The 72089-nt window shown below is 33.8% G+C and overlaps 1 protein-coding gene across 1 annotated transcript; it reads left to right on the top strand.

Moving 5' to 3' along the window:
• The first annotated feature begins 37610 nt into the window (after positions 1-37610).
• On the top strand, positions 37611-42460 carry LOC117930955 (U-box domain-containing protein 4). Its single transcript, XM_034851771.1, has 2 exons — positions 37611-38059; positions 41306-42460. Exons 1-2 carry the CDS (start codon positions 37776-37778, stop codon positions 42156-42158), a joined length of 1137 nt encoding a protein of 378 aa, XP_034707662.1. The 5' UTR covers positions 37611-37775; the 3' UTR covers positions 42159-42460.
• Positions 42461-72089: the final 29629 nt, after the last annotated feature.

Genomic DNA, 72089 nt, shown 5'->3' with positions numbered 1-72089 from the left:
GCCCAAAAAAAGACTTACTATTTTGGTCAAAATCTCTTCCTATATTTTTTCCTAATTATAAAGGAAGTTTATATATAGAAAACTAAGTGTATAATTGTCAAAGATGCATTTTCCTAAAAAGATCTCACAATAGAATATTTCCTACAATAATAGGAAACCCACTTTCAAAAATATCTTCTATTAGGATATTATCAATAACTTTCTAAATTGACTTAAAATACAATTTGAGACACTTTCCAATAGTTAACAACAACTAAAATGTAATTATTATCCAAAATAATTAAGGAGTAATCCCATGAAGTCAATATGTCATACCCTAAATTCTAAAACTAAGGTTTAATTATAATACAAAGTGGCTAACTCATAATTTTAAATTTTGAAATTTGAATTAATGGTTAATGATGTAATGTTCGTACTATAGTGTGTTAATCATTTATATTTCATGTTCAAAAATTCTAGTTCTATTATACTCTTGCAACCCAAAGATTTTTTTTCCCAATATTTATTTACTAATTATTGAATATAATTAATTTTATTATTATTTTATGATTTATAATTTTAAATTTCTTTTTATTTAAAAGTATATATTACATTGTCCAATAATGAATTTTCAAATGTGCCTTGTATGATGTCTTGACCATGCAAAAATTTTACTACGGAAAATAGGTCATTTTTAAAAGTTTCAAAATTTGAGACAAAAGTTATAGATTTTGTTGTTTCTATGTTGGTAATACTTAAATAATTGTTCTAATTTTTTATCTTTGATAATTTTATTTAAGTGAACTTTTTTTGAATGAATTCAATAAAACCTATCAATTTATAACTCAAATTGAAAAATCAAGTTTTAATTACTTGAAATATTTAGATTTTGAAGGCATTTTTATTGTATCCAAATGGAAGTTATTTCATTATTTACTTTGTAAATTAAAATAAATGGGGGTATTCGGGTATTTTTACATTCGATTCAAATGATAAAATAATATATAAGGGCATTTACTTAAATGTTTAAAATGTAAGTATAATTGTAAACATAGTTCTGGAGAATTAAACTATGTTAAGGTGTTGAGACTGAAACAATGCTATAGTGTTGAGAAATTATGCACCACACCCATCTTGTACACCACTCAAATTGCACAACTCCCTTAGTTAAAATCTTACACATAAATATAGTTATAAGAATAAAACTATGATGAGATGTTGAGAGTGAATAATGTTAAGGTGCTAAAAAGTGGCACATCACACTCATCCTACACACCACTTAAATTGTGCATCTTCCTTAGTTTAAAATCTTGTACATGTCTTTTAAACATCTTGTACTTCTTACCTTTAAAATGGATTTTATGTACTACCACACTCATCCTGTGCATTAACCCTCTTGCACAGTTACTTTAGTTGCATAACTCTTAGATAAAATCTTGCACAATTTTCTGTAAACATTTCATGCACCGCTTTTACTCCAACCATCTATACACTTTTTTTATTCAAACATCCTACACACCACTTGTGTAATCTTTTGTTCAACTTCTTGTGCATCTCATTTTTCCTTTAAATTATTTTTGTACACTTGACAACAAGAATCCTATGCACTTTTTTCCCTTACAATTTAACTTATCACCTTCTTTTTATGCATCCAAAACTTTGTTTAAGATTTGTAATTTATCTTCCACATTTGAGATCTTTTGAATTTTTTTTTTTTTAAAAAAAATTATGCTATAACTAATCTATGAAATTTTCACACATTTAATTGATATACAAACTTTAACGATATCAAACCAGACTTAACTTAAAATGGTAAAAATTTACATCTCATTTATTCCACCCAAACTCTAAAAATAATGGTGTCCTTTTCTTTTTAGTTTAGAAGACTATACAATACCAAAACATCCAATTACATTCAAAATACATAAAACACAAGCTCTCTTAATTGCATAAGAAAGTTTTGCTTGGTTTGAAAAATACTTTTATAAGAAAAGAAGAGCTACAACTCAATAGAAAAAGGTTTAGTAATGAAATAAAATTTTATAAATAATTTTTTAAAACACTTTGCATATCATAGAACAAATCTTTCATTGAAACATAAGTTTCCATCCAACATATACAAATATGTTCATATTATTCAATAGTTAACACATCATACACCTTCCTGAAGCTTTTGATATATGTACCTATAGTATATGTACTTGTAAATTTTGGGGTTCTCACGTAGGGACATGTGCCCATGCCCCTTCGTACATCCATGCATGGATTTTTTTAGGGATATTTTTAGTATTTCACCTCAGGGTACTTTACCATAGTTTTGCTTGAGACTTTCCCAAGGACCGTTCTCCCTTATTATTATTTTTTTTCAAACCACCCATCATGGTGCCTTAAAATTGGTTTTTTTTTTCTTTTCTTAAGTGCCTTCAGCTCTCTCCATACTGCACATCATACATATTCAAGTTAGTTTCAACAAAATAAAGCATATTTTATTGTAGTAAAGTATATCGTAATCATAAGAAACAAGTTTCAATCATTTCATTCAAATGTCATGTATAATCAAGATTCTTATGTACAAACATAATTTCATACATCAAATCATTTCAAAACATGATGTACATTAAATACTCTTATACATGTTTTTTTTAGCACCCATCATGGTTCCTTAAAATTGGTTTTTTCTTTTGTTTTTTTAAGTGCCTTCAGCACTCTCCATACTACACATCATACATATTCAAGTTAGTTTCAACAAAATAGAGTATATTTTATTGTAGTAAAGTATATTATAATCATAAGAAACAAGTTTCAATCATTTCATTCAACATTTATTTTATTCAAATGTCATGTATAATCAAGATTCTCATGTACAAACATAATTCCATATATCAAATCATTTCAAAAACATGATGTACATTAAATACTCTTATACATGTTTTTCTTAAGAAACTAAAAACAAGGTTTTTAAATAAAAACTTCTCTACCTATTTAGAAATTGAGTAATTCTTTCATTTCTAGTCTTTGCCATTACTTCTTTATCATTGTAACTTCTTATTTTTTTTAAAAATGCTTATCCGATTTCCTCTCTTTCAAGCTAAGAAATTTATATTAGAGAAAAATTTTAAACTAATAATTGGTTGACTTCATGAAACTAGTGTCAAATGTTTAATCCTAAAACAATCTACGTCCACCATTTATTGATTTTCAACACATGTTCCAATTTTAAATGAATCTTGAAGAAGTAAGGCTTCTACTATAGTTAAGTAAAATAGGGAAGTTAGTTGGATTTTCAACTAAACAAAATTAAGCAAATAATTTACTAAGATGCCAATTTACATAACATTGGTGTTGCAGAAAATTTCATTGTTATTAACCATCTTTAAGCTACTTTTCTACTATTTTAACATGCTAGTTATCTAACTAATCTGTTTTTTAATTAATTAACTAATCAACTCATTAATTGAGTTATTAATCCTCATTAAAAGACTAAACAACTTATATTAGCTTTTAATAATCTTAGGTCATTACATAATACCACAATAATACTAAATCTCAACCATTAAAAATATATTAAAAGGATACACCATCTTTTTGCTAATTGAGCCCAAATTCTAACATTTTTTAAACTCTTAATTTACTCTCATGCATAGTGCTAATAAAACCTATATTACAACATCTTTGCAATTATTTTCTTTGAAGAAAAATATCTATCACAAGCCTCATCATGACATCTTTTTAAAAAAGCCTAAGTCTTATCCTCTAGAATGCATCTCGTAAAGATTTGATCATGGTAATAATCATACAAATATGGATCATCCTAAATATAATGTTTAAATTTTGATAGAAAGAGTCTCTAATCTTCCATACTACAATCTATAAGAATCTATCTAGTGACTAGGTAAGTTAACAATGTCTGCATACTAAAAAAGCTTTCTCAAATCATCAATGCATTTTAAGGAAATTCTTCATTAATCAACTCTTCTTCCTAGACTTCAATAATGATTCTTGACAAATGGTCAACTATAACATTTTTAATTCTTTTCTTATCTCTAATCTCAATATTAAACTCTTGAAACAAAAAAATTTAAAGCATAAGCCTTGTTTTGGTATCTTTTTTTCTCTAATCGATGTTTAAAAGTCAAGTGATCAGTGAAGACCACTATGGAAGTGCTCATCAAGTTAAATATGAATTTATCGAGGGCACATACCATTGCTAAGAGTTCCTTCTCTACTGTTGTGTAGTTATTTTATGCAAAATTCATCATCTTAATCACATAGTACATTATAAAAGAATTTCTTTCTTTCTTTTATACAAGAAAAACTCAAATAGCTAGATAGTGATCACACATGAATTCAAATAATAGACTCTAATTAAATGATCCCACCATTACTGCAAATGTCAATTTCTTTTTCAACACTTCAAATTCTTTTGTACATTCAGTACTCCACTTGATTCATCTTTCTTCAACAATAGAGCACACAAAGGATGTGCTATTTTTGAAAAATACCTTATAAATTTCATATTAAATCTCATAGGACCAAGGAATTGCTTTACTCCTTGACTATAGATAGATTCCAAAGCTTTGAAATAAGTTAAATCTTTATTTTATCTATCTCAATCCCCTTCTTAAATATAACATGTCCCAAAACAATTTTCTTATTAACCATGAAGTAACATTTTTTCCAATTCAACACTAAACCTTTGTAACACTTGATATAAGTTTTTTAAGCATTTACTCAAATGTAATCCCAAAGATGGTGATATCATCCAAAAATACCTCCATTGTCTTTTCTAAAAATTAGAGAAATTATTGGTCATGCACCTCTAAGAGGTTGTCAATGAATTACATAACCCAAACGATTTTCTTTTATAAGCATAAGCTCTAAAAAGACATGTTAATATCATCTTGTCTTGATCCTCTAGTGTAGTATCAATTTGGAAATAACTTGAATATCATTCTAGAAAATAGTATTATACTCAACTACTTTCTCCAAAGTCTAATCCAAAATTGAAAAGGAAAATGTTATTTCTTTATCATAGCATTGAACTTCCACTAGTTTATACAAACTCTCAAACCAATAGTTAATCTTGTTGATATAACCTTTCCCTTTTCTCATATGACCACAATAATCTCATTCTTTTTTGGAATTACTGAGTTAGACTAACACAACTACAAATAAAATTTAGATAAATTATTCTAATATATAATAACTTGATGATTTCAACTCTAACCACCTCTTATATATGAGGATTGAGTCTTTCCTGTGATTGATTAACTAGTTTATGTTAAGATAAAGCCCTTAAAAGCATGACATGATGTAACAATAGATAGAATTCATTAATATTTATATTATAATTGTGGTTCTCCTTTCTCTCTCTAATTTATGCATTATATATGTTGAGAATTCAAGTCTATCATCTTATGCATTCTACATGACTTTGTGCATTAGAAGTTGCATGGAAGATCAAAGTCATGGGTTCTTTGCAAGTAGATGATTTATTCATAGTTGGTTTATAAGCTTATGCAATCTATTTGAGACTATAGTACACTAGCTATAGACCCTCCATTTTGTCTTCTTGGCACATGTTTTCCAATGTTTACCCTCTTGTATCTTATGCTTCCTCATTTGCACTTAGGATTCTTTTCCAAGCTTTTTTATCGAGTCTCCATTGGTGGTCTACCTAATGTGATTTCTCAATGACCTCTGATTTTAGTTTAGGATTTTTTTTTTTTTTTTTGTTGATTTTTAGTGCATTTATGTTTGGTTTTGTTTTTCTATTGCATCATTTTTTATTATTAAGTATTGGATTGATTTTTTATTTTTGATCGTATGAGATTGATATTTTGATATTTGATTGTATGTGATTGACATTTTGATTCTTGATACACATGATTGATATATATATTTTAGATATGCATGTGATTGACATTTTATTTTCTAATTTCATGAAATTGAATTTTTATTTTTGTGGTCATGGGATTGATTTTTCGTTTTTTTTAATTGCATGATTTTGGTTTTTTTGGATTGTTTAGTTGTATTAGATTGATTTTTAGTTTTGAGTTGCATGTGAATTAACCTTGATTTTATTTTAGCATGTAATTAGCTTCTTTTTTTTTTTTCTAGTGTATGATTTGCATTTTTGTCATTAGTGAATGAACGTTTTATTTTTTAATGTGAGCTTATGTGAGCATGAGCATGTGAGAGTTTGAGATTCACTTTAAATAAAATCCTATAAAAGGAATGGTTTCTTGCATGTGGGATTTTCCCAAAAAGGGTATTTTTTTAGAAAATGGAGAGGTCTTCATGTTTTTTATGAGGAGAAGAATTCTCTAGAGGGATTTTAATTTTTTTTAGTGAAAATTGATAAGGAAAAAATAGAAGATTCTAGAAAAGAGTATAAAAAGGAGAATTAAAATTTTTTTAGAGGGAACTTTGGGAGCTTTAGAGATTTTTAGAATTTTTTTAAAAACATGAGAGACTAGTGAGTCAAAACTTGTTTGGCCAATGAGAAAATTCTTCCATGAGAAAATTCTTGGAAGAGATTTTAGCTACTTTTTCCACTTAATGAAGAACATTCCTTGAAGAAGGTTGATGTAAAATTAAATTTCCTTGAAGAAGATAACAAGTTTTTTTTTTTTTTTAATTTTAAAATTTTCTTTTGAGATCTCTCCATCCACATCTTCCTCTATTTAATTATTTTTATTATTTTTTTATTCACATGATCATAGAAATTTTAGGATATATTTGGGTGTGGATATATAGGCCACACATGAGTGTTGTTAGATTTGTTATTTAGGTGCATGTGTGATTGAATCTTGATAATTGATGAATTAGAAATGAGATTAGATTAATTATCTTTAAATTCTTCTTTACCTAAATAAGTCATTGGATAATCTCATGATGAATAGCTTTAGTTGAATGAATTGATTTTTATCCAAGTCTCTTTGATTTTTTACTTTTAGTTAATGGATGTTTGTAGTTAACAATAATTCACATTCACACACTTACATTTTTTCTTGATTGTTTGTTCTTAAAACTTCATATATTTTAATGCTTTTAAAATTGTTTTCAATCTTTTATCAAATGAATTCAATCTTCAAATTTCACTTTAAAATTAATCTTAGGTCATTAGGGTTAAAAATCTATTTTCAAAAGACATGCTATCGATTTTAATCGGTACATACTTTTCATTGAGATTTTCAAATGAATTTCAATTTTGAAACACATGAAAATAAATTTATGACTCCACATTAATGTCTACATCATGGACATTGTCTCTTTAATTGGTTGATTTGTTGAACCATTAGAATGAAATGTTTGATTTGGATTATTTAGGAGCTCTCAAAAATTATTATTATGATTACATGATATTATATACTTCCTAGATATGTCAATAGAACTTTGTTTGAGAGAAAAATCATTTTTTAAATAGAAGATTTCAATCAATCTTTCAATAAGACTATATCCACCTTGTTTTGGATACTTGGAATTTTAATGTAATATTAAATTAGTAAATTATCTCCTTAATTCATTTTAATATTTTTATCTTAATATATACTTCTTGAATTTAATTTTAGATACCTGAAACACTCAAAACCGATCTCCTAAATAGGAGAAATAATTTTTATTTTTCATACCTATAGCAAAAGTTCTTTTCTAGAGCTAAGAAATGTTTATTTAATTTTAAATATGTTATGTGTATAATCATGCCTTGGATTTATTTTTCATGTACACTAAACATATTGAATAAGTCATAAATTTTGGTAGGATTTTAGTACATCTCTAAGTTAACTAAAAAATTAGTATTTTTTATACAATTTAAAAATGCTCTATTTTGGACCTATTGAGACTTTGTGAAAACTAGTACTAAATGGGACATCATTAAATAATTTGGCCTATTAGATTATAATATAGACACATAGAAGATGTTTTTTAATTTTTTTCATAATGAAATTAAATTTATAGATAGTTTTTTAGCATTTATTTTGCAAACTCTTCTGTTCTAATCATATGTTGATTATTTTGTATTATGTCCCTATTGTGATTTAATTTTGTATTAATTGGCATCTAATTAATTAATTTGGGCTTTTGGATTGTGATCTAGACATATTGAAAGTATACTATATTTTTTATTTTGATGAAATAATGCTTCTAGGTATGTATTTAAGAATTATTTTGTGAATGGGTATTCAGCCCAATTGATGATACTTTGTATATTTTTTATAATTTGATCACCTTTGTGTATGCTTATGAGCTCTTTTGAATGTTGATTCACATTGTGGATGTATTTACACATTAGTTAAACTTTCCATTAGATTCAAATTCTTCATTTAATATTTTATTTGGGCTAATTCTTGGAGATAAACATATGTTAGCAAATTTTGAATTAGTGAACATGATTATTATATCTTTTATTTCTTGATTGGAGATGTGCTACATATATTGTGGAGTTTAGCCTATGATTTTAAATTCATAATTATTATTATTTGTGACTTAAGCCAATTTTTATGAAAGTGCTTTATACGCAATCAATGTACATTTCATCTTTTCCTTATCTCCTTGTTTCTATTAATGTGTAAATTCTATTCTCATGATTGATCTATCTTGCTTTGTTTGATTCCTATGTTATCATATCTTTGTCTCTTGATTTGGATGAAATGCATATTGCATATATTATGAGATTATTGCTTGTAGACTAACTCTCTTATTTTATGGAAGTGTTTAGTATGTTATTAAGGTACACTCCTTCCTTTCCTTGTTTACGAAATTCTTTGAGTGTGCATGACTTACTTGATTGATCTTTAATTATGCTTTCACCATTACTTTGATATTGATTCTTGGTATCCATTGATTTACAAATCAATTACCATAGTTACCTCAATCTAATTAGTAGAGACCTATTTTAAGGCTTAGAGGGGTGCTTCCTTATGGTACCTTCCCAAAGAGTAACCTAACTCTTAGACTTGAAATTGGTTTTCAAAGACATGTTTTTCCAAAAAATGAGTCATTTTTAAGGTTTTTTTTTCTCTTCAAAAATTAAACAAAAACAAGTGGTGACTCCAATTGTTACAAAAATAAGTCTTTTTTTTTTACTAAAAACACTAGTCTCGTCATCAAGTGGGGACGCATGTGAAAAATGTGAGTCCATACTACCTTCTAATTGGAATGATGATTGGTCTTGGTCATTAGAATGAGTTTCTTATTAGGATAGAGCCCTTAAGAGTATGACCTAATGTAACATATTTGGAATTCATTATTTATTTAATGATTTTCAAGTTTCACTTTTATCTATCCTTATTCCATGCATTGTACTTTATGAGCATTCTCACCTAACATATCTTGCATTATACATGACTTAGTGATTTGTTCCCAATTGGTGTCTCAGTTGATTCATGTCCTCTCAATGGTCCCTGACAGTGGTGCCATTTGATTTGTGTCCAGCTGGTGCCCCTTGATTGTGGTCCTCAGGGAGTAATCAACAAAATTTATAACATATTACACCATGTACTAGGATAGCCTTAGCTAGCATAGCACAGTGGCTCTAGGGTCGTTCACTAGGATGGGTTTTCACTCCACAATTGATATTAATCCAAAGATGAATTGGTGTCTTTTCATTTCAAGGTTAGCTTTAAAAGAAAACATAAAGATGTTTGAATGAAAAAGGTTTGGTTTTAAACTAACCAAAAATAGTAACTGATTTTACTTACAAAGAAAAGTGTTTCTTGGAGTTTAGATCACTAGGTTCAGGTTCCTCATACAAAAAGGAGAGTTCCGGTCACTTGTTTCTTTTCCTCGCGTTAGAGAATTAACATATAGTTAATTCTCTAACCGGTGTGGTACATATGCTTCCCCTTAATGGGTTCAAACACTAAATCCCTCTCACTGATGCACCTTGCAATGGCTCGTGCCTCTCACCTAGCATTTGCCATTCAAGGTGATCTTTAACCTTGGATTACCCGTCAAAAGCTCGCAAGAGATAACTAATGGATGTCTCCTTAGAGTCCAAAAGCTTACCAAGTGTTGGCTATTTTAGAAAATCCTACCTTCAAACCACCTCCCAAAGGCTCTCAAGAGATAAACTATTGCATCTCAATGAACGGAGATCACTTGCCTTACCAAGTGTTGGCCCAGGTGATTTAGAGGCGTTTTAAGTTAACTAAAAAGATAAAAACCATTAACGGGTCACACTTTCTCTTCATTAAAAACTAAAACAACAAAACTTCCAATTTATGCATGAAGAAACTTACCCGGCTTTCTTCACTCCAAGAGACAAAGAGCCTAGCCGCTCATCCTCTGAGGAAAAATCCTTAGAGTTTGATTGGCTAGAAAGAAAACTAACGAGAAAACAAAAATATGAAGGAAAAACAGAGCAAGTGCTCTGTAAAATATATTTCTTCCTTATAAAAAAAGGTTGTCTCCAAGAACAAGCTCCCGAGATCTATATTGTAAAGAAAATTACAACTATATATAAGAGGTTATTCACCCCTTTGTTCTTACTTAAAGACTAAGGAATCCTATGATAGGTAGGTTACAAGGAGACTTTGGGGATTTAGACAACAAATATCTAAAGCAAAATATCTCAAGATGTCGGTCGGAAATATCAGGAAGCTTCAGGAGAACTCCGCGGCACTGTATACTGAGAGAAAAACTCTCCGGGTAAGCGCTATCAGAAGATCCGGACATGTCTAACCGGGGAAGTTGAAACGTCTTCCTCTCCCATCCGGCTGTGAGATATCTGGAGAAGGTGGAATGTCGGTCGAACATAATTCTTCCCCGGGTGGAATGAGTTATACTGCGCAAGGGGGACCGTCTACGTGTGCAAGGTGTAGGGACCCCTCCCCCTAACGACACGGAGCGTGCAAGGCTATCCGGATTAACTCCATCCGGATTCCCCAAGAGGACATGTGGCGCGCTCCCCTATCAGGACTCCCTCAGGGAGAAGCACACGACACTCGTGAACATCACACCCTGGATGATAGCATATCCTATCCGGATATGTTATCCGAATCATTGACTAAAGTGAGCAAGCCTTGCTACGTCATTCCGACAGCCTGCCACAGCCCATGTTCCGCCGTCATTCGATGGTGTTTCTGGACGCCCTGTCCGGACATCTTTTGCTCCTTGCATTCCGGATTTGCTTATGGAAAAGGACTTCAAAGCTTCGGTTCTTCATTTTTCTGAGCTTTCCATTGCTTTGCCATGGATTCCAAAGAACTCTCCTCAATCTCTGATTGCTTTGGTGATCAAAAAGCTATCAAAACACCAAAACATAACACAATTTGATTAGAATTGATTGCAAGGGTCCTTAATATGTTAATTGGGTTAAAAGGTGATTGATTCATGCCCAGTTGAGTATTTTAATCAAAAATATTTATAAATCCTATGACCTTATACTGGCATGGCAAAGCTACTATAGTATAGCAGCTCTAGGGTCGAACTCAAGGATGGGTTTTCACTCTACCAGTGATAGACTATAGATTAGAAATTGAGTCTGATGATTTCTTTTGTCATAAACTTAAAGTTTAAAAGAAAATAAAATTTGTTTTGAAAGTGATGTTTGGAACTAAACTAATATAGAACTAGGTAGAAATGAAAGAAAGAAAGTCTCCTGGAGCTAGAGGTTGCTAGGATCAAGTTCAGAATGCAAAGTGGGAAATTCCGGATTTTTCTTCTCGCATTGGGGACAACAACATAAAGGATGGTTGTTTCCCGAATCGGTATAGGTTTAACAATGAAGATTTAATCCATAAAAAGTTAATAGAAGTGGTAGTCAAGTTCCATTAATGGCTTTAGACTCTATGGGTCTTCACCTTGAGCCACTTTCCAATGGCTCGTACATGATAACTAATGGTCTGATATGGATCTAGCAGTAAGTATCCACAGAGACCTAAAGCTTACCATGTATTGGCCATTCAAAGTGATTCAAAGGGATTTAAAGCAAAACTTTAGATTTAAAAGCCATTTATGAACTCCAACTACCTGTATTTAATGCACGAGAGTTTTCCACCTTTGCATCTGGACTTTTCACCTAGCTTCCCTTACTCCAAGAAACTAAAGGTTTAACCTCTCATCCTCTGGGAAAACATCCTCAGAGGTTGTTTGGCTTCCAATAAAACGAAAATGGTAAAGAGAAAAAGAAAGCAAAAGAGATCTCTGTATTTCACTAAGTGTAAAATATACATAAGTTGGTCTCTTGGAGAAAGCTCCCCGAGAGTCACTTTTTAGTGTTTACAAGAGAGTTTATATAGGAAGGTAAAATGGAAATTTAGACACAAAAATATCAGAAGAAAAAGAGTTGGCACAAATATCCCAGTTTCGCACGTTGAAGTTCCAATTTCGCAAGGTGCGAAATTGTCCCTCAGCTTGATGCAGTTGTCTTCCGAAGGCCATATCTTCCTCATTTCAGCTCCAAATCATACACGGTTTGAAGAGTTGAATTCTTGACTTCCTGAGATTTGAAATGATATATAGCATGTATAAAATGGATTTGGGGAAGTGCTCCAAAAGTGTGAAGGAAGACTGCAGCTGCTGTCCTCTGTTTTCTTCACTCTGTTTTCCTCTCTCCATTGATTTTTCCTTGCATACTTTGAACGACTAAGGCAAAGGACTATGAGGCTCCAAAGCTTGGTTTCTTCATGAATTTGAGCTTCCAAAAGCTTTGCCATGAACTATATACAGCTCTCCCTCATTCTTAAATTGCTTTGGTGAGCAAAAAGCTATCAAAAATACCAAAACTTAACACAATTTGATTAGAAACGATTGCAAGGGTCCTTAACATGCCAATTGAATTAAAAGGTAATAATTACCACTCAAAGGTGTTTAAAAGAGCTAATTACAAGCCACAAAATAACATGTTTTGAGTAGTAATCACTCCCCCCAACCGACATATTGCTAGTCCCTTAGCAATGAAGGAGAGAAAAAAATAAAAATAAAAGTAATAAATTTACAAAATCATGCTGATCACTCCAAAAAATGTTTAAGTGGCATGACGATCAAACTCTCACATGGAACATGAAAGAAAAAAAACTCAAACTTCAAATAGGAGCTATCAAAAACTTTGCTAAACACTATTGATCAAGAGAATGCATTATGCAAATTGAAGTTTTAAAATCATTTTCACTTCCAAAGAACCAAACTTTATTCTTCCACAAAAATCTGTGTAAGATGATAGCTTCCGAATATAGTATGCTAAACTAATCTCTCCCCCCAACCTATCTCTTTTTAACACTTAGCAAACTGACCAAATTCACTAGGCAGAGGACACACTTTTTTTTTTTTCAAGCAAAAGGTACAAGGCTTAAGGGGTATTCTTTTCTGAATTGTCCATGTAACGGGGGTCCATCGATGACTCCCAACCAATTAAGGTTTAGGGCATCAAGCTTTAAGGATTTTTCAACCACTAACTCCTAAGATTTTACCCCGGACTTTTGAGAATGAATTTTTAATACCCAAGCACCTACCATATGCTAACTCCACCTATCCACCCTTGTAACGAGCATTGAGGTCGGTGACTCCCAACCAATTAAGGCTTAGGGCACCAGGTTTTAAAGATTTTCACCATATACCCCTCAGACCTTGCTCGGGTTTCAAGGCAAGCAAACATTTTGCTTTCTTTTTTTTTTTCAAAGGCTCATTGGCCTTTCATAAGGTGTCTCAACATTATTAAATGAGGTCAAAGGTACCAAGCCCCAAAATTTTCCTAAGTTAAGAGGGAAATAGTTTTTCATCTTATAATCAGAATCTATTGTGCACAGTGTGTGGATAGCTTAAAGTGGAAGAGCTAAACTTGATTTCAATAGAAGCTTCAACAATTGAACCACTTTAGTAAGCATAATCCAAACTCTAAGTCAAGTGAAAAGCAAAAGTTCAGTTTCTCCTATTTTGATTTGAAAATTTTTCCTCATAATCCATGGAGATTAGAGTAAAAATTAAAAAACTACAACTAATTTACTAACATAACTGAATTACCAAAATAACTTAGCATACTTCCTTCCTCATTTCCCCCTTCCCCCCCCCCCCCCCCCCCCCCCAACCGAGTTGAGCATTGTCCCCAATGTGATATGGGTGATTGAAATTATAGGGAGGAAGTGGTACCTCTTGAGTGATATCAATTTTGAATACTGATTGGAGAAACCACATGTTTCAAAAAGAATAAAAGATGTGAGTAAAGGAAATAAGAATAAATTAATTCTAAGAGTTAACAAAAAATGCTAGACTTGTATTACTTTAATTCATGTGAGTACAATCGGAAAGAAAGCAATACAAGTAATCCCCATATATGATATCAAAATGGTGGGATTTCATAAAAGACTAACAAAAATGAAATACATAAAAGAAATATATAGTAGATATATAAATGATCAGATGTGTGGATGATGTTGGAGCTGATGGCTTAGGCAGATGGCTCTGCCTCTTTAGAAGCTGATTCAGGAGGGGCCTGAGGCTCTGTGGCCTGTGAGTGTGGCACTACAGCGGTGGGGGTGAGATGCTCAGCAGCTGATGGAAGACCGAGATGATGTTGGAGCTGCCTCAAGATGGCAGTGTGCTGAGCCTAGTTGGTCAACATCTGCTCTTGGCGAGCTCGAATAGCTACCATCTCCTGAGCAAGGCTGCCCTGAGACGCGATCAGGGACTGCAGTGTGTGACATAAATCTCTATACTCTGAAATGGGAATGGCCATCCTTGGCTCAGCTGAAGCAGAGGGCTCTGATGAGGCTGGAGTAACTGGAGGGGCTCTAGATATGGTAAGAGAAGCAATGGGTATTCCCTTAGGTATATGATTTGGAGATGCTCTCCTGGCAGTTGGTATCTCAGCTGGCTGTGGGAGCTCTGGCTGCTCAGCTCTATATGCTGTCATATTGGTCCACTTGTCGAGAGTAAATACCTCTCGACATATACGCTTGCGCTCCAACTGAGGATCTGATGGATAACCCAAATGCTCTAGAATCTGACACAACAGCAGTGGAAAAAGAAGTGGAATGGCATCAGCTCGCTGCAGCTTCTTCTTATGCACCTTCTCTTCAAAGTAGAGAAGGGCAGCCATAATTAGGTGGTGAGGGCCAAAGAAATATCCCTCTGAAATCCTGAACAGGGCCTCTAAAAGAACTCCCCTCCTCTGAGTCCAGTGCTGTAGTGGATAAATGTTGTGACGCAAGAGTGCATCAATGAGAAACATGCTCGGAGGAAGTTCCCTCCTCAATAGATGTGGCTTTGTGGAAGCTCTTCTGGACAAGATATGAACCATTTCCAGCTGAGAGGGACTAGTCCATACTCGGTAATCCTCAAAATGGCTTGGCTCGTTTGGTATATGCAGGGCCTCTGCTATATGGCAAGCTCCTAAAATGTCATGTCGACCGTCAATAGTAAAATGGATTAGAGTAGGATCTCTGACCTGATTAGTAGTCATGGACTGATAAAAATCCATGGCTACTCAGGGATAGAAGAAATCTCTTGGGGATGGAAATTCAGCAAATGCTCCATGCGATATCTGCGTAGTAGGTGGAATGAATCTGCAAGCTCCAGCTACAATTTGAAGGTGGTTGTGTCAAAGCACAGCTCAGAGTGAAATGGTCGAGCTCGGCGGTCCAAATTCCCTTCAATTGGCGGTTGAGTCAGCATCGGATGCCTGATTAGCACTTCAGGAGCTATCCCAGATGGAATTTGGGATTCTGAAAGTGGCGGCTGATGCTCCTGAGGCTTCGCCGAAGGCTCTGACGACGGCGCCGAAGATGGTGCCGGAGAGGGCTCTGGTGAGGGGACCGGGGACTGCTCTGTTAATTCTATGGGCTCTGAGCTTTCGACCCTGGCTCTCTTTTGCAGGGGATGGCCCCCTGACCTAGTGAGATAACACCTCGCCGGAGGATTCTGTGGTGCGGGCTTCACCGGAGGTGAAGCAGCTTCTGGCCGCGGAGGTTCAAAGGTGGGGCCTTGAACAGGCGCCTCTCGCGGGACTCGTTTGCAGCTGGAAGGAGAGGATGATTTGGCTCCTCTGGTTCGCGCCATATCAGACTAACGAAATTTGGCCGGAAGTGATGACCGGAAGAGATGATCGGAGGTTCACGCGTCGTCGGGCTCGGGCAAGGGAATGAACAGACGGTTGCTATGGCGTTTTCTCTTCCTGAAACCCTTTCACAACTCAAATGACCGGTTTTTATATATAAAAAAAATAATGGAATATTAAAGGTCATTTTGATTTTCGCAGAAGAAGACCGATTTCGCAGCAAAATGGGGGTTTCGCAAAAAAAAAACTATTTTTGCAGCTGCGAAATGGGGGTCACTGTGCTGCGAAGTGGCACTCGTGTGCCAAAATTGGTTTCGCAGTTGCGAAACACCCTGCGGAATGGAGCTTTGACTGCGAAATTGGGAATTTTCATGCTTTGGAGCTTCGCAGTCGTTTCGTAGCTGCGAAATGGGGGTTCCTGTGCTACGAAGTGGCACTCGTGTGCCAAACTTGGTTTCGCAGCTGCGAAAATTTTCGCAGATGAGTCAATTGAGTTGCGAAATGATTTCGCAAAGGACGACCATTTTCGCAGAGACACGTTGATTCCGCAGTGGCTTCTTTTAGGTTGCGAAACGGTTTCGCAGCGAAGTGCTAATTTCGCAGAGGATTCTCTTAGGCTGCGAAATCTCGCAGACCCCTGTTTTTGCCTTTTTCTCACTCCGAAAGACTTCCTTTCAATTTCTTTGCATTTTCTCCTACCTGAGATCATTCAAAAAGACTAAATTACATATAAATACACAATTTAAGATCAAAAATTAAAATCAAAAGTATGGATAAAACTTTGAAATTTACAAAATTTACAAAAATTTTGGACTTTGGTGAAACCAAGTCCATCAAACCCTTATTTGCTTAGGCTTTTTGTGGCTTAAGGAGGTTGATTTCCTCCTTTTCTGGTTTGAATGGCTCCATGAATGGCTTGAGACGATGGCCATTGACTTTGAAGGTTTGATTGCCTTTGGGATTGAATACTTCCACCACTCCATTGGGATGCACTTCACGAATTATGAAAGGACCCGTCCACTTGGATTTCAATTTTCCTAGAAAAAGATGAAGTTTAGAGTCATAAAGCAAGACTCTTTGTCCCTTGGTAAAATTCTTCCGATTTACCAACTGATCATGCCATTTCTTCAACCTCGCTTTTGCAATTTTTGAATTGAGATAAGCATCATTCCTCATTTCCTCCAATTCATTCAAATCCAAACATCTCTTTAACCCGGCTCTTGTCAAATCCATGTTGAGCTTCTTAATTGCCCACCATGCTTTATATTCAATCTCCACTGGGAGATGGCATGCTTTTCCATAAACAAGGCGATACGGAGACATTCCAAGAATGGTCTTATAAGCAGTCCTATCAGCCCATAATGAATCCAGGAGCTTAATAGACCAATCCTTCCTATTCACATTCACCACATTCATCAGTATATTCTTGATTTCCCGATTGGCTAACTCAACTTGGCCACTTGTTTGAGGGTGATAAGGTGTAGCTATCTTGTGCTTGACCCCATATTTGGCTAGAAGAGTCTCAAAAGGCTTGTTGCAAAAGTGGGTTCCTTCATCACTGATAATGGCCTTAGGCACTCCAAATCTTGAAAAGATGTTCTCCTTGAGAAATTTGAGAACCACCTTATGATCATTGCTCCTATATGGGATTGCTTCTACCCACTTAGAGACGTAATCCACTCCCACCAAAATGTAGGAATGTCCAAATGACATTGGAAATGGTCCCATGAAGTCTATCCCCCAAACATCAAAGACATCCACTATCAAGATGGGATTCAAGGGCATCATATTCCGGCGTGTTAGCTTCCCTAGCCTTTGACACCGATCACATCCCTTGCACATAGAGTGGGCATCCTTGAAAAGAGAGGGCCACCAAAACCTGATTGGATCACTCTCATGGCTGTTTTCTGGGAAGCAAAATGACCCCCACATGCACTATCATGACAATGGGATAGAATCCCTAATTGCTCTTGTTCAGGAACACATTTCCTTATGATTTGATCAGCACAATATTTGAAGAGAAAAGGTACCTCCCAATAATAGGCATGGATCTTAGCAAAGAAATGCTTCTTGTCTTGGGCACTCCACTCACTTGGAACTTCTCCAGTAACCAAGTAATTTGCTATATGAGAATACCATGGAGCTACCTCTATTGACATGAGAGACTCCTCAGGGAAGTCATCATTGATAGGTAGACCATGTGAGTCATGTGCTATCACAAGTCTTGACAAGTGGTCAGCTACCACATTTTCAACTCCCTTTTTATCCCGGATTTGGAGATTGAATTCTTGAAGCAAAAGGATCCATCTTATTAATCTTGCCTTGGCATCTTGCTTGGTTAGCAAGTACTTCAAAGCAGAATGGTCAATGAACACCACTATAACGGACCCTACCAAATAGGCACGAAACTTATCCAAGGCAAAAACTACTACCAACAACTCCTTCTCAGTAGTTGTGTAGTTCCTTTGAGCCTCATTCAAAGTTTTGCTTGGATAATAAATCACATAGGGCTTTCCATCTTCTCTTTGCCCCAAAACAGCCCCCATAGCAAGATCACTTGCATCAGACATTACCTCAAAAGGTAATTTCCAATTTGGGGCTCTCACTATTGGTGCAGTTGTGAGGAATTGCTTCAGTTCCTCAAAACTCTTCTGACATTTCTCATCCCACACAAACTTGGCATCCTTTACCAAGAGTTCACAAAGAGGTTTTGAAATTTTTGAGAAATCCTTAATGAACCTCCTATAGAACCCGGCATGTCCTAGGAATTGCCTAATTCCTTTAACATTTGTGGGAGGTGGCAACTTAACAATTAGCTCCACCTTTGCCTTATCTACCTCAATGTCATTCTTGGAGATTATATGTCCTAAGACAATTCCTTCTTGTACCATAAAATGGCACTTCTCCCAATTTAGCACTAGGTCTTTCTCAATACATCTTTGGAGAACAGCTTCTAAATGCAACAAATACTGCTCATAAGAATCTCCATATACAGTGATGTCATCTATGAAGACTTCCATGATGCGCTCCACCATATCACTGAAGATGCTTAGCATACATCTTTGGAAAGTTGCAGGTGCATTACATAGACCAAAGGGCATCCTCCTATAGGAAAAAGTACCAAAGGGGCAAGTGAAGGTTGTCTTTTCTTGATCATCCAAATCAATCTCAATTTGGAAGTACCCTGAGTAACCATCCAAAAAACAATAGAAAGGATGCCCTGAGACTCTCTCAAGGACTTGGTCCATGAAAGGCAATGGGAAATGGTCCTTCCTAATCACTGAATTCAACCTCCTGTAGTCTATACACACCCTCCATCCTGAGGTAAGATGTGTAGAGACTTCCTCCCCTTTCTCATTCTAGATCATAGTAATTCCAGATTTCTTTGGGACTACTTGGGTTGGGCTTACCCACAAGCTATCTGAAATGGGATACATGATCCCTACTTGAAGTAGCTTCAGAACTTCACCCCTTACCACCTCTTACATGTGAGGATTCAACCTCCTCTAGGGCTACCTCACTGGTTTTGCATCTTTCTCCATGTAGATATGGTGGGTGCATACCAAAGGGCTAATCCCTTTCAAATCAGAAATTGTCCATCCAATGGTTTTTTTGCATTTTCTGAGGACTCCCAAAAGACTATCCTCTTGATCACTCGTGAGAGTTGAAGAAACCACCACTGGACATTTCTCATCTTCCTCTAAATATGCATACTTCAAATCAACAGGAAGTGGCTTCAAAACAAGCTTTGGAGGGTCCTCCGTAGCAGCTCCTTATGAGCCTTCCTTATTGAACAGTGGTAAGATCTCTTCCCGTCTCCTCCAAGGAGACATGATGGCTAGCACATCAGAGGGTTCAGGTAACCCTTCTTCTGGCACTCCAAGGCTTTCATTCAAGCTCTCTTCTAAATTCTTGTCACAATGCTCTACAACCAAAGTATCGATCAAGCACACCTCCTCAAATTCTTCTTCCTCTTCTGGGTAGAGATGCCTCTTGCATAAGTGGAATATGTTTAATTCCAAGGTCATGTTTCCAAATGTGAGCTGCATCACCCCATTCCTACAGTTAATGATGGCATTGGAGGTAGCTAGGAAAGGTCTCCCAAGGATGATTGGCACATAATTTGCTTCCTTAACAGTGGGATCATTATCAAGTACAACAAAATCCACGGGATAGTAGAATTTATCCACTTGAACTAGAACATCCTCTATCACCCCCCTTGGGATTTTGACTGACCTATCAGCTAAGGAGAGAGTGATGGTTGTGGGCTGATTCATGCCTAATTGGTGTCTCAGCTGGTTCGTGTCCAGCTGGTGCTCCTTGATGGCGAGAGTAATCAACAATATTTATAACCTATAACACCATGAACTAGGGTAGCAAATACAAAGCTACTATAGCATAGTGGCTCTAGGGTCGTTCCACTGGGAAGGGTACTCAAGTTGAAAATGATACCAATTCAAAGTGAATTGGTGTTGTTTCATTTCAAGGTTAGCTTAAGAAATAAAACACAAACTTTGGTTGAAAAAGGTTTGGACTTAGATTAACAACACAACAAGTGATGAAAATAACTTAAGAAGAAAAGCATTCCTTGGAAATTCAGGTATACAGGGGAGGTTCCTCATGCAAAAGCATAGCTCCGGTCACTTGGTTCAATTCCTCACATTAGAGAATTAACATAAAGTCAATTCTCTAACAGGTGCTGCATAAATGCATCCCTCAATTGGATTTCAGCTTTAATTCTCTCACTGATGCAACTTGCAATGGTTTGAGCCTCTCACTAGCCTTTACCATTCAAGGCGATCTTTAACCTTGGATTACCCGTCAAAAGCTCGCAAGAGGTAACTAATGGATGTCTCCTAGGAGTCCAAAAGCTTACCAAGTGTTGGCTATTCTAGAAAATCCTACCTTCAAGTCACCTACCAGAGGCTCGCAAGGGGTAAACTAGTGCATCTCCATGGTTAGAGATCACTTGCCTTACCAAGTGTTGGCCCAGGTGACTCCAAGGCGTTTTAAGTTAACTAAAAACATTAGAAACCATTCACGGGACACACTTACTCTTCATTCTTAGCTGAAACCACAAAGCTTCTGATTCTTGCACTTGGAACCTTTCCCGGCAACCTTAACTCCAAGGAACTAAAAGGTTTAGCTACTCATTCTCTGGGGAAAGCTCCTCAGAGAGTGCATAACTTGGTAAAAATATTAAAATACAAAGTGAGAAGGTAAGGTAGAAAAGAGCTAAAGCTCTCTGTATTTCTTTCTTTTGAAACTTACAAAAGGTTCAACAACAGAACACCTTAACAGGCTCCTCGAGCTTCATTTTAAACCAAAATTACAATGACAGCTATTCCATGATATTTTGCCAAATTCCTAACTTAAAAGCTAAGGAAATCTATCATTGGTGACTTACAAGGAGAATTTGGCCATTTGGGCAACAAAAATCTAATGAAAAATATCTCCAAGTGTCGGTTACAAATATCGGGGAGCACTCAGGATCACTTCGCAGGCGACAAGTGAGGTCTGCGGAATTTCGCAGGTGCACAAGAGGAGCTGCGAAATTTCTTCATAGCAGCCAGCTGCTTCAACACTTCAACAAAAAGGACTTCCATCTTGAGGTGTTTAGCTTTCATCGCGGCATGAAGCTTCAGGGGGAGTCCATAGCACTGTGCTAAAGTGTTGCGAAATATCTTGCAACATAAGGCTGATTCCGCAGCACTACTCTGAAGCCTCCTTCAGCTTGGAGCAGTTGTCTTCCAAAGGCTGTAACTTCCTCATTTCAGCTCCAAATTGCACACGGTTTGAAGCATTGGATTGTTGACTTCCTAAGCTTTCAAATGACATATTGTATGTATAATTTGGACTTCAGGAAGTGCTCCAAAATTGGCTGCAGTGACTGTCATCAAGAATGCTCCATGACTGATTCCTCTTTTGCTTTTCCTTGCATTCCCACTTTGCTTATGGCAAAAGTGCTTCAAAGCTTTGATTCTTCATTCCTCTAAGCTTCCCATTGCTTACCAAGGATTCCATATATCTCTCCTCAACCTCCTAATGCTTTGGTGATCAAAATACTAACAAAAACACCAAAACTTATACAATTTGATTAGAATTGATTGAACGGGGCCTTAACATGCTAATTGGGTTAAAAGGCACTAACTACTATTCAAAAGTGCTTAAAAGGATTAATTAAAAGCTATCAAATAGCACTTTTTGAGTAGTAATCATGGGCTTCAATCCTCCAAGTCCCAGTTGCTTGTACACAGAGTATGGGAGCAAATTCACGCTTGCTCCCAAGTCTAGTAAAGCCTTCTCCACATGTGTCCCTCCAATGTTGATTGAAATGGTGGGACATCCCGGATCTTTGTACTTAACTGGAGACTTACACTGAATGATGGCACTTACTTGCTCAGTGAGGAATGCCTTCTTTGTCACATTTAACCCTCTCTTGACCGTGCACAAGTCCTTTAAAAATTTTGCATATGTGGGGACTTGCTTGATCATATCAAGTAAGGGTATATTCACCTTCACTTGTCTCAGAACTTCAAGAATTTCTGATGAATTCTTGATTTCCTTCTTTCCATGTAAAGCTTGAGGAAAAGGTGGAGGCATATGTTTCTTCATCATATCATCTTTAATCACTATCCTTGGCTCATCTTCAATGCTTGATTTAGATGCATTTTTCTTCCCACTCTTCTCCTCTTGGTTATTGCCCTCTTTAACCAAGGTTCTCTTTGACATGAGTTCTTCCTCTTGCCTCACCTTAGGCAAGGGTTGATCAACCTCCTTCCCACTCCTCAAAGTGATCACAGCTTTGACCTCTCTCAAATTTGAAGACTCCCCATCTTGGGTTTCAACTTCATGAACACCCTTTGGATTTTGGCTTGGTTGAGAAGGAAACTTTCCTTTCTCATTCACTGTGTTGAGGTTGGTAAGCCTAGAGATGGAGTATTGAATATTGTCTATCTTCTGAGATAGATCATTTTGCATCCCATCCATTCTCTTAATTTGAGAACTCTCAACATTCTCAATATTTTGGTGCAATTGGGAGTTGATTGCCTTTTGTTCCCCCACAAAGTCACCCATGACTTTACTTAGGTTCACAATGGCTTGCTCCACTGAAGAGGTTTGTTGAGGTGTTTGGGTTTGGGCTTGTGGTTGGTATGGAGGTGGCCTTGGTTTCCAAGAAAAATTTGGATGGTTTCTCCAACTTGAATTATAGGTGTTTCCATAAGGTGCATTGTTGTTGGGCCTAAATTGCCCCACAACATTGGCTTGATCACCTAACATCTCCCTCATAGCTGGGATGGTTGGGCACTCATCTACCACATGATCACATGATTGGCAAATGGTGCATGGCATAACATGGGCTTGTGTCTCGGAGATGGCTTGGACTTCATGCATTTTTTTCAACTCAAGTTCTTCCAACCTCCTTGCCATTGTTGCAACCTTAGCTTTCATGTCCATGTCTTCACTTAACATGTACATTCCAGCCTTTGGATTTACAGGAGCTTTCATCTTTCCCATTTCTCTTGAGTTGGGCTCATCCCATCCTCTTGATACCTCAGATACATAACTTAAAAAGTCCATGGCTTCTTCCGGATTCTTACTTATAAAATCTCTCCCACACAAGGTTTCAAGAATTTGCTTCATGGAGGAAGACATCTCATCATAAAAATAGCTCACCAAAAGCCATGTATCAAAGCCATGATGAGGACAAGCATTGATGGCCTCCATATACCTTTCCTAACATTCATGGAACTTCTCGTTTTCCTTGGCAGAAAAGTTTGAGATTTGTCTCTTCAAACCATTGGTCCTATGGGTGGGGAAAAATTTCTTCAAAAATTCGGCCTGTAGATCAACCCAATTTCTTATGCTCCTTGGCCTTAAAGAGTTAAGCCATATTTTTGCCTTGTCCTTCAAAGTAAAAGAGAATAGCTTGAGTCTCATCAAGTCTATTGAAGCTCCTCCCTCTCTAAAAGTATTGCACACCTCCTCAAACTCCTTGATATGGGCATATGGGTTCTCACTCTCCATTCCATGGAAATTTGGTAGGAGGGGCACAATATGAGGCCTTATAATCAGCTGCTCAAGAGGAGGCACGATGCATGAGGGTGCACTCATCCTTGGTGGGTGCATTCTATCCCTCATGGATAGATATGCATTTGGATTACCCCCTTGACCGTGTTGAGAATTCTGATCCTCAGTTGGAGGGTCCATGATGTTTACACAGATATCCAACTCTGTGTCTTGAGGATTCTCTATCCTTACTAGCCTTCCCTCTTGGTCCCGAATCCAATAGGGCATGCACAAGTTGCAACTTCCCTGAAAACAAAACAAAGACAACAAAAACAAAAGAAAGCTAGAAGAAAGTTAAGGTTAGAAAAATGAAAGTAAACTTAACAAAGGAAATTCTATAATTAAAAGAGAGGAAATGAAGTTAGTGAAAAAGGAATTCACCAAACTTGTGATGGAAATCACAAGTGTTCTCATAAGATCATATCACTGCAAAGTGGCACCATCCCCGGCAACGGCGCCATTTGATTCATGCCTAGTTGAGTATTTTAATAAAAAATATTTATAAATCCTATGACCTTATACTGGCATAGCAAAGCTACTATAGTATAGCAGCTCTAGGGTCGAACTCAGGGATGGGTTTTCACTCTACCAGTGATAGACTATAGATTAGAAATTGAGTCTGATGATTTCCTTTGTCATAAACTTAAAGTTTAAAAGAAAATAAAATTTGTTTTGAAAGTGATGTTTGGAACTAAACTAATATAGAACTAGGTAGAAATGAAAGAAAGAAAGTCTCCTGGAGCTAGAGGTTGCTAGGATCAAGTTCAGAATGCAAAGTGGGAAATTCCAGATTTTTCTTCTCGCATTAGGGACAACAACATAAAGGATGGTTGTTTCCCGAATCGGTATAGGTTTAACAATGAAGATTTAATCCATAAAAAGTTAATAGAAGTGGTAGTCAAGTTCCATTAATGGCTTTAGACTCTATGGGTCTTCACCTTGAGCCACTTTCCAATGGCTCGTACATGATAACTAATGGTCTGATATGGATCTAGCAGTAAGTATCCACAGAGACCTAAAGCTTACCATATATTGGCCATTCAAAGTGATTCAAAGGAATCTAAAGCAAAACTTTAGATTTAAAAGCCATTTATGAACTCCAACTACCTGTATTTAATGCACGAGAGTTTTCCACCTTTGCATCTGGACTTTTCACCTAGCTTCCCTTACTCCAAGAAACTAAAGGTTTAGCCTCTCATCCTCTGGGAAAACATCCTCAGAGGTTGTTTGGCTTCCAAGAAAATGAAAATAGTAGATAGAAAAAGAAAGCAAAAGAGATCTTTGTATTTCACTAAGTGTAAAATATACATAAGTTGGTCTCCTGGAGAAAGCTCCCCGAGAGTCACTTTTTAGTGTTTACAAGAGAGTTTATATAGGAAGGTAATTTACCCTTCCTTGGATACTTCCTAGCTAAGGAATTACATGAGTGGCTGAATACAAGGAGAAAATGGAAATTTAGACACAAAAATATCAGAAGAAAAAGAGTCGGCACAAATATCCCAATTTCGCACGTTGAAGTTCCAATTTCGCAAGGTGCGAAATTGTCCCTCAGCTTGATGCAATTGTCTTCCGAAGACCATATCTTCCTCATTTCAGCTCCAAATCATACACGGTTTGAAGCGTTGAATTATTGACTTACTGAGCTTTGAAATGGTATATAGCATGTAGAAAATGGACTTCGGAAAGTGCTCCAAAAGTGCGAAGGAAGACTGCAGCTGCTGTCCTCTGTTTTCTTCACTCTATTTTCCTCTCTCCATTGATTTTTCCTTGCATACTTTGAACGACTAAGGCAAAGGACTATGAGGCTCCAAAGCTTGGTTTCTTCATGAATTTGAGCTTCCAAAAGCTTTGCCATGAACTATATACAGCTCTCCCTCATTCTTAAATTGCTTTGGTGAGCAAAAAGCTATCAAAAACACCAAAACTTAACATAATTTGATTAGAAACGATTGCAAGGGTCCTTAACATGCCAATTGAGTTAAAAGGTAATAATTACTACTCAAAGGTGTTTAAAAGAGCTAATTACAAGCCACAAAATAACATGTTTTGAGTAGTAATCAGTGAGAACTACTACTCAAAAGTGTTTAAAAGAGTTAATTACAAGCTATGAAATAACACTTTTTGAGTAGTAATCACTTAGATACATTAGGAGTTGCACAGAAGATCCAAGGCATGGATTCCTTGCAAGTAGATGACTTGTGCATAATCGATTCATGGACTTAGGCAATCCATTAAAGGTTGTAATGCATTACATCCCAATTGGAAGGATGGTTGGTCTTGGGCATCGAGAAGGGTTTCCCATGGTAAGTGCAGTAGTGTGTATGGTTACATATTAGCCAAAACCTATGATGAGTCATGACATAAGACTATCAAGTAGTTATGACTTTACCAAACTATTTCATTATGTTGTCTCTCAATCTTGAGAGAATACTGGGTTTGTGCCCAAGTTGGCAGTGGTCTTGACTTATGGGTGAGATTTTAAAGTGATTATATATTTTCTATGGATTAAGTCACTGTTGATTGAAGTCAATAGTGATAGGTATTCTCAATAGAGGTGTCATGATATCTCATAGGATTGAGACAAAGTGTCATCTTGGGTGATCCTAAAGAGGTGTATTCATGTAAATTATGGTCATAGTAGTTTCTTAAGTAGAACTTGACATAAACTCTTTATGAGCTAAGATATGTCAGTTTATCACACAATTGAAGGCTCTATAACTCAAGGATAATAGAGGTAGTCATGAAAGACTGATAGTTTTCTCCTTATTTGACTATGAACATCAATTCATAGGGAGACTGAACACAATGGATAGTATATCATAGACCCAAGCACTTTGTCTCGTTATCATTTACATAGAGTACTGAAATGCAATTGATTCTCTATAGTGGGATATTGAATCAACTTTAGAATTGAATTATGAGGGAGTCGATATAGTCCTATTGTTCCCAATGATCCCCACTCAAGCTCATATACCTTGTTAGCACAGTGGCATGATTTATAAGGATTGGATTAGTTCTTAGTTCACTTATGTGAATAAGGGCATTTTGGTAATTATGTAAGGTTGCACATGATTTAGTGAACGACATCTTTGGATTGTGTTAATTGATTAATTTGACTATCCTATAGGGTTAATTAATCAATTATAACCCAATTTGGGCTAGATTAATTTACCTAATTAGTAACCCTATAAATACCCTATAAGGGTTAAGGTTTCTATCACTATTGTCTTCCACCATCCAAAGAGAAGAGAGAGTCCTAGCCTTCACCCTCCCAAACTGCCCTTGTATTCTAAGGAATGAGGTTGAGTCATCAGATAAAAAATCATGGGTTTATAAGACTTTCGAGGACATCAATTTTATTCAACACTTAGAATTTAAGGTTTAGGAACTTCCAAGCCTAAAAGTTAGTATTTTAACCTTAGCCTTTAAGTTAAAATAAAATTATGCAAAATAAGAAAATAAAATAAAAAAAGCTTCTCATTGCCTTAGGAATCTTGTTGCACTTTTGGTAAGCTCAAATCTTAGATTTTCCAAAATCCAAAAAATGTCTACAAAACAAATTAATGTTCGTAAAAAATAATATAAAATAAAATAAAAACCTCTAAAATACCTTTAAAATCATAAAAACCTAAAATATGCTACTACAACTGCTCAAGCACTAGATGTAATGTTGGAAGGGTGCTTGAGCGCTTGACAATCGCTCAAGTGGTTAGATTAATGCTTAAGCGCTGCTCTTGTGGTAGTTACTCCAAGTACAATTCAAAATCCTCTTTGATCGATTCTCTATAATAAAACTTACTTTTTTTTTGTTAGGAAACTACCATGGATGCTCTAAGATTGATTAGATCATCTTCGTGTGTCTCAAGGGTCACATAGAATGATCAAATTGCAAACTTTTACATTTGAAAAGCAAAAACTTATGCTTCTTCAAATCGAAGCTTGCAACCAATGTAAAAATTAAAATTAGATTTTGACATTTGAATAAAAAATCCTAAAGGGTGTATAAGCCATCTACAAAACAAATACAATTCATCCAACCATTCAATCATTCATTATATAACAATTAATAATCATTCATTTATTCATTCGTCCCTTTGGGCCATAGGATAAATAACAAACCCTACAAAACAAAAGTAAACCCATCCTAAAAAGGTTCTAGCATGTTTTTTTTTTTCCTAGGTCAGGGCTCTATACCAATTATAAGGAATCTTGGATTACTTTGTTCCCTAACCATAGATCTCATTAAGTGCATGTTGTTTGGAATATTTGGATTTCTCCATTCCTTACTGTTGAGAATATAATTCTTGTAGGGTGCATGCAACTATCCTAGGCTTCTCTAAATCCATCGTAGTAGAAACATATGGCTATAAAAATCATATTAGAATAAAGATATAGAGATATGGTACTCATACCTGGATCTGGATGTTCTCAAATCAATTCCTAGTGGTGAGGATCATGTCTTAAGGTCTCATACACCCCAGATCTTCAACCTGCCATGATCTTGGCACTCCAAAGTGTGGGCTTTAGAAGAGAGGAAGTTATGACTCTCTCTTTCTTTCTTTAGAAGTGGAAGACAATTTTCCCCTAAAGTGATGGAAACCCTAACCCCTAAGAGGGTATTTATAGAGTTCCCTTACTGGGTTTAAGTGACTTGAGCCCAACAAGTCTTGGGTCACTTAATCTAATCCAAAATGGGTCTTAATTGATTAATTAACCAATCAAGATCATCTAGTTAATAAATTAGCCCAATTTAGAGACCCCATGTAACACCCTTATGCATAAGAGTGAACCTAAAGTCAATCTAACCTTGATAAATTGTGCCACCATGGTATATAAGCTCAAAGTGGGGACTATTTGAACCTATATGAGCACTAGCTCCCTCAAAATCCAATTCTAAAGTTGACTCAATATTCCACTAAAGAGAATCAACTGCACTCAAATACCCTATTTAATAACAATAAAACAAAGCTTAGGTACATGACCTACTATCCACTACGTGCAAACTCTCCATGAACTAGTATCCATAATCTAACAAGGTAGTGTTATCGCATATCAAGATTACCTCTCAAATCCTTGAGTTATAAATCCCACTTATTATGTGATCAAATGACATAATCTAGCTTATAAAGAGCATATGTCAAATTCCAATTAAGGAATTACTATAGTACCACAAATTTCATGATCACTATCCTTTGGATCACCCAAAGAGACACATTGTCTCAATCCCATGAGATATCATGATGCCTATGTTGAGAATACCTGTTGTTATCAGCATCCATCAATAGTGACCCAATCCATAAGAATATATGACCACTTTACAATTTCACCCATAAGTCAAAGCCTCCTATTGATTTTGGCATAGGCCTAATATCCTCTCAAGGTTTAGAGTCCATGTAGTATAGTAGATTGGTGAATGATAATAATTAATAGCCTTGCGTCATGATTCATCATAGGTCCTATCCAATGTGCATCACATATACTAGTGCACTCATCATGGGGAAACCCATCTCGACAACCAAAACAAATCATCCCTCCAATTAGAAAGTGGTGCACTATAGTCTCTATTGGATTACCTAAATCCATGAACCCATTGTACATGACTTATCTACTTATAACGAACTTGTGGCTTGTATCTTTTATGCAACTTCTAATGCACTCAAATCATGTACAATGTTAGAGACATGAACTGAATGTTTAAATCAATGTTAATACAATAAAGGGATAGCAAAGGGACAGTTAAGTCTAACTTTGTTACATCATGTCTTGTTTTTAAGGGCTCAATCCAAACACATGCAACTTTATTAGATTTATTATATCCTAGCAATGGAAGCAAAAACAAGTATAAAAAACTTTATAGGATCTAGCATTGAGGGTTTAGATGTGCTTAACTTAGATTTAGATGTTCCTAGATCAATTCCTTTTAATGAAAAGTACAACAAAAATTGTTGAAGATTTCATAGACAGAGTCTTACATCGTGATGACTCTTTCTTGAAAATTGACACAAAGATGGTGGAGATCTCACAAGGATGGAAGCTATGGATCTTTCTTTTTGGAATGCATGGGAGAAAAAGGAATGGAACAACTTGAAGCCCTAACCCCTAAAGGGGTATTTATGGGCTTCTTATGGGCTCAAGTGACTTGAGTCCACCTTGGGCTTATGTCACTTAATCTAACTTAAAAAGAGTCTTAATTGATTCATTAGACTAATTGAGCTCCAATTAATCAATTAGCCCAATTTAGAGAGATGGTTCACCAACCCTTATGCAACCTTATGAAATTAAGAAAACTCCCTTATGCACATAAGTGGACCAAGAACTAATCTAACCCTTAAAAATTGTGTCATCAAGGAATATAACCTTAAACGCAAACTACTAAGACCCATAAGACAATATTGGTTTCCTCATAATCTAATTTGAAGGTAAGTCAATATCCCCCTATAGAAAGTCAACTAAACTCCAATACCATTGTAGGGAATCCCTGATCTCTCTATTTCTTATCCCAAGCTCAAGTTAGGTGCAGAAAATTTTATTAGGATTCTAGATCCTAAGCAACAAAAGTGAAAATAACACTTTTAATAATCAAATGATCTAGATTTGTGCATTAGAAAACTCCACCTATGAAACTCCCAAACCAATTATTTTCGATGAAGAGTAGATTTGCAAAAATCAAAAGCCTCGTAAACCTAAAATCTTCTGCCCAATGGCTTAATCTCGACTTTGACACTCGAAATGGTGAGTGTTTAGGAGAGTAGAGGTTAAAGCTCTCTCTACTCTTTGGAGGTAGAAGACGACTAACTAGAAACCCTAACCCCTAAGGGGGTATTTATAGGGTTCCCCACTAGGCTTGAGTGACTTGAGCTCATTAAGGGCTTGAGTTACTTAATCTAGCTTAAAATGGGTCTTAATTGATTAATTAACCCAACAAGGTTATCCAATTAATCAATTAGCTCAATCCAAATATATTGTTCACTAACCCCTATGCAACTTTACTTAATTACCCCTTACCCGCATAAGTGAACTTACAACTTATCCAACCTTGATAAACCATGCCATCAAGGTATATGAGCTCGAGTGGAAATCATTGGGACCCATAAGAGTATCAGCTTCCTTAAAAGCTAATTCTGATGTTGATTCAACATCCAACTATAAAGAATCAACTGCACTCCAATGCTGGTAAATAACAATGAGACAAAGTTCAGGTTTGTGACCTACTATCTAGTACATGCAGACTCCCCATGAACTAATGTCTATAATTTAACAAGATAGTGTTCTAGCTTATCAAGATGACCTCTCCAATCCTTATGTTACATATTATCTTTATTATGTGATCAATCAACATACTCTAACTTTAAGGAGCATCTGTCAAATTTTACTAAGTGAAATGTTATGGTCATTGTCTTCTAAATTACATGTCCTTTGGATCACACAAGGAGACACATTGTCTCAAACTCATGAGATATCATGGTGCCTTTATTGAGAATACCTGATGCTACTGGCTTCCATCAATAGTGGCCAATCCATAGATATGTGACCACCTCAAGTTCTTACACATAGGTCAAAGCCTCCTGTTGACTTTAGTATTGGCACAATATCCTCTCAAAATTGAGAATTTATGTAGTATAATAGCTTGATATATCATGATAATCGATAATCTTACGTCATGATTCACCATAGTTTTTTTCTAATGTGTAACCATATACACTAGTGTACTCACCATGGTAAACACATCCTAATAACCAAGATAAATCATCCCTCCAATTAGGAGATAGTACACTATAGTCTCAACTAAATGGCTTAAATACATGAACTAAATATGTACAACTTATCTACTTACAAGAAACTCATAAATTGTATCCTCTATACAACTCCTAATGTACCCAATTCATATACAATGTAAGATATATGGGTTGAATACTCATATCAATGCCAATGCATAAAAAGGATAGCTTAAGGATAGTGAAATTTAATTTTTTTTTACATCATGTCTTGCTTTTAGGGGCTCAATCCCAACAACCCTACATATATTACAACAAAACACAAGGTCCTTAGGTTCATGACCTACTATCTATTGTATGCAACATTCTCATGAATTGTTGTCTATAATCTAACAAATGTTTTCATTGCATTATCAATTAATATGTCCTAGCTCACAAAGAGCATATGTCAAGTTCCACTTAAGGAACTACTATGGTCATAGTTTACTTAAAAATACTTCGTTAGGATCACCCAAGGGGATGCATTGTCTCAAACTCTATGGAATGCCATGGTACCTTTATTGAGAATATTTATTGCTACTGACCTCCACCACTAGTGACCTAATCCATTTATATATCACTTTAGGATCTCACTAGTAGGCTAAAGTCATATGAAACTTTAGACAAGTTCAATATGTTCTCAAGGTTAAGAGACTATAGATGGCTTGATGAAATCATGACTACCTAATAACCTTACACCATGACTCACCGCAGCTCCTATTCAATGTGTAACCATACACACTAAGTGCACTCACCATGGGAAACACATCCTAATAACCAAGACCAATCATCTCTCCAATTAAGAGGTAATGCATAACAACCTTCAATGGATTACGTAAGTCCATAAACCAACTACAAACTAATCATGTACTTATAAGAAACTCATGACTTAGATCTTTTGTGTAACTCTTAATGCACCCAATCATGTACAACATAAAAGATATTAGGCAAAAATGCTCAATAGTGTAATGCATAGAATAGGCTAAATAAAAGTGAAAATCGAATCATATTAAATAAATAATAAATCCAAATTAGTTACATCATGTCATGCTTTTAAAGGTTCTATCCTAACAATGTTTTCTTAAACTCATAAGATATCATAGCGTCTCTATTGAGAATATCTTTTTTCACGTGCCCAAACCACTAATCACCCACTCCATATGGAATATATGATCACTTTAAGATTTCACCCATAGGTCAAAGTGACTGATGACCTCAATAATAATGCAATATTCCCTCAAGGTTGATAACCCAAACAACATAGTAACTTGAAGAAGTCATGACAATCTAATAGCTATTAGTCATTACATTTCGTACGTCATGCCTAATATATAACCATACAAACTAGTACACTCACCCTGGGAAACTCATTCTCAATGATGAAGATAAGTCATCCCACTAATTGGTAGGAAAGTTACTATGGCCTCTAATGGATCACCTAAGTCCATAAACAAACTCATCAACTTGACTTGAACCTCTTATGTAACTTCTAATGCACCCAAGTCATATAGAATACAAGTGATTAAGCCAAAATTCTTCAATATGACCGAATAAAAGAGTAGGATAACAAATTGAAATTGATATCACATGTAACAAAATCAAAATGTTACATTTGTCATTATTTTTAAGGGTTCTATCTTAACATTAGATGCATTAAATAGTCTTCAAAGGAGTTGTGCCACTTTCCTAGCATAAAAAGTGCACCAATTTAATGAAAGGGAGAAGTGGTACACCATTTGGTTTTCCCTTAAGGTACGCCAATTTAATGAAGAGAGGGAGCATACCAACTTAGTGAAGTTAGGTTGCCCTATCTTAGTGAAAATGGGTACATTAACAAGGTTTCCTTTGAGGTGCATCATTTCAGTGAAGGTGCATTAATTTAATGAAAATAAGTGTGCTCCATCTTAATCTTTTTCCCTAAGATAGGTGCGCCAAGTCTTCCTAGTGCACTAGAAGGGTCTGCCCACTTATCCTGGTGCACTTAGGGGTGTGCTAACATTCTTTTCTTTTGATACTCAATGTTTTTCAATGCCTTTCCTTTCACTTATCTAGATTATCCCAATTTTGCCTGAAATGCACTAAAAAATACATCAATCCAAAAATTGAGGGCCTTAGCAACAATTTCTAGTTAAAAGTTGATTTTAAGACTTCAGACTCATCCAAATAGGTTCAAATGACTCTATCAAGATGTCATGTTTGTGATCTCATAAGAACCTTTGTATAACATCACTTGTTTTGACAATGCTTTAACTAATAAATCTCACCAAGTTCTAGACATGATGTGTAAAGGGACCTTTGTTGAAAATGAAACCAATTATGGCTATGATTGTGCTTAATGGTTTTGTATCATGTAGAAAAACTTAAAGACCTAACAAATCTCACCAAGTTCTAGACATGATGTGTGAAGGGACCTTTGTTGAAAATCAAACCAACTATGGTTATGACTGTGCTTAATAGTTTTGCATCATGTGAAAAACTCATAAGCCTAATTATGAAGAGAATATCTAGTATGAGAATGACAATGTTAACCCCATATGGAAGGAAATATTTTCAACCTCCTCTAGCTACAGCATTATCATTCTTCGTCTATATAAGTATTCCAATTGATTGACAAAATTTAGAGAATTAGAGCCAATTAGATGAGTCAATTAGCTCTAAAGCAACTAATGTTGAAATAGAAGCAATTATTGCCAAACTAAGGTCGTGTTTGTTTTTTTACTTAATTCTAAATAGAACCTTAATGCTTAATAGTGTTAAATATTAGGTTGTTTGTTTTTGTAGTATTTTATTTCTATTAAGTATTAAAAAGTAAAAAAAATCAATATATTATTTTTTCTATTTAAAAAAAACTACATATTTTGGTTTTTTCTATTTAATAAATAGTTTATAATAAGTCATGAAAAAGTAGAAAAACAAACAACCTAAATTCTAAAACTAAATTACTTTCAATAAAAAGCCAAATAAACAAACATTACTGCATAGATTTTTCAAGCTTTGGAAGAAATCAAGGCCAAGTTAAATATCAGTTATTCTTAAATTGAAACTAATGGAGAAATTATTGCGTTAAATTAAATGAATTTATTAAAAAAGGCCTTCTAACTAATGCATTGAGTTTTAACCTTGAAATTTTTGAAGAAATCATGCATAAATTAATCTACAATGAACCCATTAACAGTGGAAGGGGTCACCATTGACAAACTCAACCTGAGCACACTATGGATGTTGTAAGTGAGTCCCCTATTGAAGGTAAGATTGATTCAATAGACTTTTCGATTCAAGACTTACGTAGGGTTCCAATCATAATCAACTTTAGGTATAGGGTCTAGTTTTATTTATTGGCTTTAACCATTTTTATTTTATTTTTTTCAGATTTTCAAGATAGTTTAGGGTCTTTGGATGATCATGAATAGGCTAGTTTATCCACTCATCCAAAATAAATAGGTTCAATTCCCAATATCAAGGGGATGAATGTGACTTTTACAAGCATTCAAATTACTTTATTTATTTTTAAAATATAAGTTTAATTAAATAAGATTTTTTTGAAGGCTCATTTCTGACTTGGGATATTGACTGGAAGGTGGGGGCTTGTTTGGAGGGTGTCAAATCTGAAACCAGATTAATAACCAAAATTATAAATGGGATAGGGCCCAGTAGAACATGTCACACCCACAAAAACCCGTTTCGTATTAATTGGTATTTAGTTATAGGTTAGGGGTTGCATTTAGTGAGAGCTTATCCTCTCAATCTGGTAGTCGAGACTTGAGGGCATAAATTCAATTATTTTGTTTTGTTTTCACCATTACTTTGACTTGAGAATTGATATAGATGTATAAAACAATTCTTCAAACTATATTGATTTTTTTTTTTTTTTTTTTTTTTTGTGGAATTCTTGATAAATTGAATTGTTTTTTTAGTAGAATATAAAAGTTAAAATTTTTAATTTTTATTCTCAATTTATGATTTTATGTTTATTTTTATTTAAATTTCACATATATTTAACTTAATAAAATTAAAATCTCACCTAATTTTTAAAATAAATTACAACATTGTTTTTGAAGTTAAAATTAGCTTTTAATCTCAATATGATTTAAGTTTGGTTATCAGAAAAAAAAAATGTTAATATTTGATTTTATTATAAAAAATGCAAAAAAAAAAAAACGATTAAAATAATTAAAAATTTTGCATATATTTTTAAATATATAAAAATAATTTATTAATTATAGATGATTTTTTTTTCTTTTCTTTACATTTTTCCTTCAAACTTTACGTAACCAAACATAACTTAAAAATTTATACACATATTTCAAAGTCAAAAAATGTTATTTTTATAAAAGCTCTACATATTTTGATTTATATAAAAAATCATTTCATATTTAATAAAAAATTTTCAATTACAAACATTGCCCTTTAAAAATTATGATTTGATTTTAGCTTCGACTTCGACATTTAGTTCAAACCCTCCCCCACCCAAAAAAAAAAAAAAAAAATTATAAACGAACTATCAAGTAACAAAATTAAATTCTCACCTAATTTAAACAAAAATTTGAAAACATATGGTACTTTGAAATTAAAAAAAAATAAAAAAATTATGAAGAGCAAACATGGGTAGGGGATATGTCTGTCCTGCCATAACTATGTATTTATATGATCCAACTGCCAACTAAGAAAATTGACCCAAATTTGTAAAAGACTTTGGTTGGTTAGAAAATTGGAGCTGGTAAATGAAAGCAACTATTTTGATGGTAATTTGTAATTGTAAGTTGTAACAACTCAATTATGAAAGCAGAGAAGTAGGATCCAAAGTCCAACCACACATCATTCCATCCAAAGACTCTAAAACAACCAACCAATTTACAATTATACACAAATCAATATACCAAAGACTATCACCGCCACTGCCCCACACACACTACTACTTTATAAATTTTGAATACCCTCTTCTCCCCTCGCCGTTCAAATATTTATTATTTACTTAATGCTCTTATTTTTCTTATATTCCATCTCTAAAAGACTCATTTCTCCCTCTTTAACACAATTAATTTCACTTTTTTTTTTAATTTTTTTTTCTTACGCCCCTAATTTTCAACAATGGTGTCCACGCACACATTTCACATGTTTTTCTACTTCGCCAAATTGGCCACGTTATTGATTTTTTAAAGAATATTATTTATTATCATATGATAATTATTTGTAAGGTTGATAATTGATGATTATGGTAAAAGTCACTTTATTTTTGTTTTTTAGTGTAATTTTTACTTACCGGATTAGAGATAATATTTTATTTTATGATTGAATGTGTGATAAAAATGGTTAGTAATGGAATTGACATTTTTACATGTCGTTTTAAAATGGTATGAATAAAAAATGTGATTAATAAAAGTTAATATAATGATCTGTGTCTAATTATGTATATATCGTCGATTTTATATGATACCCACATCAAATAAAGAAAAAGTGAAATGTTTTTGTCATATAGGCATAGTATTTTTTTAATCTTATTGATACGTTTTAAAATTGATAAGACGCTTTTGTTTTAAAAAGAAAAATATGTTAAAATAATGAGGATACGAATGAAAATAGTAATATATTAATATTTGATGTGAAGTAAAAATAAAAAGAGGCTATTAAAATAATTAAAAAAAAAAGTACTAATCTTTTTAAGTAAATTTGATAATAATGTATGTTGTCTTAAAAAAGAAAAATGTAAACCAATGAAAAAGAGAGAGGGTTGGGTGATGACGTTAAGAAGCCGTTGAAAGGGCCGGTTCCGACTGTTGCTTAAAATCTACCCCCACGTTTCCTTTCTTCTCCACCTTACGTTTCTCTCTCTTTCTCTCCTTCTCTCCTTCTCTCTACCATTTCCAAATTATTCCTTTATAATCCAACCCTGATTTTTGTTTCCAGGCCTTCTCTCTCCTCCCTCCTCCTCCTCTTTCTCTCTCTAGACCACCAACTCTTCTTCGTCGCCACCGCTGATGGAGTCGGAGCTTCACTTTCCAACCACGCCGTCCGACCCCGACACTCCCCGAACTGCAACCACCGCAGTCAATCGTACCCTCCACCTCCTCCAATCTGACGACCCTGATTCCCAAATTCAAGCTGCCAAAGAAATCCGCCGCCTCACTAAAACATCCCAGAAGTGTCGGCGGCAGCTCTCCCCCGCCGTCAGGCCGCTTGTCTCCATGCTCCGACTCGATTCCCTCGACTCTAACGAGGCCGCTCTTCTCGCCCTCCTCAACCTTGCCGTCAAAGATGAAAAGTATGTTTTCTTTGTTTGATTTTCTTTCGTCGGAAATTTGATTCTGAATTTTTGTTAGATTTGATTTAGTTTCTCAGTTTTTTTTTTTTTTTTTCAAATGAATTATGTGAATGGTTATATTTTTTTTGTTTTTATTTTTTATTTTGTTTTAGAGATTGGGAGCTGATTCTCTCTCCTTTTGCTTTAATTTTCTCTCGCCTTTACATCTTTTTCTTTAAATTTTTTTAATATTTTCCGTGGAAAATCAGGGAAAATGGATGTAATGAACCCATTCTTTATTCTTTCTCCTTTCCCCTCTTTTCGTTTCCTCTTTGACACTGATTGGCTAGCGAGAAAACATGGGAAAACAACAGAAAATAGGTATTTCCTTTTTTTTTTGGCTCTAAAAGGGGTAACAAAATGATGTTTCCAATTTTTATTTTCTGGCCGTTGTTTGGGATCCATCAATACTACTAATTGGTTAGTTGAATTGAAAATTTCTGAAACCAAAACAATTAAACATAGCAATTATTGCCATCTTCTTCCCTCAAATTTCTCAACTACCAAACACTGTGCTAACCCTTTTTTTTCCTAGAAAGACTCCGTGAATTAGATATAGAACGATTCATGGTTGATCAACGTGGATATGATTTGGATTTGGTATTCTCCAAAATTCACAATTTTTGTTTTATTTTGCAATTGTACGATTTTCCTTTTATGGCTTGCGTTGCATGGAAATTAAAATTAATTCAATATTGAATGCTCCCAAGCATTGGAATCAAACACAGCCCTAAATTATTTGGTTTGTTGAAAGTTGGTAAGCATTTCCGAATGCTCCCATGTCCAGCTTTGCATCCATCAAAGGCTTTATGAGATTGGTGAAGAATTGGATGCTTTGTGGTTAAAGTTGGTTGGATTCGAAGTTGTTTGTTGTATGATTCACTCTTTAATCTTTCCTTTCTTTATTTTTTCGCTTTCACTTTTTCTCTTATCTTCTCTTTGAAGTTAAATACATGGGTTCTGTTTGGTGAGAGGGAATAAAATATTCTGTTCTTTTTCTCTTTTTTGACTCATTTCTTTTATAGCGTGTTTTACCTTTATTATTATTACTATTCTGAACTTGACACCCTATTTGATGACTAAGACAAGGTTGGAAAAGAAAGATAAGCATTGGATCTTAGATCTTTGATCATTGGTGACTCGGTAACAATTCGCTAATCAATTGGGAGCTATGCAACTATATGGATTGTCTTGATTCCCTAATCAATTGTTCTAAGCTAAGATTTTCATTTTCTTTGAGGGTAGAATGACATAAAACAGCAGACTTGCAATTTTATATTTCACAAACACCGAAAAGAGGGGAGGAAGGTGAAGCATATAGCTAATATTAATGAACTAGCCCATATGAAGTTGCCAAATACATTTGTTTTGTCGTTAGTTCTAAGAAATTGGTTGAATCATTAGGTATTATGCTCTTGACGGATCATTATTGCCCTTTGTGATTATAGATGATTGCGCTTCTAAGTTTTCGTAGAGCAACATACAAATCAAAGTATACAAGAATTATTCATGTTGCATTCTTAGCTATAATCATGAATGAAGTTGATTCCTTTCTTCCTTTCTTCCTTACTTCCTTTTCCTTTTCCTTTTCTATTTTAGTATGGCTGAGGACCATGTGGCAGTCAGCTTTAGCTATTGCATTAAAGATCAGACGACTTGTCTTGTTCTTAAGATTTTAAACATCCATCCTGCTTCCCAGAAACGGGAATTTAGCCTGACACTTATGTCTTTCAAACTCACTGGCCAATATCCCTTTTTGGGATTTGTATAAGAACAAAGAAGAAAACCCCATTCTGTCTTGTTAACACCCTTTCCATTGAATTAATAGGAAGTTTTTCTCCCTTCTCTGATATGATGGAAATAAAACCTTTGGCTGAAATCATGATTGAAGCATATTGCTCTGTGGTCCAGTGGTATTCATAGAAGTGGTGATACCTGCCTGTGTGATGCCAGAGTATTTCTGTTGTTAGAGGCCTGAGCTCTTCTTGCTCCGTTTATGTGAATGGACATGGATCATTCCAGGTGTATGGGATCTTGTTGCATTCATGTTATCCCTACCATGTAAGGAGAAGTGCTGAGACACATTGGTTTGTATAAACTTTTGTAAGGAAAATTAGCATGTAGCTTTGCACATTTTATGTACTTTGCTTCTATATTAAGGTGGGAGGGTCGGCCACACCAACTTTTAGACTGTTGTCCCCAAAAGTTTTAGTGTATACATCAAGACAAGTGAGATTGGAAGATAAAGTGAGAAGAATGAAGGAATGAAATCTACTGCAAGTAATCCCTAGAGAAAGAGAGCTATGGGGCTTGCTGGGTAATGTTTTCAAAAGCACTTCTCAGAGAATAGTTTTGGAGAACAATTCTTAAAAATAGTTCTGAATTGTTTAGAGGCAAAATTCCATTTGGAAATTCAAATGTGAAAAATTCTTTTCTCAGCTTATTCCCCATGAAGATACTTTGAATTTATGTGCATTCAAAATATTCTCTAAATTTTCAATTATTTCTAAGAATGCTTTTCAAAGCTCCAAAAACTCTTTTTAGTTGGACATTTATCAAGCATGTTTTTCAAGTTAGAAAACTATTTTCTCCTTCTTTAGAGTAAAACTGTTTTCAAAAACAGTAGGTGCAGAAGTAGATTGGTTAAATCGTAGTGTAGATATTCTGGGAGCCTCACCTGTACCTTTTTCTGATTGATAGTTACGAATATGTGAACATTGGGTAAGCATTTCAAAAACATCTTGCTGTACCCTTAAAAAATTTTAATGGGTTAGAGTATGGAGGTGAGCATGTGCTTTTTCTGTGAGCATGTTATTTTTCTGTAACTGATAAGTTATTCATGAGAAGACCCAATTACATGAATGAAATATACAACTCAAACGGAATGAAATATAATTTAGTCTATTCCAAATTGTTCCAAACATGCAATATAAATTAGTTTAGAGTTCAGCATTTTACTCACATAATTTTTGTATAGGCTCATCAATATTACCTTTCTTAAATCTTTTCCACTTTAAATGTTTTCTGGGTTTCAATTTAATATTCTTATGTTCTTTATTTTGATACAGAGACTTGAGGTTGACAGGAATTTATGTAACCTCTTTTGCTAGGAGATAGCACACACAACAAGAATGCTGTTCTAGTTGACCTCTGAAATTTTCCTTGTTAAGATATTTTCGTGATTTTGCTTTTGTTACTTTCTTGCAGAAATAAGGTCAACATTGTTGCCTCTGGAGCCCTAGAACCCATTATCAGTTTTCTTCAGTCGCAGAATTCAAATATGCAGGAGTATGCCACTGCATCTTTGCTCACACTGTCTGCTTCTACCATTAACAAGCCAACCATAAGTGCTGCAGGTGCAATTCCTCTCCTTGTTGAAATCCTTAGACATGGAAGCCCACAAGCCAGGGTCGATGCAGTGCTAGCTCTTTACAATCTCTCAACATATTCTGATAATATCAGCATCATTCTTGAAGCAAAACCCATCCCTTCAATAGTTGACCTGCTTAAAACCTGTAAAAAATCTTCAAAAACAACTGAAAAATGTAGTGCTCTTATAGAATCTTTGGTGGCTTTTGATGAGGGGAGAACTGCCTTGACATCTGAAGAAGGGGGAGTGCTTGCAGTGGTGGAAGTTCTTGAGAATGGATCTCTCCAAAGCCGGGAGCATGCAGTGGGGGCACTATTAACAATGTGCCAGAGTGACCGATGTAAATATAGGGAACCAATTCTTAGAGAAGGCGTAATCCCTGGTCTCCTCGAGCTCACTGTTCAAGGAACACCCAAGTCCCAGTCAAAGGCACAAACCCTCTTGCGGTTACTGAGGGACTCTCCTCATCCAAGATCCGAGCTGCAACCTGACACTCTAGAGAACATCGTGTGCAACCTCATCTCTCAGATTGACAGCGAGGATCAATCTCGCAAGGCTAAGAAGATGCTAGCAGAGATGGTGCAAGTTAGCATGGAACAAAGCTTGAGACATTTACAGCAAAGAGCTGTAGTGTGCACACCGACTGATCTTCCTATTAACAATTGTAGTTCAGAAGTTTCTTCAAAATGATGGTTTTGGGTTGTCAGCTGTCTTTCTGCATTCGGGGTTTGTGAGATCAAATTTTCCATGTTAGAGAAAAACAATAAGATATAGAAGAATGCCAGTCCAGGCCATTGTGATGGTACCGGGTGACTGGTAAGTGTCAATAAACTGGAAGCTGTATGAGGTTGAGAGTGTAGTTATATAGTTGGTTTATAAAGAAACTGTTGTATTATCTGAAATCAGAAAAAAGTTACTGTGCAGCCCAAAGCAGGAGCTTACTGTTAATTGCCATTGCTTTGATAGTCTGAATTATTCTCTCTTTGGTGTCTTCTGGAAAAAGGTGATGTGTTGTGACTTTCGTCCCCTAACGATGGAGTTGAATTGGAGGAAAGTGATTTGAGTTTTATTTTGTGGCCCGGCTTGTTCCACGAATTGACTGAGACTCCCCCTCCTACGTTCTGTCAATGTCCAGTTGGAGTCGAAGATTGATTATCCAATGGGGTGGGTCAACATCATTCTGTTTGATGAATGGCCCAACGGATGTTAGCTTGTTCGCTCCCCAACCATTTTTTCTTTTCTCCCATTCTGGGAGAAAAATGGAGGGGCGTCCAAATTTGTTGGTCAGACTGATTGACTGGACCAGGTACTAGGCCGGCGGCTAGGCGGCTAAGCCTGTATTCTTGCACCAATGAGACGCAGTTAGGCAGCTTGAAGACTTGGGAGGAACCCATCAAAGATTCATTGTTGAAGTGGGAGCTGCCTACTGCCTACCCAATAAGGGGAGGCTTACCAAATCGTTGGTTTCTTTGCATATCCTCCCAACTCAAAATATTTAATTAATCATTTACAAAAACCACATGGCCTTATTTTCTACTTGCAACATCCAATCCAATATTCCTACCAAGGAAAATGGCCTCTTCTTTTTCAATATTATAAACTATAACTTCAACATGATGAGTTCGTTTGGAGAAAAACTTCCTGATGTGATACGGATATAAATATTTTATATTTTTAAAAGGGGTTGAGGAGTTTTATTTGTACACGCCTTCTACTCCTCATTTCCCCTTTTTTTTCTTTTTTTTTTTCTTTTTTATTCTTTTGAATAAAATAAAAAAATAAAAATTATATAGATGCTTTATATCCTTTACATCTTTACACACCCAATAAGGCCCGGCCTAAAAATCTTCATTTCCCGTCCCCTTCACCTTCTTGTAAAATTACATAAATGTCCTCAATATCTTCATTTTTCCAAGCCCAAAAAAATCCTAAACTAAATCTTCTGTCTCCTTCCCTTTGTCTTCTCTGCCACTTTCCTCTGCTTCACTTTCCATAGCTCTCTTTCATTTTTTTTTTCCCCTTTTGTTTTATTAAAAAAGAGAGACAGGGTGTGACAACAGCCCACAGCCATAGCGATCCTGCCACGACTGCGTGCCCACCGCGGCAACCGAAGCTCTCCCAGATCTTTTTTTGTTCTCTATTTTTCCTCTTTTAGAAAAAGGTGAATAATTAAAGTTAGGTAGGCATGTATATATAGAATCCTAAAGAAATATTTTGGGTAAAAGACCAAATATCAAGGTAACTACTTGCTTTAGTTTTTCTTTCCTAGGTTTTTTTTAGTTATTATCATCCTCCATATTTTTTAAAATTAAAAAGGAAAACCGAAATTAATTAGAATTAAATGGAAAAAAAAAAGAAATTAAAATGATGGGAATATTCATTCTAAGTCTTTCCTTAACAATTTTTACTTTGGAAATTTTTCAAAAAAAAAAAAAAAAAGAATATTTAAAAGGAGAATAGATCAATTAATTAGCCATGGAGAGCATATATGGAAAAAGTAACACGTAGCAAAAAAGGATGAACACCACAAACTTGATGCAATGACTCAATCGACTTTAAGGCCATAAAAGCATATAATACCAAAGTAAATAAGATAACAACAGAAAAAGTAAAGCAATTCTACCTTTAGATCTGGCATGGAACGCATGACTAAGCTCATATTATGGATCCTTCTTTTTTTGTTTTGTTTGGCTTATCATTTTCCTTCTCTTTCCAAGAAAGTTGATGCTCTTGGTTTTGATTGAATTTTGTTTCATATATAATTGGGTTGATTTTAAAAAAAAAAATGAAAAAGCTACTTTTTTTTGGGCTTTTTCAACTTCTACAACTAGTTTTAAAAATAATTCTTAAAAAAAAATGACAGTTTGAAAAATATGATAATTACAAAACTATTGATAAATATATAACACTTTTTTTTTAAAAAAAAACACCTTCCATATTTTTTATATTAATGAAACATGTTAAAAAAAAAATTTGAATTTACACAAAAGGTGTCTCTTGAAGAGACATATTCCGTAATTTCATAAAATTGAATTTATGTTAAAGGTATCTCTTCAAAAAACATTTTTTTATAATTTCATAAAATTGAATTTATGTTAAAGGTGTTTCACATTTTTTTTATAATTTTTTTATTAGTCAAACACGTTAAAAAAAAATTATACTAAAGAAATATTATTTCCACAATACCATAAAATCAAATTTATACTAAACACTTTTCACAATTTTTATATTAGTCACCAATCAAAAAAATTAAATTTATACTAAAATTGTCTCTTGAAGGGAAACATTTCAATGTAAATTTAATTTTTTGGAATGATGGAAGGTGTCTTTTGAAGAGACATATTTAGTTTAAATTCAATTATTTTAATGGATGATTGGTATGAGGATTGTTGAAGGTGTCTTTTTTTTAGTATAAATTTAATTTTGTGAAATTGTAGAAAATGTCTATTAAGGAGATATCTTTAGTATAAATTCAATTTTTTTACTATGCAACTGATATGAAAATTGTGAAAAGTATCTCCTAAAGAGACTTTTAATATAAATTTGATTTTGTAGAATTGTAAAAGGTGTCTCTTGAAAATATACTTTTAATATTTTTTAACATGTCATTGATATAAAAATTGTGGAACTCTTCAAGAAATACCTTCAATATCAATTCAATTTTTTTGAATGTGCATCATTAATATAAAAATTATGGAAAGTGTCTCTTCAAGAGATACCTTTAATGTAAATTCAATTTTTTTGAATGTGTATTATTGATGTAAAAATGATGGAAAATGTTTTTTTTTTTTTTCAAAAAAATCCTTTCAAAGTAGCAAAAAGTACTATAAATTTGGAAATATTTTTCAATGTACTTGTGGACCCACATTTTTCACATGCATTCCCACTCGATGGTGTGATTCACTTTTTTATTTATTTGTGAAAATTTGATTTTTAGAAAAAGACTTGGAGTCGCCACTTATTTTTGTTTTATTTTTTAAGGGAAAAACAAAATAAGAAATAAAAACCCTAAATGTGACTCCTGAAGGAAAAATAGGTATGTAAAAAATCGAGTTTGAGTCCGAGGGTCAGGTTACCTATTGGGAAGGTATGGTGGCGAGCTGTAGCACCCCTCTAAGCCCATATACATACAGTCTCTACTAAACAAATTAAGAGAATTTTAGCAATTAATTAATTAATTAATTATGGATACCAAGAAAAATAATAAAGCAAATGAGTATGTACAAGTCATAGTGAAAATCAATATACACAAAAATAATGATGAAATATAATTATAAAAATACACAAAATAAATGACAAGAAAATTATGCAAAACGATTTATTGAACTAAAAAAATATTTCAAAAGAAACAATTTTCAAGAAATTTCAAAGATTTTTGTTAAAAACAATTTTCAATTAATGATTTTAATTTATTTATTTACAAAAAACAGTCAATTTATTTTCTCAGCTTCATTTGTATTCAATTTTCAAAAAAAAGTTATTTACACTTATTGTATCAAAAGAATTTATTATAAAATTTCAATTTGGTAACAAAATTTATTTTACTTGCTTTACAAAAAATGAATGAATTTTTACAATTTTATTTACAAAAGTATTTCAATTTGTTTTCATTTAAGAAAAGTGATTTATACAAATTATTTAAAAAGACATGACTTTATTTGCAAAAGGAATTTTAATTAAAAAGAAAAGAAAAGAAAAAGATTTAAATCATCTATTTCTAAAAAATATTTTTAATCCCATTTTAATTAAGGAAAAAGAATTCATTTAAAAAAAAAACCATTTTTTGGACAATTTTATTAAAAATTAATTTTTGGGACAATTTTATTTACAAAACAAATTTTAAGCAATTTTTATTAAACAAAGAAATTTTTGGACAATTTTATTAAAAACAAATTTTCAAATTCTATTAAAAACAATTCTTTTGGATTTTTCTAAATTCATTTTTTTGAATTTTTTTAATAAAAAAACTTTCTTTTATTAAAAATCATATTTTAAAATTATTATTTTATTAAAACATATTTACTGAATTATTCCTCTTATTTAAACAAAATTTCTGATTTGTTTGATATTCAAATTTGTACATACTCAATAAATATATACAAACAAATATTTATAGAAATCAATAAAAATAAAATCAAATAGAACTTGAAAATAAGATGTGTACCCAAATAAGCTTATGACAAGCTTAATGTCTTCCTATAGCTTTTTGAGTCTCACTTTCTTCCATGAAATTTCGTGCTCCATGTGTCATAAATTCGTACTCAACCAATAAGATTGCAGAATGAGCCCATGCAAAGAATAAAAATAATACAAATGTAAATATCTAGAAATGTACAAAATTCAAAATAAATATTCAAGCCCAAATCCAAACTTCAAATTAGTCCAATAAATTTCATAAATTAAAAGTGGACCCAAATTAGCAATTATAACCCAACAAAAATATCTCACATGTCATAGGCCCTAATATAAAATTTCCAAATTAATAGCCAAAATATAAGCTCAATTAATCAAACTCAAAACATGATAAATTAAAATAAATCTCATTAGGCCTAAATTTAATATTCCATAATTCAAGCCCAATTTAATAAGCAAACCTAAATCCCCAACCAAAATCAACCCAATTTAATATGCAAACCCACATCCAAAATATACCACAATATTATATCATATCCAAATTAAATAATTAAAATGAGCACAACCATATAAATCATCAATTAATTGAACCCAAATTAGCCAATTCTAAATTAATTCATCAACAATAAATTATCCCAAATTTCATATTGATTTACCAACAACAAATTAACCTAAATTCCATACTAATTAACAAAGCCCAAACATAAGGCCCTCAAACAAATATAAATGTACAAACCTAATTTCAATAACAATTACTATTAAAATTAAATTAAGAAAAATAAAGAAATAATAATAATAATGGAAAATGAGTGTAATGGTAAAGTGAGGGAATGAGAGAAAATGGGAGGGGGAGGGGGTCATCGACCAAGCAAGGGCTCACCGACGGCGATTGGTCGGTGACCCTATCGACAATAGTGAGAGATTGATGGCTTTTTGAAAAACAAATAATAATAATAATAATAATAATAATAATAATAATAATAATAATGATGATGATGATGATGATGATGATGATACTTTTTTTTTAAAAAAATGAAGATAATAAGAAAATGGGGGATTGAAGGGAACTAGAAATGGCGTCGGTGTCATGCCACCGACAGTGACAATGGAGTTGAGTGGTAGTGTGTGGGAAGGGCTGTAAAGAGAAGAAAAAATGGAATCTAAAAAAAATGGGGTCGGCCAAGAGTGGGAGTTGGGGAAAAGAAGAAAAAAATAAAAAATTGGGAAAAGAAACGGTGTGAGTTGGGAGAGGAAAAGAAAAAAAATGGAAAAGAGAAGATGGGGTAATCGACTGTTGTGTGGGTGTTGGGAATAGGTGGTTGTGTGTGGAAGGAAGCAGTGGAAGAATGGAGAGGGAAGGGAAAAAAACAAAAATGATGAAGAGTAAAGATTAGGGGGGGTAGGTAGGGTGAGGAGAAAGAGGAAGAGAGAGAAGAGAGAAGAAAGATGAGAGAAAATAAAATAAATAAATAAAATATAAATATAATTATAATAATAATAATAATAATAATAATAATAAAACTAATAATAATAAAATAAAATGATATAATATACAAAATAATAAAAAACTAATAATTAAATGGTGAGTAGGCAAAAAAAATCACATATAATCGGGATTTAAAATATAAGGACAAAATTAGGTTCAAAATTAAACAATTACCAAAAATCCACTTTTTCAGGGGCAAGCAGAAATTTTTGTAAGGGGGGCAAGTGAGAATTTATGTATGCAAAGGAACAAATTTTGTCCATTCATTTAGTACCCTATTTAATAATAATATGTCGACTACAAAAATAATATTATAAACAAAACATAATCAGTTATTGTAATAATAAAATAAAAGATAATGATCATAACATAAATAAATAATTATAGCTAAAAAAATTAAAGAGATAATATTTAAATAAAATTTTCAACCCTATTAAAATAAAATAGAGGGTTCTATCATTTCGAAGGACATAAAATTTTTAAAGCTCTTAAAGATTTTTTTTGAAAATTCTTGAAAATTTGAAGAATATTTTAGGATTTCTTGAAGAAGTTGAAGGCTTAAGAATTTTTTTTTTTTTTTTTTTTTTTGTTATGATTGGAAAACATAATTTTAAAAAAAAAAATAGTCTTTATTATGACAACCCTACTAATCCAAGATTAAGTATTAATATTAAATTATTTAAAAGGATATTTCTATTTTTTGGGAAATTAAAGATTGTTCCTTGAATTTATAAATAAACCAAATTTACCATTTTATTCATAATTTTCTTAATTGAGAAAATTTACAATTTCATAAAAAAAAAAAAAAAAATCTAGTGTTTATTTATGAAACCTTTTTGATAATTTGCTTAAAAGAGTTTTTTTTTTTTTTTTTAAAGAGCAATCAAAGTTTACGAAAAATCAAAGTATATATTAGAGATTGTTTCCTCAATTTATAAATAAATACAATTTATAATTTTGTCCACAATTTTTCATATAAATACTCACAAAATTTTCTTAAATAAGGAAATTGTGAATAAAATTGTAAATTTGATTTATTTATAAATTGAGGGAACAATCTCCAATATATCCTATAATCTATTCTTTTTTTCAAAAAATAGGAACACTCTTTCAAGCAATTTAATGTTTAATTTTGAATTATAATGGTTTCATAAATAAACACTAGTTTTTTTTTTTCTCTCTCTTTTAATGAAGTCTCCAATCTTCATAAAAAAAACCTTCATGTCTTTAATTTCTGTCAAGAAATCTTTGAATATCTTTTAACTCTATAAATATTTTCTGAATTTTTAAGGAATTTCTTTAGGAGCTTTAGAAATTCTCTTTGGTCTTCCATGTATCCTCTGAAATGAGAGGAATCTCAATTTAAAAAGTTGAAAATTTTATTTTGATAATAAATATATTTATTTAATTTTATTATGATAATTACCTTTTCTTTTAATTGTCACAATAAATTAATTTGTCTCCTTTGGTATAACCCCTTGGCTTGGTTCTAAAGTCGTAGGCATAGGTTCATAGCCTTGTTTGTGAGTTGAGTTTGATATAAGGAATTTAAGGGAATTTTTGTTCTTGGCGTTCGTTTTCCTTTAATTTTCCATTTTCTAGGTTCCTCAACTCTCTCCAATTTAAAAATCATTTTTTTTAACTTCCAACCAAAACACAAACCCTAAAATACCTCATAAATCTAAAACAATAAATCTAAAGTTCCCTATGAAGACGACCTAACCATTATACAACTGTTAGTTCTTTTCATTTTTTGTTCAAAAGCTAAGAGTTTCAACAGCTAACTTGGTTTAATTTTCTCTTGTAAAACTTCATTACTAAATTTATTTTCACATTTTGATTTGAACTAGAGACAAACCCATTTGAACCTTAGATTAACTTACAATTGCGAGTTTTATCCCTTTAGTTGCTTCTATAAGAACCTAGTGTTGGGAATACTCAGATTTCTCTATTCCTTAGCCTTGAATCATGTCGGGTCATGCATCTATCCTATACTTTTTTCTTGATCTAACGCAATGGAAACAAATGGCAATAAAAACATTATTAATGTAGATCTAGAGTTAGAACTGTCAAACATGTGATCTAGATGTTCCTAGATCAAGTTCCATCCGATGAAGACTTTGAAACTACGATGGTCGTTGTAAAACTCACCTACCTAACAATCTTCCACTAATCTCTACTTCCATGGGTTTTGGCATGAGATAAGGGTGGACTTCTTTCTCTCTAGAGGGTGGCTAGAGTTCCTTTCTTTGGAATCTAAAAAAATACGAGAAGAAGAATGAAAGGCTAATCCTCTTTAAGACTTTTATATAGGCTTCTATGTGGGCTTAAGTGACTGGAGCCCAAATTGGGCTTGGGTCACCTAGTCCGACCCACTTGGGTCCTAATTAATTAATTAGCCTTAATGAACTCAAATTAATTAATTAGCTAGCCTAACAAGTCAATTCATAAGATCTAGTGCAGCCTTGCATTTTTATCAAAACGCCCTTATTACACACTTATGAATTATATACTTAAAATACCCTCAAAACCATGAAATAGGAACTTGAGCGGGGACCATTAAGAAACATAAATAAATAAATGAATCTCAATCTATTGCATCATGTCATATTTTTTAGGGCTCAATCCCAATAATGAGAATGAGATTAATTACATTATACATGGTTGTTATAATAGAAAATAAACCATGCATTAATTACTAGGCATTCACCATAAAGAAAGTAAAAATAAATTTAGCACAAATAAAAAGTTTTGGGGACTACATATCCCTTTGCTAGGTATCCTAGTATCATAAGGATCAAACTTACATTGAGTAGGTCATGATCTTATTACTAGATAGAAATCCTCTCAAATTGATTATCCCGCCTTATTCATCCTTAAGGTAAGATCAACATACCTTATCAATTAAGCCCTTGGCCTATGCAAGTGGGACCATGGTGGGTGATTCAACTACTTCATATCAAAGTTAAGTACTTAACCATTATCATTGACATCAATGTCACCAAGTGAAGAACCTCATCACTAGGGTGGTTGCTCTTATTACAAATATGTATAATTGTGTCAATATGAAAAGTCTATATCCCTTGATTCCTTAGGCCTAACTTGCTATTGAGATAGTGATGGTTCAAAATCAAGATGGGCTTGATAATGGAGGCTGTGAGCTTCTACATAGGAGGTATTTCTTTAGAGTTTCTACTAGATTGCCCAAACCCATGAACAAATTATAAACAACTTATCAACATACAAGAAACCTATGACTGGTATCTTTTATGAAACTTCAAATGCACCTAAGTTATGTAAAATATAATAAATATGATCATGTATGTTTAAATAACCAATTAATGCACAAGGGATAATAAAGAGAATAAATTACATAAATAAATCAATTTATTAATGAATATAAATTGTTACATCATGTCATGCTTTCCAAGGCTTTATCCCAACAGAAAGACGATTCATAAGATCAAATGTAACCCTATGTTTTTACTAAAAAACCCTTATACATACATATGAACTAGGAACCTAATAATATCTCCAAAATCATGCCACCATGGAATATGAGCTTGAATGGAGACCATTGGGATCCATAAGAAATATTAACTCCCTCATAATCCATTTTAAAGTTGACTCAAAATCTCACTATAGAGAATTAATTGCACTCTAGTATCCTATGATATTAGAATTGGACAAAAGTACTTGAGTTTGTGACCTACTATCTAGTGCATCCAGACTCTTTATGAACTAGTATCTATAATCTAACAGGATAGATGCTATCACATTCTTAAGATTACTTCTCCAATCCTTGAGTCTCAGATCTTCTGATTATGTGAGAAACTAACATACTCCAACTTATAAAGAGAATATGTCAAATTCCAATTAAGGAATTATTATGACAATAATTTTCTTGATCAATGTCCTTAGGATCACCCAATGAGACACATTCTCTCAAGCCCATGAGATAATCTAGTGCCTCTATTGAGAGTATCTATTGCCACCCACCTTAATCAATAGTGACCTAATATGTAGGGGATATATGACCACCTTAGGGTCTCATGCATAGGTGAAAGCCACTAATGACCTCAATACTAGCTCTATATTCTCTCAAGGTTGAGAGTTCATCCAACATGTTAGCTTGGTGCATCATAATTCCTTGATAGCTAATGTCATGATTCACTATAAGTCCTATCCAATGTGTAACCATATACATTAGCACATGCACCATAGGAAAGCCATCCTTCTAATTAAAGGTAGTAGAATACAGTTTATAATAGATTGCCCAAATCTATGAACCAAATGTTAATTACTTACCATCTTATAAGGAATTTATAACTTGGATTTTCTATGCAAACTCCTAATTCACCCAAGTCATATACAATGCAAGTGATGTGAGCATGAATGCTCATTTAATAATTAATTCAAATAAGGATAGAAATAAGGAACCAAAATCATAATAAATAAGTTTATTAATGAACTTATATTTTATTACACCATGTTATACTTTCAAGGGTTTCCTAACATCTGAGATATGTGATGCGTTGTTCCAAAGTCAAGAAACCAAGTTTAAATTTTTCATTGTTCATGGTAGAAGGATAAGTAACCATTGTTGATAATTAATTATTGTTTTGCCTTTGGTATTAATATCAAAATGATGTTAATAAATATGGATTGTGTGAATGAATTTTCTGCAAAGGTAGCATTATGGCTTGCTAAAGTTGTTGTCTCACTCACCTTGACTATGAATCGTAGTGAAATCAGTTCTAACATCATGAATTTCAATAGAAAATTGTATATTAGGATTTGAATTCTAGACCTAACTTGGACATTAGGACTTATTAAAGATATGTCATTTGCCTTAGGTCTAAGATTAACTAAGACATCAACATTTTCTTCAACTAAATTTTGTTGCTCTAAGTGTTGTTCATTATTAAAAGCATGTTGTAGACCCTCATTTCTGGTTTAGGTTTTTTGGTTATTTTTTGACCAACTTTTTACCACCTTTTAGGAGGTTTTGGAAGTAGGCTTTAAGATAGTGGGCTAGAGTAGTGACCTTTTTTGTGGAGAACCAACAGGTGACATGTGGTAGTAGGATTCAGAGATCATTGGGGAAGTGAACTTGGGCAGTAAGATTTCGGGAGCAAAAACAAAGCATGAGAGGGAATAAAGGACAAAAAGGAAGGGAAGTTTGAAAAACCATGGGAGAGTTGTAAGAGAGGGAGTGAACGAGACTATGGGATAGATATGGAGGAAAGGTTGAAAGGAGTCGAAGAAAAGAGAGCTGAACAGAAGGAAAATGAGAACATTTTAGATGGTGGGGGAGCCATTTTTCCTTAGAGAGGGTTGCATAGTGTCTGGGCAAGAAGTTTGAGAGGAGAAAGAGGTGTTTGGAGTAGCAAAGATAACAAAAGTTGAAGCAGAGCAAAAAACTAGAGAAACTGAAGAAAAAGCATAAGAGGAGCTTGTCAATTTGCTCTAGGTATGATTACAACATGCTTTACATTTTTCCCATTTTAGACTGTTCTATTCTATTTCCTATTGATTTTGGGTTCATTTGGATGTTTGAATGTGGACATCAGATACTATGTATGTTTGTGGAATCTAAGACCATTTGTATGTTTTTTTTTTTGCCTAGTTCTAGTCTAGCTCTTTTGGCTCTGTTTATGAATAACTTGTGCATTTCTCTATTTATGAATGACTTGATTATGAACCCATCACTGAATCTAATTATCAAAAATCATACTCTTGCTTCCTTTTGATTCCACCTGTATCCAACCCATTGACACTTATGAAATGGAACTAGGTTTAACCGTTTTTTTTTTTTCATTTGTGTATGCTTTGTTTCCATTTTTACTCTCTTCTGTGTTTTCTGTTTCTACGTGCTTGGGGTGTTGAGTATCTCATTTGGGTTGGCCATCTTGTTTGGGGTGCTTCCAAGAAAGCCTTATGAGAGCCACTTTTCATACAATTGGAATTTTCTGGGTGCTTGAAAAACTATGCGGACTACATCAAAAAGTCTAGAGAAAAGATACTTGGGTTTAATCATCGTGAGAAGGTTGGTGCTATGAATGTTTTGGTTAGAGCTTCTACTGTGCTTATAGATGCACCCTATCTTCTGAACTTGGAATGTAACCACTACATCAATAATAGTAAGACTCAAAGAAATTGTGCTATACAATGGATTGGAAAAGGACAGATGGTCCTCATCATTTGGTTCAAGGGATCAAATAAGAATTTCATGTTATAGAACCTACTCTTCATGTTGACACAAGATATTTGGTTCATCTCCTCATACAAAAGTGAAACATCGTATGTGCTTGCCACTCAACTTGTGTTCTCATATGGGCATAGTTATTCTGAACTTGGGTTGCTACTGTTTCATTGCCTATGGAGTTGCTAAGTTATTCTGCTTTGAATTTGTGACTGCCACATAAGGAGTGAGAATTTGCTTAATTGAGGATGATGAAAGTGATTGAAGAAAAGGGAATTCACCTTCACCTAAGCCCCAAGCCCCACCTGTAGATGGCTCGCATGGCCACCTTGCACTACTTGGAGTTATTGCACACGCCTCATCTGGAACTGGTAGAGTCATGTAGCTCTCTTGATGATCTGTATCTTAAGAAGCTTTAGCATTAACTCACCCTCAAGCCTAAACAGTTCATCACCTTGGGAGTTTTTTCAGTTTCTAGGCATGCTATAGATAAATAAGCTACATTGGACCCACTTCTCAACCACATTGTTAGTTACAAGTATCCACCACCATCCTCCTCACTCTAGCATGGCATGCATGGCCACTTAAAAGCCTTTGTAAAACCTTCCACCAAAGCCCCCCTCTATCAAACCCAAATATTCTCAAGCCAAACCATTTCCCCAACCTTCACACCCGCCAAGCTCACCATCTTCCCATCTTTCATACCCGCTAAGCTCATCATCATACCCATCATCTTTTACTCATTTCCAACACCATACCCACCACAATCGACTTATCCGACATCATCATGCCCACTAATCACTCCTCATGCCTACGCGACATGGGCCACATTCGGAGATGGAAATCCCTCACTAGAAAATCCATCCAGCTTTATATTGGCAATATCTGTGAGTTTGAATTCCTATGCGAAAGCTTCAAGTCATTTGAGCTTAATGTAGTCAAACCCAATGTTGTCATTACTAGGGTTGTTCTATACGCTAAAAAGGAGTTCAACTTACAAAGTGAACTCACTGTTGCGGTTATTTGTGGTTACCTTTCAGTGTGCCACCCAAGAGCGCATGGTCCTTTTGAATCTGATAGTGTTTGTGTTCATGACAGTGAAAAAGATGAGGGCTTGGCTCAAGGCAATGTCTATCAAAAACATGGTGTTCCACTATGGATTCAAACCGGGCATTATGCATTGCAGTGAGAATGGGTTTGAAAAGGTTTTCAAAGCAGAAGATCATAAGGCTTGGGATGGAAACACATGTCTTAAAGAAGGAGAATAATGAAGAGCATAGAATTTTTTAACCTATGCGCCACAAGTATTATGTGTTATGGCTGATCAAAACCATGCCAATACCTTACCGAATAGATGTCTAGCCTACTCGTTTGCCTCAATGCTTCACACTCTATTTGATGCACCATCTGGACCCACAATAGTCACCTCGACTCTCTCTATTGTTGGTATCCCATATTCGACCACCAGTGCAAACGATCCCTTGCATGGCCACCTTTGGTGGGTCGTTCTAAAAACCTACGTGTCTCACCCCATATAGCTTCATGCATGCCTTCAAAAATTGATTTTCAAAAATCTTATTTTCAAAGAATTTTAATCCCATAACTTCTCATTCTTCCTTAGAGTTTTAGGTCACCAAAAATACCATTTTAACAAAAGTCAAATTTTAATAAATTTTGCTACCATTTTTCTCCTTGGCAAACATTTTTTACAAACTTCCTTGATTTTTAATAATTTTTTGATCTTCGCGTTTTTTTTAATAAGCACAAATAAATTTCATAATTTCAAATAATGGAATTCATGGAATTAATTTGTGTAAAAATAATTTGGGCATTGGTGGGGCCCAACATTTGTGATTGATCATTGATTGACTTTGATTTGCTTTGTGACACATGCGATTATTCTGTGTTCATTTACTAACCATTGTTTTCCATGAAGCAATCAGCTTACTACTTAGGTACACACCTTGCCTTTCTTGTTTATTTGATTATTTCTAGATTGATATTCTTTTGGTATACATGTTTAATCTATCAATTGCCACACTTGCTTTAACTTAATTAGTATAAACCTAATTCTTAGGGCTTAGAGGGGTGTTACGGTCTATCACAGTACTTTCCCAATAGGTAACCTGACCTCCAAATCTAGACTCGGTTTTTCACAGACCCGTTTTTCCTTTAGGAGTCACATTTAAGGTTTTTCTTTCTTATTTTATTTTTTCCTCTAAAAATAAAACAAAAATAAGTGGCGACTCCAAAAACTTTTCAAAAAAAAAAATTTTAAAATAAAAAGCTAGTCACGCCATTTTTGTGGAAATGCATGCATCACAATGCGAGGTTCACACATGTTGTGAATCGAACCAAGACTAATTACACTATATCATGTAGTGATGGAAGCAAACCAAGAATTATACTCAAGACCTAATCCTCTAAGAAGTCGTAGCACATTATCACACTCTATTACAAGTTCAACAATAACTACAAGAATATCAACAATACTCTTACTTTTCATAATGTACTCCATTATAGAAAAATACACTTTCTTCAATGTTTGAAATTGAAATCATTGTTGCATAACGTGAGCCTTCGAAGAAGCATAAAAAATTTTCTCTAGTGCACTTTAAGCAAAATGTGAGGTTGTGTGTCCCATAATCAGTGTCATAATCTTAGGACTGAGTGATGAATAGATCCAACTAAGAATCATATGACCAATTCTCCTCTAAATTATGAATTCTGGATTAACCATACTAGATCCATCTATCTTAGAAATATCTTAAAAGGGCATGGCTTCAACCCTTCCATAAAATTCTTCAAATCAATTAGCGTAAATCACATTTTCCATCTGTGAATGCCAAATAATATAAAGTGTCCTATCTTATTTATAGCCAAGTATGATTTGGTATTTGTAAAAAATACTAAAAAGAAATGTGAATTAACCCCTATGGATATTAGCATAACTATAGTTGGTGATATTCTAGATCTAGTGGAGTAAGAAGTCATCTTCGTGTTTGGGTGTAGAGAAAATACTTCTAGAAAATCCTTTTAGCTTTGATACCATGAAAGTTCTAGAGAATGAACCGAAAAATTGGCTAACTCATGAGCTTGTGATCTTATATATTTATGTCAACTTACAATGTTAATTCACCATATCTAAATAGAATAAAACAAATGTGTGAAATATGCACCCATAATAGATAGTTTTTGTAATAAATAGAGTATTCTAAAAGTTAGGTTGAGGTGAGAATATGTTGTTTATCATTAAATTACTTTAAATGGTGCTTCTATTTGCTCTAAGAAGAATAAGAGAATATATTGGGAATTGTTCCCTCTATACATAAATAAATCAAATTTATAATTTTGTTTTAGGTTAAATAATTTTATTTTGTCAAACCCCTATTGCATGCCATGTTCTGGAGTTATTGCGATTCTTTGTAATCTAGCATTAATTGAGGAATTGTTTATTGTTTTAGCCAATTGGGTTGTTTTGTAGACATTTAGTAGACACATTCTGATTTTACTTTTTTTCCATGTCAAAATTTGATCTCTAACTATTTATTTGTGATTTTTTTGTAAACTCCCTTGTTCTAGTGAATTGCTGATTTTGTTATGTAGTGGTTGATTTGTGATTTTTTTTTTTCTGGTATTGTTTGGAATGCAATTAAATTATTTGACCTATTGGACCTTGATGTACATATGTTGAGGATGCTACCTATTTTTTATTAGGGTAAAATAATCATTTTTTATATTTGTTTTGAATTTATTTTGAAGGTTCCCTTATTTTGCCTTATTTTGGCTAAATATAAGCATATTTAGAATGTTGGCATTGAGCCCCTAAAAACAAGACATGATGTAACAAAGTTAGACTTAACTATCCCTTTGCTATCTCTTTGGTGTATTGACATTGATTTGAGCATTCAACCCATGTCTTTTATATTATACATGACTTAGGTGTATTAGGAGTTGCATAGAAGATACAAGTCATAGGTTCCTTGTAAGTAGATAAATTGTTCACAATTGATTCATGGATTTGGGTAATCTAGTAGAGACTGTAGTGCACCACCTTCTAATTGGAGGTATGACTTATCTTGGCCATCGAGATGAGTTTCCCATGGTGAGTGCACTAATGTATGTGATGATGCACATTGGACAGGACATACAATGAATCATGACACAAGGTTATTAATTGTCATGATTCACCAAGCTACTATGTTGCATGGACTTTAAATCTTGAGAGGATATTGAGTCTGTGTGAAAATCAATAGAAGGTTTTGACTTATAGGTGAGACCTTAAAGTCATCATATATCCCTATAGATTGGGTCACTATTGATAGAGGCTGGTGGTAATAGGTATTCTTAATAGAGACACCATGATATCTCCTGAGATTGAGACAATGTGTCCCCTTGGGTGATCCAAAGGACATGTAATCATGAAATCTCTAGTCATAGTAATTCTTTTAATGGAATTTAACATATTTTCCTTGGAGTTAGAGTATGTTAGTTGATAAAATAATAAGTGGGATTTATAACTCAAGGATTTATGAGGTACTCTTGATAGGTGATAGTACTACCTTGTTAGATTACAAACACCAATTCATGGGGAGTCTACATGTAGTGGATAGTAGGTCACGGACCCGAACACTTACTGTCTTGTTGCAATATGTATGAGGTATTATAGTGCAGTTGATTCTCTATAATGGGATGTTGAATCAATTTCAAAATTTGATTTTGAGAGAGCCAGTACTCCTATAAGTTCTAGTGGTCCCTGCTTTGAACTCGTATTCTTTGATGGCACAGTTTATAAGGGTTGGATGGGTTTTTAGTTCACTTTTGTGCATAAGGGCGTTTTTATAATTACCTAAGATTGCACAAGGATAAGTGAGTGGTTTCTCTGGACTTGGCTAATTGATTAACTAAGGCCTTGTATGGTTGATTAATCAATTGGCAACCTTTTTGGGGCTAGATTAAATGACCCAAGCCCATGGTGGGCTTAAGTCACTTAAGCCCAATAGGAAGTTTGTAAATACCCCTTTAGGGGTTAAGGTTTCTATGTCTTGTCATTTTCTGCCTATGGTCTAAAGAGAGAACTCTAACCTCTACCCTTGTAATCTCAACCATCTTAGTGCTTAGACACAAGGAAAAGTCATCAAGTGAAAAATCTTGGGTATACAAGAAGAGTACTAGAATCATATAAGTTATATGCACAAGAATCACATGAGATGCACATAGGCCACGTGCATGAGAATCACACAAGATATGCACAAGACACATGCACAGGAATCGCATGGGACGTGCATGTGGGTAACAATATGGGATAAGATACTTCAAATTTTCTAGGCATGCTCTTTACTGCAAGGAATTAATTTGGGAACATCTAGATCTAGGTATGAGCACTTTTTCTATAAATCTTTATCTTAATATAGTTTTTGACGTCAATATTTTCCGCTACGTTAGATCTAAAGAGCCCTAGGGATAGATGCAAGCACCTTACAAGATCCAAGGCATGGGAATGGAGTAATCCAAGGTTCCCAACATAGATTGCACTTCTTATTTTGCATATATATGACTCTTGTAATTTAGGTTTTGTATGTGTGAATATCTTTAACATATCTTGGACCTTATCTTTAGTTTTGACATGTGCATTTGGTATTTTATTCAATTGATCCTATATGTATGTATATGTGTAATTTATTTGATTCTTGACTAAATGGATATGCCACTTTGAAATACATCTCTAAGTATGTTTTTCCTCTTATTTTATTTAATTCTTTGATCCTTACGCCATGTAAATATGAAATCAGCCTCAAATTTGTATTCTTATTGATCGATTGAATTTTCGTCATTTATCGCATCAAAACACAATTTATAACCTAATTCACTATTCTAGAGTAGTTTGTACTCGATCAAAAATGGTTTTAGTACAAACTACCATAGTATAATGGTTTTTAGGTGTCGTCCACTAGGATGAATTATTCTCAGTAATTAAGGCTTGAATGAGAGGAGAAGAAATGATTGTAATAAAGTGAAATTGACTTAAAAATTTATGGTGAAACATCAAAATAACAATGGATGCTAATTGAGAAGAACAATAAAATGTAAAATAGAAGAAAATTAATATGAAATAAAATTGTCGGAGTTAAGATTTTCTAGAAAACAATTTCCATGGTGAATAGATGTTGAGATCTGTTTTTCATCAAGTTAGATTGAAAATCTAAGTTCTCATCTAAATCGATTTTTTATTTAACTTTAAGTCTAAATCTAATTTCTCTTCAAATTAGGTTATTTAATTCAAGAGATCAATTTAAACTATATACTCAATTCATCTTAAATCATCTTCTAATGATTCATACAATGCAACTATTTGATCATATTAAATCTAACTTTAAGAATTTAATTAATCTACCTAGTTTGCAATGTAATAGTCATTCAAGACAATTTGAAGAGAAAAAACCCCAAATTTCAATTAATCAATCAATTAGATCAAATTACCTTTGCAATTAAAGCTCATTTATCTAATTCATCATAGATCTTGCCTCTAGATCCTCATTCTCTTAAGAAAAACGAGATTTAGCCACTCATGCTTGGAGATTTTGTCTAACAAGGCATGTTTGTCTAGTGAGAAAATGAGAGAAAATAATGGAAAATAGAGAATTCTATTAAGAGAGAAAATATAGAAAATTATACAACAAAAAGTGTTTAGAAGCTTTTTAATGAAATATTCAAGTTTCTATTTATAGGCCAAGGTCAAGTGGACACTTGGCATTATCTAAGAGGTCTTTTGGAAGCTTCTCCATTCAGAAATCTGTAGTTTAACAATAAAACAACCATTTTGCACAGCCAATTCGCATGAAGAAAACCAATTTCACATGGTCATGAAAAATCAATGATGCAGCAGCAACAACCACAGCTTTCTGGACCATTTTGCATGATCATGCAAAATCAGCTTGCAAATTCTTCTTAGTCTGTAGCATAAATCCACCTTCTGGTCCATTTCGCATGGTTATGTGAAATTTTCACATGGTTATGCGAAATTTTTGCATGATCATGCGAAATTGAAACATTTAATTCTTAAGCTTTTTTTTTGTCATTTCTTCCATTTCATTTTTTTGAATCCACCTCAACTACCTCCAAATTAGCACCAAATCCCGGTCCAAGTACATTGTTCTTCCTTATCATCCACATTATTTTCCCTTCTCAATTCCATTTCTCTTTTGTTACTCAGAGCCTAAAAAATCACCTTGAAATAGCTCAAAAACTTCACAAAAAGAACTAGTATCTCTTGCAAGGGCAACAATGTATTAATTGGGCATATTAGGCATAATTATTACTTAAAAGGTATGGAATTCATGGGAATTATTATTTAAAATGTGCTATTTTTTAGTAGTAATCATTCTCCCCAACCAACACATTGCTAGTCCCTTTAGTAATGGTATAACAAAAAGAAAGAGAAAAATACTAATAATAATAATAATAATAAACAAAAAAAATTAAAATAAAAACTTAATTGGAAAATGTTTTTGAAAATCTCATAGCACAAATGGTCAATAATGAAACACACCTCACCATCCATAGGTATCATCAAAATCTCAAACTGATTTACCATCTCTAATAGAAAATATATCATGCAAATCAAAGTATCAAAGACATATCCATTTTCATATCCCAAAATGATTTGTCCAAACAAGTCTTGAGTGAAATTAAACTAGGCCCCTAATATACTATTCGAAACTAATCATCCCTTCAACAATGCTCAATTTATCTCAAGCAACAAAAACCAGTCTCTCATAGGTCAATAACGTGCCTGTCTTTTTTTTTTTTTTGAAGGCCTTATTGTAGGAGTGCAATGCTAAAGGTATCTCCAAGTGTACTATCTATTTAGTGGGGATTCATCGATGACTCCCAACCATAAGGCATAGGGCACCAAGTTTATAGGACTAATTCAACCACTAACTCCTCGGACTTCACCCCAAACTCCACAAATTAAGATCCAATACCTTAGCACCTACAATTGAACTCATACTCCACCCATCACCCATGTAGCAAGCATTGAGGTCAATGACTCCCAACCAAAATGGCTTAGGACACCGAGCTTTAAAGATATTTGGGTCATATACCCCTCGGACCTTGCTCGAGTTTCAAGGCAAGCATAACTCAACCTTTTTATTCATCAACTTTTTTTTAAAGTTGGGCAAATTGGCCTCTTTTCAAGGTGTCTCAACTCAATTTAAAAGTAATTCAAGTTACTAAGACAATTGAGTCCAAGTTTCAAGGTAGACTAGTTTTTCATCTTATATTAGGGGTCTCAAGTGCACAGTGTGTGTCAAGACTCAATTAGAAATGACTCGGAAAATAAAAACTTCAAAGTCAAATCAAATTAAATCAACATAACAAGTTTTCTAAGATCAAGAAAATGAGCTAGTATTCCAAATCAACTTCTTTCAAGCTAGGTATGCTCATTCATCAAACACAAGTACTATGTTCTTCTAAAAAAAAAATTACCAATTAAGTCCAAAAACAATCTAGCTAATAAAAGTTATCACAAACAAAACAAACAAAAGAAAAAAGGAAAAAAAAATCTAACAATTCTAAATCAACAACAAACCCCTTTCTCTTCCTTTCTTACCTTCCCCCCAACCAAACTAAACATTGTCCTCAATGTTAACTAAGAAAATGCAAAGAAATGAAACAAAAGGTACCTGCAAAGCATTGTTTTTAAGCTCCTATATCTAAAACAAAACAATATAAAAGTATAAGTATGATAGGAAAAGAAGGAAACAAAAAGTGAATACTATCAACATAGCAAAAACAAAAAACAAAAACAAAAGAAATCAAGGAGTATATGTAATGATAAAGTGACAATCAAAGAGAAAAGTAGAGGGACATTCTCTATCCTTAAACATGAGATGGAGGATAGGAGATGATCTCTAAAGGTGCCACAGTAATGGTAGGCACTATAGACTCCATTTATGAAGAATTAGTCTCTTGTGTAGCTAGGATGGATGGAGGAATAGCATCATGAACACTAGTTGGCTTCTTGGAAGAAGATTTCCACTATTGGACAACCATGGTAAGGTCATCTACTCTTTGGATAAGTTGTTGTTGAGTGAGTTGGATGTTTGCTTGAGTTTCTTGAATCACGTCTAAATGAGCTAAGAGTTTCTTGAAAGCCTCAGTTGAGATATGTATATAGCCATTAGAAGATGAAAGACCTATGTCTAGTATGGAGGAAAAACCAACCAAAATATGTAAGGCTGCATCAGGATTTGGAGAAGTAAAGACAACCTTTAGTGTAGAGACAATTAGTGGTCTTGAGGGTGTATTCTCTCTATCACCAAAATCTTTAAGAATTAAATTTGGAGGAGGCACATAATGATGTTCATTAGCAGTAGTCAATGAAGCACTTGTGAATGTAGACTCGGTCTTGGTCACACTTCCTTGCCATCTAGAAATAGTGTAGACTTCCCTACAATGACATTTCTTTTCTTTTGCAGGTTCAAAAGGAAAACCATAGTACTCTAATATGGTTCCCAACATCTGAGGAGAGAATATTTCTTGGCTCTTTGAAACTTCTTCAAATGCACATTGTCTTCAAAATAGAATAAGACAACCATAAATAGTTTAGTAGGTGTCCACCATTACCCACTAACAATTCTGAATAATGCCATTAGTATATCTTCTTGCCTTGTATCGAGTGTTGACAAGGGTAAACATTGGAGTGTTGGACATGATCCAAAAACCAAAAATTGGAATCTATTTCTCTTCTTAACACTGCATGTGTATTGGTGGGTTGATTTTGAGAAACAACTCGAACCATTTCAGCAACTTCAACTTGGGTGACAGGTTGAAACTCAACTGGATTTGGAAGTGTAAGAGGAATATCCAAAGTTCTAGCTACCATTTCAACATTCATCATACCTTGCATCCCATCGATTTCAAAATAGATCACCGAATGAGAGTAGACTTCTCTGTTGGTCATGGTTTGGTAAAATTCCCGGATTATATGAGGATAACATAATGGCCTAGGTACCATGAATGGCTCCAAAAAATATTGATGACACAACTCCATGGAAAATTGAGTCATAAGAGATGCATCAAATGCCTTGAAATCGTAGTAGCATTCTTCATGGAATTTTCTACCCCAACTGGAGTAAGAGTAGGGGCTTCAGCAATGGACGACTGAACTATAGGATTTCTAACTGAAGGAATAGTAGGGAATGTCGGAAAAGATGGAGGATTTTGTTAAACACTGATGATTCGTGTTATTTTCACTGGTAATTTTTTATGAACAATTATATTTGATTTGTCTTTATCTAGTGAAGCTATTGTGACATACGTCTAGCTTGGAGGTCCAGAAATAGGAGGTTCAAAAAGGGAAAATCCTAGAGAGAATTCAAGACCAACATCATCTCCATTTTTGTTACTAATCTACACAAACTTTTCCTCAAATTCAATTGATTTTCGTTTTTGGTTCCCTATCTATAACAAAAAAGAACCAAAATCACAACAGACAACTTGATAAATTAGATAATAAATCAAATAGAAGATATCAATTTGTCTGAGATTTGAAAAAATAAAAAAATAAAATAAAAATGCAACAACTTCTCAAAGGAAATAAAAAATACAAATTCTCAATCCTAATCTCAATTTTCTTTTCAATCTAGGTTCATCTTGTAATTTCAAAGAGAGAGAATAGTGAAAAATCGAGTACTTAGAGTGCTTGAAATGCTGAGAGTGCCTAAGAAATATTATAAATAAATAAATAAATAAATAAAAATGAGAGTACCTAATGATGTATGTGATCTAGGGCAAGGAAGAGAGATGAGAGAGTGTGAATGGAAGAGAAAAAGGGATAGATGGTCTTTTACCTCTTCAGTGTCTTGTGACCGGCTGTAAATCTTTCTCAGATTGAGAATTTTAAAAATGGTGGGAAAAAGATGAAAATTTTTAGCATAAGGGTCAATTTTTGCACAATGATGTGAAATGAGACAAAGACTTATATAGGTTATAGAATTTTTTAAAATTTGGCACAGTCATGCGAAATTTTTGCATGAGTGTGCGAAGTGGTCTAGAGGGCTTATTTTATTGCAGTCTTCAATATAACTTTCACATAGTCTTGTGAAATGGTCTAGAGGCATCTAATCCCTATAGCTTTCCATATTAGTTTCGCACAGTCATGCAAAAATTTCACATGATCATGCGAACTGAGATAGAGATACAACTTTTGCATTTTCAAAGCTATGAAAACTTCCCTGTTTTTGGAATGAAAATCCCTATTTTTGCATGAATATGCAAAATGGTGATAGGCCATTAAAACTTCATTTTTCCTTGCTTCATGCATTTTATCCATCCAAAAAGTGCTTCAAAACATAATTGACATGGTTAAGAAGGATTTATTCATAGAGACTAAAAAAAATTTAAACAACACAAGGGCAAAAACAATTATAATAAAAAAAATAAAATAAAAAGAATTGAAAATCATTGGGCTAGTTAGTCTTTTAGAAGACTAAGCCCAACAATCCTTGAATACTCAATTTATGGAAGGTTCAAGGAGGTATAGCTCCTCTTTCTCTTGCACCATAGGTTCCACATATGGTTCAAGTTGATGTCCATTAACTTTGACGATACATATACTCTTTGGATTAACAATTTCAATAACTCCATTTGAATGCACCTTATGAACCAAATATGGACCATTCCATCGAGATTTGAGCCTTCTCGGAAAGATGTGCAATTTTGAATCATATAGGAACACCTTTTGTCTCTCTTTAAACTCTTTCCTAAGGACAATTTGATCATGCCATCTCTTGAGTCTGTTCTTAGAAAATTTTGAATTCACGTAGGCTTCATTTCTCATTTCCTCTAACTCATTCAAGTCTAGAAACCTCTTCAACCCAACTCTTTGCATATTAAAATTTAATTTATTTATAGCCTTCCATGCTTTATACTTTATTTCCACCTATAGATGACATGCCTTACCAAAAACCAACCTATATGGTGACATTCCAAGAATTGTTCTAAAGGAGGTTCGATAAGCCCAAAGTGCATCAGGAAGTCTTAATTCCCAATCCTTGTGGTTTGCATTCACCACTTTCATCAAGATATTATTCATTTCACGGTTAGCTAACTCTACTTGCTCACTTGTTTGTGGATGGTAAGGTGTGGCTACCTTGTGTTTCACTCCATATTTAGCAAGAATGTTGTTAAATGTCTGGTTGCAAAAGTGAGTACCCCTATCACTAATAATGGCCTTTGGCACCCCAAACCTTGTAAAGATATTCTCATTGAAAAATTTCATCACCACTTTATGATGATTGTGCTTACACGCTATTGCTTCCACCCACTTTGACACATAGTCAACTCCTACCAAGATATAGTAGTATCCAAAAGAGGATGGAAACAGCCCCATGAAATCAATCCCCCACACATCAAATAATTCAACTACCAATATGGGGTTAAGTGGCATCATGTGTCGCTTTGTTAATTTCCCAAGCCTTTGACTCTTATCACAAGATTTTCAAACTTCATGTGCATCTTTGAATACAATTGGCCAATAAAAACCTGATTAGAAAACCTTTAAAGTTGTATTTTGAGTAGAGAAATGGCATTCACAAGCATAAGCATGGCATTGCGTAAGAATTTCTTGTTGTTCTTCTTATGGTACACACTTCCTAATAATTTGATCAACACAATACTTGTACAAAAATGGTTCATCCCAATAGTATGCATGCACCTTGGACAAGAAAATTTTTCTTTCTTGAGTAGTCCATTCATTAGGTAATTCTCTAGTGGCTAGATAATTTGCAATGTGAGCATACCATGGATTGGCATCCAATTGAAAAAGAGCATCATCAAGAAATTCTTCATTGATGGGAAGACTTTTCGGAATGTATTCCACAGAAATTCGGGATAGGTGGTCAGCTACCACATTCTACACACCTTTCTTATCTTTTATTTCAAGATTGAATTCTTGAAGTGAAATCCAACGAATTAGCCTTGCGATAGAGTCCTTCTTGTTAACTAAGTATTTCAAAGATGAATGATTGATGAAGATCACTATAGGAGCTCCAACAAGATATGTGTGGACTCGCATTTTTCATATGCGTCCCCACTCGATCAGCGAGGCTCACTTTTTTATTTGTGAAAAATTAATTTTAGAAAAGTTGGAGTCGCCATTTATTTTATTTTTATTTTAAAGGGAAAATAAAACAAGAAAGAAAAACCTTAAAAAATGACTCCATAATTTTTGGAAAAAGGCATGTCTTTGAAAAACCCGAGTCTAAGTCCGGGGATCAGGTTACCTATTGGGAAGGTACCTTTAAAAGGTAGCACCCCTCTAAGCCCTCTAAGCCCTCTAAAGGTCTCTACTAACTAAGTTAAGGGGAATGTGGCAATTAATCGGTTTAATTATGGATACCTAAGTAGGCTAGGTGGTTCAAAAAAAAAAAAGCATGCCAAACAAGATCAAATCATAATAAAGGAAGGTTAGGATGCATACTCGGACCGCTTCTCAAGCGCTATCATAAAACATCGATGGTTAATTTAAACAATATATCATCCAGCATGCATTTTATTAGAAATAATCAAACAATGAGACATGTATATCAGAACACTCAAGCATTATTAGATATAAGCATTATTTCACAATGACAAGCATATTCACATAATTCAGAAAGTAGGTGATAGAGGACATACCTGGATAGCATAGATAATTTGTAACGTGCTTCCTCAAGTTGTAAGGGGTTAGATAACAAATAATAAAATATAGAAATCTTAGCATGCTCGTTATCTAATTAGCATAGCAAAAGTGATCAAAGTATACAGGATCATCAATTATCACATACATCTTGTATATAATTCCTAAAAAAATAGATAGACATGATTTCAACAAGTGTCAAATATGGCAACAAAAATAAATTTTGAAAAGATTTTCTTATGTAGGGGTTTCACCAATTCCCTAATCGATATACACGAATTTAGCTTAGAATTATCCCATTTGTTTGGGACCACAAGCTTTGATTCGTGTTTTATTCAAAACTGTAATTTTATTTGAAAGATGTGAACCAATCAAAACATGGTTGCACATTATTTTAAAAAAAATGAGATTTTGATTCTAAGAACTCTAAATGAATTTTTGAAATGGATTTTTAAGGAAATAAGATTTTGAGAATAGTGTTATATAAAAAGAAATTAACTTGAAAGCAATAAAGTGTATGAATCAAAATACCAAGCAAAACAAAAGAGAACAAAATCACAAAGTAGAATTTTTGACAACCAAGAAAATTGAAGGTGAGAATAGAGGCTAATCTTCATGAGTTTCCAAAAGCCTCAGACAGAAAATCAAATTAAATGAAGGATCACTAAAGCAACGGGCAAGGCATTCTAAATTAGACAAACTAACGGAGTATCAATTCATGAACTAACTACTAGGATTTTAAAAGCATATAAGTTAAGATGAGGGTGATCAGGATCTAACATTAACGATTTTGAAACAAAAACTAAAAATGGATCAATTCAGGTAAGGAACTAAAATTATAGAAGTACCTAAACTAATTAAAACGAGTTTGACTAAATTAAACTAAAAACGTGAACTTTCAAACATAGAATTAATTTTACTAATGAACTACAATTATAAAAGTGCTTAAGCTAATTAAAATGAGCCAAACTAAATCAAAGCAAACTAAAGGTATGTACTTTCAAGCATAGAATTAATTTTATTGATGAACCAAAAAATTATAAAAGTGTCTAAACTAAATAGATGAATTAAATTAAATCAAAGTACACTAAAAACATGAACTTTTAAATAAAGAATCAATTTTATCAATAAATAAATAAAACTATAAAAACACATAAACTAATTAAAAGAGACCAAATTAAATCAAGGAATACTAAAAATATGAACTTCCAAACATGAAATCAATTTTATTAATAAACTAAAACTATAAAAACACCTAAAATAATGAATATAAATTATTAAATCAAAGCAAACTAAAAACTGAAACTTTCAAACATGGGATCAATTTCATTAATGAACTAAACTATAACAAGTATCTAAACTAAATATAATGAATCAAATTAAATTAAATCAACCTAAAAACGCAAACTTTCAAACATAGAATCAATTTTATCAATGACTAAGAACTATAAATGTATTTGAACTAAATAGATGAATCAAACTAAATCAGAGTAAACTAAAAAAAAATGAACTTTCTAACATGAAATCAATTTTATCCACAAATAAATGAATGAATAACAAGTAATTAAAAGAGTAGCAAATACATGAATAACTGAATGAATAAAATTCAAACGTTTTCAATCCGAAGCAATCAATCAAAATTAAATAGGGATCAAATCAAAATAATCGAAATCAGAAAAACAATATGCAATCTTTCTAAAGGTTTAATCAAACAATTGAATTGAAATTATGAATAGAATAAATTAATAAACCAAATCGAAACCTAAATTGTACCTAAAAAGATTAATTAATTAAACTAAGAAATCAAAATCAATAACAAAACTAAACTAAGGAGTAAATTAAGACAAAACTAATTAAATTAAACTCACAAACACATTTTAACTATCATATGGATTAAAACAAAATTAGCATGGACTTATGAATTACGAACAAAAATAATCAAAACTATTTCAAAAAAACTCACCTGTATTATAAAAAAAAATCTGCCTTTGATGCGTTAAGGTGGCTCCCCTCCATGTGGATCTCTCTACTTCCAGAAAATAATCTCCCTCTCTATTTCAAAAAGAATATCATGACCTCTTGCTCCCAAAATTCTCTCTTGCGTTTTTCTCTAAAAAAAAACCCCCTACTCGTTCCTCTGTTCTCCTATTTTATATGACAGCCCGCGGCCCGCCTTTGTATGGAATATTTTTGTTTCTTTTTGGGAGATATATTTCGGAAATCCCACTTTCTAAATTTCTCAAGGCACTTACCATTTCAATTGACTTAATAAAAGAAACCTGTTAACCTAATGAGTTGTCTGGTGGGTCCCATGGTTATAACATCTTCTCTCTTCCAATTAGACACAGCCCGTCTATGCCATTTCTTCATGTTTCTGGTATGAGACCCACAACTACACCATATCAAGTGCTAAAATGCGCCATAAGTGACTCACCCTCATACCCAATGCGCGTCTAGAGGACTGTTGAATCGGACGACCATGGTTGGATGGATATCATCAAAGCTCAAAGTTGCAGGAACCTTTCTTCAACAAATCGACCAGCAAGCGGCAGTCTCTACGGAAGAATGAGACACCACAATAAGTTATATATATATATATATATATATATATATATATATAAATTAAACCCGATGAAGTGTTTATACGGGTCTAAGTGGGTGCCTAATGAACTAAGTGTCTTAAAGTGATCAGGATATTGTCTACGTGACCTAAACATGCCTAAGAACTATCCTAAAAAGGAATAGAAAGCTTAAGTCTAAATCAAAACTGCCAAATGTCACAATAAAGGGGTTAGGCAATCCTTTAACTAGAGTCTCCAAGGTGGCTCAAGAAAGGTAAGTAATGTGAGTAGCTATGAGCCACCAAGGAACTACTATAAAGTATCGAACTAGTATCTAATAGGACATGTGCTAGGAGGACAAAATTGAGGGTCTACAATATGCTCTAAACTTGTCTAATGCAAAGACAATTGCAAGCAACTCTTTTTCAGTAGTGGTATAGTTCTTTTGTGCCTCATTAAGATTTTTGCTTGCATGGTAGATAACATAAGGTTTCCATTCATCTCTTTGCCCAAGAATTGCTCCCATGGCTTGGTCACTTGCATCACATATAACTTCAAAAGGAAGTTCCAAGTTTGGTCTCCTCACAATAGGTGCACTAATCAATAGTTTTTTCAACTCTTCAAAGCAATTTTGATAATTTTCATCCCATTTGAATTTGGAATCTTTAGAAAGTAAGGCACACATTGGTCTTGCTAGTTTATAAAAATCTTTGATGAAGTGTCTATAAAAGCCCACATGACCAAGAAATTGCCTAACTTCTTTGACATTTGTTAGTGGTGGTAGATTCACAATTAGCTCAATCTTTGCTTTATTCACTTCGATGTCTTTCCTTGAGATAACATGACCTAAGACAATGCATTTTTCTACCATAAAGTGGCATTTCTCCCAATTTAGTACCTAATTCTTCTCAATGCACCTTTGAAGTATTTTTTTTTCCAAATTTGAGAGTCAATCATCAAAATCCTCACCATAGATGGTAAGATCATCCATAAAAACTTCCATGATCTTCTCTAGCATATCACTAAAGATACTTAGCATGAATTTTTGAAAAGTGGAGGGAGCATTGCTTAAACCAAATGGCATCTTCCTATATGCATAGGCACCAAAAAAACAAGTAAATGTTGTCTTCTCTTGATCCTCCAAGGCAATCTCAATCTGAAAATAACCAGAGTAGCCATCAAGAAAGCAATAATAAGGATGTCTCAACACCCTCTCCAATACTTGGTCCATGAATGGAAGAGGAAAATGATCCTTTCTTGTGATGACATTCAGCTTTTGATAGTCAATACACACCCTCCATCCTATGGCCAATCTTGTGGGAATAGATTCTTCCTTTTCATTTTGTACCATGGTCACTCCTAACTTTTTAAGCATAACTTGGGTAGGACTTACTCAAGTGCTATCTGAAATAGAGTAGATAATTCCAGTTTGTAGCAGCTTAAGCACTTCATTTTGAATAACTTCTTGCATGTGAGGATTCAATCACCTTTGAGGTTGACAAATTGGCTTAGCGTTTTCCTCTGAATAAATGTGGTGAGTGCATACCAAAGA

Source organism: Vitis riparia, chromosome 14, assembly GCF_004353265.1.
Source record: "Vitis riparia cultivar Riparia Gloire de Montpellier isolate 1030 chromosome 14, EGFV_Vit.rip_1.0, whole genome shotgun sequence".
NCBI lineage: Eukaryota > Viridiplantae > Streptophyta > Magnoliopsida > Vitales > Vitaceae > Vitis > Vitis riparia.
The sequence above is the reverse complement of the archived record's forward strand: the minus strand, read 5'-3'. Positions and strand labels throughout refer to the sequence as shown.

What these genes read in the sequence shown, in the direction of transcription:
- LOC117930955 (XM_034851771.1), top strand. Translation starts at nt 37,776, where the DNA reads ATGGAGTCGGAGCTTCACTTTCCAACCACGCCGTCCGACCCCGACACT. An exon ending in CTTGCCGTCAAAGATGAAAA is followed by an intron (nt 38,060 to 41,305) that starts GTATGTTTTCTT and finishes ACTTTCTTGCAG; the next exon opens with AAATAAGGTCAACATTGTTG.